This window comes from Leptodactylus fuscus, chromosome 4 (genome assembly GCF_031893055.1).
Source record: "Leptodactylus fuscus isolate aLepFus1 chromosome 4, aLepFus1.hap2, whole genome shotgun sequence".
Classification (NCBI taxonomy): domain Eukaryota; kingdom Metazoa; phylum Chordata; class Amphibia; order Anura; family Leptodactylidae; genus Leptodactylus; species Leptodactylus fuscus.
Genome location: NC_134268.1, coordinates 104945396 through 105017484, shown reverse-complemented (window position 1 = coordinate 105017484; position 72089 = coordinate 104945396). Strand labels below are relative to the sequence as shown.

The following is a 72089-nucleotide window of genomic DNA, read 5'->3' as shown; positions in this document are numbered from 1 at the left end:
CCGGACCATGAAGAAGAAAGGAGTGGTGGTGGTACAGAGAGCAATGGACTCAGAAGTCCCTGTGATACTAGGAATGAATGTATTGCGAGAACTAGATGGACTGATGGCTCGAGAGTTGGGTCCCAAATATTGGAAGAATGTCCCAAACTTGAAACCACCACAAGTGGCCCTACAGAGATCACTCAAACAGTGTCGGATGCAAGCGACCTTATCCAGCTTAGCAGGAAAAGTGGGATGTGTGAGAGTACCCTGTTCAACTACCTTGGAAGTGCCAGCTGGCCATGAGGTGTTGCTGCCCCTGCCAGTGGGCACCAGTCACAGATTGCTTGGGGCTACAGTCATGATAGAGCCTGTGCTACAGAGAGAAGGGATAGCTGTGGGACGAACTTTGTGCACAGTCCAGGATGGCCAAGTACTGATGAGATTAATGAACATTAATAACCACAGTGTTGTTCTGGCACCCAGGGAACTGGTGGCAGATGTGTTTCCCATCCAGGAGGTTCAAGCTCTACAGGAACCTAGCTGGCACATCAAGTCGACTGACATGACTACTACCACTCTCACCTTGTGTCAAGTAATGACTGAATCTGTCGGGACGACAGGAGCACAGCTCCTGAAAGAGGTACATTTGGAAGGTGCCGAGATGTCTAAAGAGGAAAGGGAGCAGTTGGCCAGGGTCCTGGGGTCTCACCTAAGTGCTTTCTCCCGTCATGAAGGAGACTTTGGAATGACACACAGTGGAACATGAAATTCCTACTGGAGATGCTCGACCAGTGAGGGAACGCTACCGACAAATACCACCAGCACTGTACCAAGAGGTCAAGACCCTGCTAAAGCAAATGCAGGAAAGTTGCATTGTCCAGCCTAGCAAGAGCCCGTGGGCCTCACCCATTGTACTTGTAAAGAAAAAGGATGGGACTCTGCGATTCTGTGTGGACTACAGACGCTTGAATGCATGTACAGTTCGGGATGCATACCCACTCCCTCGTATAGAAGACTCCTTGGCGGCCCTGGGCCGTGCCAAATTCTTCTCTACTCTGGACCTGGCAAGTGGATACTGGCAGGTGCCAGTGGCAGCAAAAGACAGAGAAAAGACAGTGTTTGTTACGCCCATGGGGCTGTATGAGTTTCTCCGGATGCCCTTTGGACTGAACAATGCCCCAGCTACTTTCCAGAGACTAATGGAGTTGTGTTTGGGTGACTTGAACTATGAATGCCTGCTGATCTACCTAGATGATATAATCATCTTCTCATCCAGCTTTGCAGAACACTTAGAGCGGCTGGATGTGGTCCTCAGCCGCTTAGAGAAGCATGGGTTGAAGTTGAGACCCAGTAAATGCCATTTGTTCCAGAAGAGCATTGAGTATCTAGGCCATGTAGTGACAAGGGAAGGAGTCCAGCCCATGAATTCAAAGATTCACGCTGTACAACAATGGCCTGTACCCAGTAGCGTCAGTGAACTGCGGGCCTTCCTGGGCCTGGTAGGGTATTACCGGCGATTCATCAAGGATTTTGCCCAGGTAGCAGTACCCTTATACACCCTCCTCCATGGATGCCCAAATGGAGAAGCAAAGAGGAAGCTTTTCAATTGGAATGAGGAGGCAGAACTGGCTTTTAGGGAGCTCAAAAATTTATTGACCAGTGCTCCCATTCTGGCCTATGCAGATTTCACAAGGCCCTTTGTGTTGCAAACAGATGGAAGCCTGAAGGGACTGGGAGCTGTACTGGCCCAAGAACAAGAAGGCCAAGAGCGAGTGATAGCCTATGCCAGTAGAAGTCTGCGGGAGAGTGAGAAGAACCCTGACAATTACAGCTCATTCAAACTTGAACTGTTGGCAGTGGTGTGGGCAGTGACTGAAAAGTTTGCAGACATCCTGACTGGAGCAGAGTTTGTACTGATGACTGATAATAACCCACTGGTTTACCTGAATACTGCCAAACTAGGAGCCTTAGAGCAGCGGTGGGAAGCTCGCCTCAGTAAATTTAACTTTAAGACGCAATACAGGCCAGGACGGAGTAATGCTAATGCAGACGCCTTGTCTCGTAACCCGTTGGAGAATCCCAGTGGTCCCACAGATGAAGAGCGAGAGGAGGTCGAGACCCCCGATTTCGGTAAAGCGCCTCAACCACTGAAGAGTGCTCCAGTCCAGGAGAGGGAACCTGCAGTTGAGGTCACTGCTGGAGGGTCCATGGAAGAGTGGAAGGACTGTCAGCAGCGAAACTCACAGATTGCCAGAGTAAGAGAATGGCTCCTTAACGATTACCAGCCAGCATACAGTGTGCGGGAGACCTTGACACCATTTGAGAGGAAGTTGTGGCAGCAGAGAGACCGTCTGACCTTCCGTGAGGGAGTCCTATGCAGAAGAGTACAGCTCCCTACAGAGATTGGTCCCACCTGGCAAGTAGTAGTGCCGGATAGTGAAATAAGGAGAATAACAGAGTGGATGCATGAAAGGAAAGGGCATTTTGGACCGGCCAAGACTTATGCATGGTTGCAGAGATTCTACTATCATCCCAATTTACAAAGAGTGGCCCACGACATTTGCAGAAACTGCCGAAACTGCAACCTAGCAAGAGCTGGGGATCAACAGGCCCCAATTGGCATTATACAGACTGGTTACCCACTACAGCTTCTGATGATGGACTATCTGTCGGTAGGAGAGTCCCTGCGTGGATACAAGTATCTGCTAGTCATGGTGGACCACTTTACTAAGTTTGCAGTAGCAGTCCCGACCCGGGACCAAACTGCAGAATCGGCAGCACAAAGCCTGTGGAAGAATTTCATCCTGCCTTATGGCTGTCCTACGCAACTGCACTCTGACCAAGGGGCTTGCTTTGAAGGCAGAGTGATTGAAGAGCTATGTCGGCTGTACCAGATTCGAAAAACACGCACAACACCCTACCATCCACAGGGAAATGGTGCATGTGAGCGCTTGAACAGAACACTACTACAGCTGTTGCGAACATTGGAGGAACAGAAAAAGTAGAGATGGCCAGACTTTATTGCAGAATTAGTGTGGGTGTACAACAACACAGTGCATTCAGCCACCGGTTATTCACCCTTTTTGCTGATGTTCGGGAGAAATGGAAGGTGCCCTCTGAATATGATGATGTCTGTCAGTGAAGAAGGTGAGGGGTGGACCCCTGAGACTTGGATGGGAGACCATCGGAAGAAGGTACAAGAGATGTATGACCTGGTTGCCCAACAGCTGGGCCCCCGCACATTATCTGCAAACAAGAAATTGAGGGAATTGCCGTTGCAGGTGGGAGATCGGTTAATGGTACGAAATTGGACTGCCAGAAGGGCTGGGAAGTTGCATTGGCGGTGGGAGACCACTCCTTACGAAGTACTCCAGCAACCCAATCCAAGCATTCCAGTGTTCAAGGTGAAACCTGAAGGTGCAAATGGACCTGTGCGCACAGTGCACCGAAATATGCTCAGGCCATGTACTTTTCTGAGAAGGGCTCCTGAGCCCATACCAGAGAGCCCCAACATGACAGCAAGGCCGTCTGGGGAAGAGGAATGGTGGGTACCACCTCTACCAGAACCAATCTCCTTGGAAAGAAGGGAAGAACCAGTTGTTCAACAAGAGGAGAACAATGGTTCACCTGTGGAGCAGCCAGTTGAGCTACGACATTCTCAGCGTTCTAACTTTGGAAGGATGCCTGCCCGTTATAATGACTATGTCCGGGGTACTCAGGTTGCTGGGACGGCCACCCTCAAATCGGGGAGAGAAGGTGTAATGTCAGGAGGTATGGCTGCATTGTTAGAACATGGAGGCTTGCTGCAATCATCCCAATCCAGCAGGGGGAGCCAGTTCTCAGCTAGAGACAATAGAGTGACCTGGGAAAGTAGAAGCTGGGGGCACAGGAAGTGGAGGACACACAGTGTTTCCAGGGGAAGAAGACTACAGTGCTGGAGAGCAGAAGCAGTGTCTGCCAACAAAAAGCAAGAGTGCTGTCATATAGTGACCAGAGCCAAGCAGAACAGCCCAGTGAAGCACAGAAGTGCTGAAGCAAACACTGAAGAAGGAGAGCAATACAGAGCAGTGCAAGTAACTGTAGTGCAGAGCACGTGATAGAAGTGCAGAAAAGACACAGAAGTGTGCAGCCAGCTTCCCCACTGCAATAAGGAGAAAGGTACTACCTTGGAAAGAGACAGAGCATGAGCCCCAGAGGAATCCAGTGCCCTCCAGCAGGATCAGTAAGCAAAGCCCATTGAGAGACTGTAACAAGTGACACAGTGCCACTAAAGCTGTAGCTATACCCCTCCTTTACATACCCACGTTCTTATAGAGACTATGTCCCTCCAGTATATGATTTACCTGTTGCAATAGTTCAAGAGCCTGTTGCTGTGTTCAAGAATCATAACAAGTAAAGCCATTCCTGTTTTATTCCGTTGTCTGAGTGAGTTTGTTGCCAGTCACCTGCACCTCTTACACGTGGCGTAGTCGGCAGGATGGAAACAAATATGGTGACAGAAGGGGCAACATCCTCAGTGAGTGGGACACAGCCTATGATTCCAGTGGGGGCGCTACTGAGCCATCTGCCCAAGTTTAATGGATCTAATGTGTTAATAGAGGACTGGAAAGAGAGGCTGGAGGGAGCTGCACGTCTATGTAATATTGCCTCACATCTGAAAGCAGAGCTTGCCTTGAACACATTAGAAGGGGAAGCCAGAAAGACAGTACTGCTGCAGCCGGCGAGGTCAAGACAGACGTTTGAACAGATCTCAAGCATCCTGGAAGATGTATATGGGGATACGACATCTGAAGCTATGCTGAGGAAGAGATTCTTCACCAGATACCAGGGGGAAGATGAAACACTACCCCAATATGCAAATGGCTTGCAAGAGCTTATGGCCACATTACAAAGAAAAGAAGGACAGGCAGTCACATCCATCACTAATACAGAAGTGGTCCTGCGAGAGCAGTTTCTCCTTGGCCTGAGGAGCCAACCATTATGGAGGATCCTACGTGAGAGATTCAAGTCGGAGCCCCACTCAACCTTACACCAGGCGCTAAAGGAAGCCATTGTCTTGGAAAAAGAGGAACTGGGTACTATGAATCCAATAGCCCACCAAGCAGAGGTGACACCATCCAAGGAGAAGGGTATGGAGGCCCGGCTGTCATCATTAGAAGAGGTGATTAGAGAACTGAAACAGGCACTGACTGTGAGAGAGGAGAGAGTGGCACCTCAGACCCATGATAGAGGGCAGTCCTACCCTGTTCCCAAACAGTCCTACAGAGGGGCCCGACCTGCAAGAAGATGCTGGACATGTAACCAAGAGGGACACTTAGCAAGGAACTGCCCCAACCGTGGCCTTAGCCGCAACCAGAGGGATTTAAACTAGCCCCACCTGCGATTGAGGGGCAAATCGCAGGAGGAAGCACAGAATTGCGCCCCTTTCTTGAAGCTATGGACTTAGTGGGAGAGAGCCCAGTCGTTACAGCCAAGTTCAATGGAATAGAACTGTCCTGTCTACTGGACACGGGGTCACAAGTGACAACAATGGCCAGGGAAATCTTTGAGGCTCACTTTCCCTCCTCCCTACACCGGGACAGTGCAGACTGGGTGAATCTGAAAGCTGCCAATAGTCTTCCTATTCCAACAGTTGGAGTCATGCAGGTCGACATTGAGCTTTGGGGCCGGACCATGAAGAAGAAAGGAGTGGTGGTGGTACAGAGAGCAATGGACTCAGAAGTCCCTGTGATACTAGGAATGAATGTATTGCGAGAACTAGATGGACTGATGGCTCGAGAGTTGGGTCCCAAATATTGGAAGAATGTCCCAAACTTGAAACCACCACAAGTGGCCCTACAGAGATCACTCAAACAGTGTCGGATGCAAGCGACCTTATCCAGCTTAGCAGGAAAAGTGGGATGTGTGAGAGTACCCTGTTCAACTACCTTGGAAGTGCCAGCTGGCCATGAGGTGTTGCTGCCCCTGCCAGTGGGCACCAGTCACAGATTGCTTGGGGCTACAGTCATGATAGAGCCTGTGCTACAGAGAGAAGGGATAGCTGTGGGACGAACTTTGTGCACAGTCCAGGATGGCCAAGTACTGATGAGATTAATGAACATTAATAACCACAGTGTTGTTCTGGCACCCAGGGAACTGGTGGCAGATGTGTTTCCCATCCAGGAGGTTCAAGCTCTACAGGAACCTAGCTGGCACATCAAGTCGACTGACATGACTACTACCACTCTCACCTTGTGTCAAGTAATGACTGAATCTGTCGGGACGACAGGAGCACAGCTCCTGAAAGAGGTACATTTGGAAGGTGCCGAGATGTCTAAAGAGGAAAGGGAGCAGTTGGCCAGGGTCCTGGGGTCTCACCTAAGTGCTTTCTCCCGTCATGAAGGAGACTTTGGAATGACACACAGTGGAACATGAAATTCCTACTGGAGATGCTCGACCAGTGAGGGAACGCTACCGACAAATACCACCAGCACTGTACCAAGAGGTCAAGACCCTGCTAAAGCAAATGCAGGAAAGTTGCATTGTCCAGCCTAGCAAGAGCCCGTGGGCCTCACCCATTGTACTTGTAAAGAAAAAGGATGGGACTCTGCGATTCTGTGTGGACTACAGACGCTTGAATGCATGTACAGTTCGGGATGCATACCCACTCCCTCGTATAGAAGACTCCTTGGCGGCCCTGGGCCGTGCCAAATTCTTCTCTACTCTGGACCTGGCAAGTGGATACTGGCAGGTGCCAGTGGCAGCAAAAGACAGAGAAAAGACAGTGTTTGTTACGCCCATGGGGCTGTATGAGTTTCTCCGGATGCCCTTTGGACTGAACAATGCCCCAGCTACTTTCCAGAGACTAATGGAGTTGTGTTTGGGTGACTTGAACTATGAATGCCTGCTGATCTACCTAGATGATATAATCATCTTCTCATCCAGCTTTGCAGAACACTAAGAGCGGCTGGATGTGGTCCTCAGCCGCTTAGAGAAGCATGGGTTGAAGTTGAGACCCAGTAAATGCCATTTGTTCCAGAAGAGCATTGAGTATCTAGGCCATGTAGTGACAAGGGAAGGAGTCCAGCCCATGAATTCAAAGATTCACGCTGTACAACAATGGCCTGTACCCAGTAGCGTCAGTGAACTGCGGGCCTTCCTGGGCCTGGTAGGGTATTACCGGCGATTCATCAAGGATTTTGCCCAGGTAGCAGTACCCTTATACACCCTCCTCCATGGATGCCCAAATGGAGAAGCAAAGAGGAAGCTTTTCAATTGGAATGAGGAGGCAGAACTGGCTTTTAGGGAGCTCAAAAATTTATTGACCAGTGCTCCCATTCTGGCCTATGCAGATTTCACAAGGCCCTTTGTGTTGCAAACAGATGGAAGCCTGAAGGGACTGGGAGCTGTACTGGCCCAAGAACAAGAAGGCCAAGAGCGAGTGATAGCCTATGCCAGTAGAAGTCTGCGGGAGAGTGAGAAGAACCCTGACAATTACAGCTCATTCAAACTTGAACTGTTGGCAGTGGTGTGGGCAGTGACTGAAAAGTTTGCAGACATCCTGACTGGAGCAGAGTTTGTACTGATGACTGATAATAACCCACTGGTTTACCTGAATACTGCCAAACTAGGAGCCTTAGAGCAGCGGTGGGAAGCTCGCCTCAGTAAATTTAACTTTAAGACGCAATACAGGCCAGGACGGAGTAATGCTAATGCAGACGCCTTGTCTCGTAACCCGTTGGAGAATCCCAGTGGTCCCACAGATGAAGAGCGAGAGGAGGTCGAGACCCCCGATTTCGGTAAAGCGCCTCAACCACTGAAGAGTGCTCCAGTCCAGGAGAGGGAACCTGCAGTTGAGGTCACTGCTGGAGGGTCCATGGAAGAGTGGAAGGACTGTCAGCAGCGAAACTCACAGATTGCCAGAGTAAGAGAATGGCTCCTTAACGATTACCAGCCAGCATACAGTGTGCGGGAGACCTTGACACCATTTGAGAGGAAGTTGTGGCAGCAGAGAGACCGTCTGACCTTCCGTGAGGGAGTCCTATGCAGAAGAGTACAGCTCCCTACAGAGATTGGTCCCACCTGGCAAGTAGTAGTGCCGGATAGTGAAATAAGGAGAATAACAGAGTGGATGCATGAAAGGAAAGGGCATTTTGGACCGGCCAAGACTTATGCATGGTTGCAGAGATTCTACTATCATCCCAATTTACAAAGAGTGGCCCACGACATTTGCAGAAACTGCCGAAACTGCAACCTAGCAAGAGCTGGGGATCAACAGGCCCCAATTGGCATTATACAGACTGGTTACCCACTACAGCTTCTGATGATGGACTATCTGTCGGTAGGAGAGTCCCTGCGTGGATACAAGTATCTGCTAGTCATGGTGGACCACTTTACTAAGTTTGCAGTAGCAGTCCCGACCCGGGACCAAACTGCAGAATCGGCAGCACAAAGCCTGTGGAAGAATTTCATCCTGCCTTATGGCTGTCCTACGCAACTGCACTCTGACCAAGGGGCTTGCTTTGAAGGCAGAGTGATTGAAGAGCTATGTCGGCTGTACCAGATTCGAAAAACACGCACAACACCCTACCATCCACAGGGAAATGGTGCATGTGAGCGCTTGAACAGAACACTACTACAGCTGTTGCGAACATTGGAGGAACAGAAAAAGTAGAGATGGCCAGACTTTATTGCAGAATTAGTGTGGGTGTACAACAACACAGTGCATTCAGCCACCGGTTATTCACCCTTTTTGCTGATGTTCGGGAGAAATGGAAGGTGCCCTCTGAATATGATGATGTCTGTCAGTGAAGAAGGTGAGGGGTGGACCCCTGAGACTTGGATGGGAGACCATCGGAAGAAGGTACAAGAGATGTATGACCTGGTTGCCCAACAGCTGGGCCCCCGCACATTATCTGCAAACAAGAAATTGAGGGAATTGCCGTTGCAGGTGGGAGATCGGTTAATGGTACGAAATTGGACTGCCAGAAGGGCTGGGAAGTTGCATTGGCGGTGGGAGACCACTCCTTACGAAGTACTCCAGCAACCCAATCCAAGCATTCCAGTGTTCAAGGTGAAACCTGAAGGTGCAAATGGACCTGTGCGCACAGTGCACCGAAATATGCTCAGGCCATGTACTTTTCTGAGAAGGGCTCCTGAGCCCATACCAGAGAGCCCCAACATGACAGCAAGGCCGTCTGGGGAAGAGGAATGGTGGGTACCACCTCTACCAGAACCAATCTCCTTGGAAAGAAGGGAAGAACCAGTTGTTCAACAAGAGGAGAACAATGGTTCACCTGTGGAGCAGCCAGTTGAGCTACGACATTCTCAGCGTTCTAACTTTGGAAGGATGCCTGCCCGTTATAATGACTATGTCCGGGGTACTCAGGTTGCTGGGACGGCCACCCTCAAATCGGGGAGAGAAGGTGTAATGTCAGGAGGTATGGCTGCATTGTTAGAACATGGAGGCTTGCTGCAATCATCCCAATCCAGCAGGGGGAGCCAGTTCTCAGCTAGAGACAATAGAGTGACCTGGGAAAGTAGAAGCTGGGGGCACAGGAAGTGGAGGACACACAGTGTTTCCAGGGGAAGAAGACTACAGTGCTGGAGAGCAGAAGCAGTGTCTGCCAACAAAAAGCAAGAGTGCTGTCATATAGTGACCAGAGCCAAGCAGAACAGCCCAGTGAAGCACAGAAGTGCTGAAGCAAACACTGAAGAAGGAGAGCAATACAGAGCAGTGCAAGTAACTGTAGTGCAGAGCACGTGATAGAAGTGCAGAAAAGACACAGAAGTGTGCAGCCAGCTTCCCCACTGCAATAAGGAGAAAGGTACTACCTTGGAAAGAGACAGAGCATGAGCCCCAGAGGAATCCAGTGCCCTCCAGCAGGATCAGTAAGCAAAGCCCATTGAGAGACTGTAACAAGTGACACAGTGCCACTAAAGCTGTAGCTATACCCCTCCTTTACATACCCACGTTCTTATAGAGACTATGTCCCTCCAGTATATGATTTACCTGTTGCAATAGTTCAAGAGCCTGTTGCTGTGTTCAAGAATCATAACAAGTAAAGCCATTCCTGTTTTATTCCGTTGTCTGAGTGAGTTTGTTGCCAGTCACCTGCACCTCTTACAAGCAACCAGAAAAAAGCTTAGCGGCAATGGAAAAAATATAGAAAAGTTGGAAGGGCACTCACCCACACCGAGGCTCATCTTCATAAAAGACTTCTTTTATTGAGGTAATACATCTTTAAGAACAATTCGTGCAGGGAGGGAAGAACAGCATAAAGTGGCAAGAAGGCAACAGCCGTTTCGCGCAGCTATGTGCGCTTTCTCAAGCCTCAAATGCAAAAACAGCTGAGCGGATTTGAATGAAATTTGGCACATAGATAGTTTTAACCTCAATTAAAACATAGGCTAATTTATATCTTGGTAAATGACATGGCTTCACGACTGTTATGAATTTATGTTCACACTCTATATTACACTGCTCTTGGTAGCACCTTATCTCTGGTTCTGATAAATCCAGGGCTGTTATCTATCTGTGTAAACACACGCCAACCCTCAGTGGATTGTGTACATGCATTTGCATATTAACTGATCTGCTCCATGCAGTGCTGACAAACTGACATAGGCAAACACCTTTAATCCAAACTGTCAGTTTGCCAAATTTAAACATGCCTGGAAAAAGAAAATCTAATTTCTTACCAACAACGTGAGCTATGAAGGTAGCCAGAAGTCAGCAAAGTTCTTTTCAAGTGGAGCTGAGGGGGATCATCGACGCCAACAACACACTCATTATATGACGTCCCAGCAAGCTGCTGAGATTCTGGAACAATCACAAGCATGGTACGAGAAACAAGTTCAGCAGCAGGCCAGCATGAGAGCTGCCGAAACGGCGGAGCATGCAAATCATTAACTCCAACAACCCACTCATCATATGGCTTCCCAGCAAGCTGCTAAGATGCCGGAAGAATCACGGGCACAGTGCGAGAAACGAGTTCAGCGGCAGGCCAGCTTAACAGCTGTCGAAATGCTGGAGCAGGCTGATCATCAACACCACCAACACGCTTATTATATGGTGTCCAAGCGAGCTGCTGAGATGCCGGAACAATCACAGGCATGGTGTGAGGAACAAGTTCAGCAGCTTGAGTGCTGCCGAAATGCCGGAGCAGGCAAACCATCGACGGCAGCAATTTGCTGAATATAGGCGGATCATTGACGCGAACAGCTCGCAAACGAAGTCGCGGGCAGAGGCTCTCTCTCTCTCTCTCTCTCTCTCTCTCTCTCTCTCTCTCTCTCTCTCTATATATATATATATATATATATATATATATATATTGTGAGAGAGTGAAGGGTGTGGTCTGGGAAGACAGGTATTTACCAACTAGCCAGTTAACCCCTTAAGGACCCGGCCATTTTTTGGTTTCGCATTTTCGTTTTTCCCTCCTCACATTTCAAGAGCCATAAGTTTTTCATTTTTCAGTTCACAGAGTCACATGATGGCTTATTGTTTGCGGGACAAATTGTACTTTGTAATGGCATCATTCAATATGCTGTGCAATGTACTGGGAAGCTGGAAAAAAAATCAGAATGAGGCGCAATTGGAGAAAAAATGCATTTGCGCCATTTTCTTATGGGTTTAATTTTTACAGCGTTCACTGTTTGGTACAAATGACATGTTACCTGTGTTCTACGTGTCAGTACGAACGCGGTGATACCAAATTTATATAGTATTTGAAATGTTTTGATACTTTTAAAAAAATGATAAACTTTGCAAAATAGAAAAAAAATTTTGTGTCATCATGTTCTAACACCTGTAACTTTTTCATATTTCCATGTATGGAGCTGGTTGTGGTGTCTTTTTATGCGGGACAAGATGACGTTTCTATTGATACCATTTGGGGAAAGATCTGATGGTTTGATCACTTTTTATTCAATTTTTTATAGGAGGCAAAGTGTTGAAAAAAACGCTTTTTGGCGGTTTTTATTTTTTTTGCCGCTACGCCGTTCGCAGTACGGGATAAATGTTTTAATATTCTAATAGTTCGGGCATTTTGGAGCGCAGGGATACCTAATATGTTTATGTTTAATGTTCTTTAATTACTTTTATAGCTAATCTAGGGAAAGGGGGGTGATTTGAACTTTTATATTTTTTTTATTTTTTTAATACTTTTAAAAACTTTTTTTTTTCTTCTGTTACATTTATGATCAGACCCCTTAGGTACCTTGAAACCTATGGGGTCTGATCGCTCATACTATTCACTGCAATACTACAGTACTGCAGTGAATAGCAGAATCGCAGCACTTCTATTAGACGATGCCTCTGGCATCGTCTAATAGATCTAGTGCAGAGACAAGCCTGGAAGCCTTCAATAGGCTTCCGGCTGTCATAGCAACCGATCACCGCCCTCATGTGACGTTCAGGAGGGCGGCGATCGGGGAAACATGGCGGCGCCCATGCCGCCGGCGCCGTTTACACACTGCGGTCACGTTTGACCGCAGTGTGTAAAGGGTTAACAGCAGCGATCGGCTCGGGCACCGACCGCTGCTGTTATTGGCAGGTCCTGGCTGTATGATACAGCCGGCATCTGCCGTGTATGGAGCGAGCTCAGCGTGTGAGCTCGCTCCATACATCCCCATGCGACCCATGACGTACAGTTACGTCAAGGGTCGCTAAGGGGTTAAAGTGTGTTTGGTAAAGGCCCACACCAGGGAGGTCAGCTGACTAATCAAGGCCTGATAATAGTCTGTGTGTGAAGACTAGCAGTGTGGCACCACAGCTGACCTGTCCAGACCAAATCTACAGAGCAGGTACTGTGCCACCCGTTGTTGTTGCCAAGGTGGAAGTCTGGTAGCCAGTCTCCTTTATAGTCAGGGAAAAGTTTCCTTATATTTAAGTTAGTGCTCAGCCGAGAAGGTTTAAGCTTTGGTTATTTGTGCCTTTGCAAAGGCATTTAATGCACCACAAGTGAATAAAGCCTGAACTTGTGTGCAACCCAGTGTTTGTGTCCCTGTTTCCTGCACTGCTACAAGCATCTACATGAGCAATTCCCCACTATATATATACATATATATATATATATATATATATATATATATATATATAGTACAGACCGAAAGTTTGGACACACCTTCTCATTCAAAGAGTTTTCTGTATTTTCATGACTATGAAAATTGTAGATTCACACTGAAGGCATCAAAACTATGAATTAACACATGTGGAATTATATACTTAACAAAAAAGTGTGAAACAACTGAAAATATGTCTTATATTCTAGGTTCTTCAAAGTAGCCACCTTTTGCTTTGATTCCTGCTTTGCACAATCTTAGCATTCTCTTGATGAGTTTCAAGACGTAGTCACCAGAATACAGAAAACTCTTTGAATGAGAAGGCATGTCCAAACTTTTGGTCTGTTCTGTATATATATATATATATATATATATATATATATATATATATATGTATTTATCTTAAGCCGATGGCTGGTCAGGTAATGGAGGGGGTGTGCATCACACCCAGACTACTCAGGTGGGTGAGAAGAGAAAACTGCAGAAGGAATGTTTGTTCTTAGCAGACAACTTTCGTCTGCTGAGCATTTTGGTAAATACTCAGTATTGGGCTGGATTTTTAGGAATGACAGTTAGGTTGGTAGTGGGACCTGTCATTCCACCCCCCTCCAGTCCACACTTTGGACTTTGGACTGGAGGGGGCAGCGACTCAGCTGCAGAGAGTCTGCTCGTCAAGGAGGTTTAAGAAGTCAGCTCCAGCAGCAGACTTTTGGCAGAGTTTGGCTGGAGAGCTGACAGAGAGGTCATATTTTTGGGAGCTGTGTCCTGAATGATTCTACTGGCGTTTGGATTTCTGTTTTTCTAGGTGAGGTAACCTATTCTATGTTTAGTTAGAGCCTAGCCGGGCAGGTATTTATTTTTTGTATTTTGTTTCTGCACTACCTTTTTGAGTGAAAATAAACTCTACCTTTGTTTTGGACTAAAAGAAACTGGACTTGTGTGTCTATGCTACCCCACCTAGCAACCCCAGACCCTGACAATTGGTGGAGGATGCAGGCATACAGCGGTTGCTAGGGGCAACAACATGTCCACTCCTTGCTGGAGAAATTTTTTTATGTCCTGGCTGAAGGCTGCAGCTGCTATAAAGACCCAGACTATGGAGGAGATACCGAAGCATCTTGTACAGTCCAATGTGCAGTAACAACAAATGAATCATTTGCTGATGGAGCAAATTGCGCTCCTTAAAGAGACTGTTGTCACTAGCCCACAAAGACCTATGGAGCACAGAGATGCGAAGCGGACTGTGCAAAGAGCTTTGCAAAAGATGACTTCAGATGATGACGTAGAGGCCTTCCTGACTGTGTTTGAGAGAGTGGCCGAACGGGAGAAACTGTCAGCTGCTGACTGGGCAGACATCATTGCTCCCTATCTCACCGGTGAACCCCAGAAGGCCTATTATGACCTCTGCCAGCAGGATGTCCAGGACTATGACAAATTAAAGGCAGAAATTCTTGCTCGGCTGGGGGTAACCACTGCTGACCGTGCCTGGCGGGTACATACCTGGAGCTACCAGATGGACAAGCCTGCCAGATCCCAGATGTACCACCTGATTCACCTGGTGAAAAAGTGGCTGGAAACAGACACCTGTACCCCTGCAAAGATGGTGGTGAAGGTGGTCCTAGACCGGTTCACTAGAGCTCTTCCTCCTCAAAGATGCCAACCAGCTCGTCAGCCTTCTGGAGAGATACCTGGCGACTGAAGCAGAACTCCATGATGACCCTACAGTGCGACCATCCCCCAGGAACACCAGATGGAGGGCACCTCCCGGTAAGACTGCACCTCCAGGCAGTCCACCAGCCCAAGAAGGGACTCTCTGCTGGAAAAATCAGGGCTGGTACAATGTTGGAGATGCCATGAGCAGGGGCATATTGCTGCCCAGTGCCCATTCACCTCAGAGCCAATGGACTGTGATGCTAGTAAGCTTCAATCATTATTTTCAGTTCCTGCCTGTGCTGCAGCACCGGGACTAGAGACTGAGCCGTAGGTCTGTAACATTGTGGTGAATGGTTGTCCTGTCCAGGCATTGCTGGATTCTGGTAGCCTGGTCACTCTGGTGCATGCCAGCTTCATAGCTGGGGACTTTTTTTTTATAACTCAAACTTTATTGAAATTTTTTTTTTTTTTTTTTTTATACAATAAGAAAAGAAAGAAAAAAAACCCAAAAACAATTACAAGTTACAGGGCGAACACCCGCCCTGCGAACAGAAAAAGCACACAGTGCAACACAAAATACAATCATAGAATAGAATAAAAAAAAAAAAAAAAAATTAAAGACAAAGAAAACAACATAGAAAAAAGAAGAAGGAAAAAGGGGGGGGGGAGGAGGGAGGGGGTTAGTGGGACAGATGGGTGGGGGAGAGGACTAAATGTGGGGGGTGAAAGGGTAGGTAGGGGTGAGTGTGAGCAGTCAGGAAACCAGTGAGAGCGCTCGTCAGGTCATCCATACCACAGCCAGTTGGGAAGGGTTCGGGAGGAACCACTGGTCAAATACCTGAGACAAACAACAAGAGTATCAATCAGAGGAGGGGTCAGAGCCCAGGAGCATCCGGTACTCTGCAGACTGTTGAAACCTGAACCAGTAGAACCAAGTTTTAATGTACGCCTCAGTCGTGCCATGCAGGAAAGACGTGAGATTTTCCATGCGCATTATCTCGTTGACCTTCGAAATCCAGAGGGAGAGAGGAGGAGGATCCACTCGTTTCCAAAAAAGGGGGATACAAGCCCGGGCAGCGAGGATCAGGAATCTAAGTAGGGAACGCTTAAAGACCTTTACAGAAGACTCACAATGATTAAGGAGGAACAGGGCAGGGCCCAAATGGTGAGAAGTTTCAGTAAGCTGGAGGGTTATCCGCTTGACCCCCTCCCAGAAGGACGAAAGGGCAGGACAGGACCAAAAAATGTGTAGCAGTGTGCCTTCCTCATCGCCACAGCGCCAACATAATGGGGAGACCTGAGGAAACATAGCATGGAGTCTCGTAGGAACCCTATACCATCGGGACAAGATTTTGTAGCTGGCCTCCTGGTGGCGAGAGCTGATGGAAGCAGTATGAGAAAGGCGAAAAATGCGCCTACACTGCTCCTGAGAGAGGGAAAGGGACAAATCAGATTCCCATTTCAGCAAGAACGGCGGAACAAAATCCTCCGGAGGTTCAACCAGAATCCGGTAAGTGAGCGAGAGGGAGTGGCGAAGGGGGCCAGCACCAACACAAATCTTCTCCAAGGGGGTAGGTTCGACGCGGAACACTGCAGGAGCAGGGAGAGAATGTAAAAAGTGACGAAGTTGCATCCCCCGCCAAGCATCTAAAGGGGGCAGCTCAGGAGGAGCCTGGGAATTCAGAAGTGTAGTCCATCCCCCTGCGTCCTGGAAGTGACAGGCACGGAAAATCCCATGACGGCGCCAATTACGAAAAACTCGGTCAAACATTCCAGGTGGAAAGGCAGGATTGCCCAGCACTGGAAAAAGAGCGGAATCCTTAGGGAGGAGAGTGGAGCGGACAAGGCCTCTGGAACAAATCCGAAGCGTGGGACCAAGGGTAGGGTGAGAAAAGAGAGATGACAATGAGGAGGAGTCTAACCACGGGGCAACCTGCAAAGGGATCGGAGAGAATGCCTGTTCGATGTAGACCCAAGGTTTAGAAACAGCATGCCTACACCAGTCCACGACACGAGTCAGGTGGGTAGCCAAGTAATAGGACTTCAGGTCCGGAAGCGATAAACCACCGCAACTCTTGGGACGAAAGAGAAAAGCCTTGCTCACTCGGGCGGGTCTGCCCGACCAGATGAACTTCAGTTGGACGGAAGTGAGGGATCTAAGAAAAGACAGAGGGATGTGAATGGGAAGCGCCTGCATCAAGTAGAGAAGACGAGGGAGAATGTTCATTTTAAAAATCGTGCATCTCCCGAACCAAGTAAAGGCTCCAGCGGACCATCGAGTACAATCAGCCCTGATAGACGCCAGAAGTGGGGGGAAGTTGCAACGAAAGAGATCTTTCGGGTCCGGAGTAAGATAAACCCCCAAATATTTGAGAGAAGTGGAGGCCCAATGAAAAGGGAAAGATTGACTCAAGGAGGTGGCCGCCGAGGAGGAAAGGGTCACATTGAGGGCTTCCGACTTCGAAAAGTTGATTTTAAAATTCGAAAGGGTCGAGTAAACCTGAAAGGCGAGCATCAGAGCCGGAAGAGAGACATGCGGGGAGGAGAGAAAAAACAGCAAGTCGTCTGCATAAGCCGCCACTTTGTACAAACGGGAAGAATGAGCAGCACCTGAGATGTTCGGGTCGGCTCGAACTTGGTGGAGGAAGGGTTCAAGAGTCAGGACGAAAATGAGAGGCGAGAGAGGGCATCCTTGCCTAGTGCCATTTCGGATAGGGAAGGACTGGGATAATAAACCGTTCACCCTGACCATCGCTGTAGGGAGAGAGTATAGAGCCATGATCCAACTCATCATGCGATTTCCAAGACCAATATGTAACAGGGTCTCTTCCATGAACCGCCAGTTGACCCTGTTGAAGGCTTTCTCAGCGTCAGTTGAAAGAAGCATGACATAGCTGGGGACTTTGTTCCAAAGAAACATATGAGTGTATTTTACATCCATGGCGATACCAAGGACTACCCCGTGTCTAATGTCAAAATAGAGACTATAGTAGAATCTGTTTATTCTGAAGTGGGTGTTGTAAAAAACCTTATGCATAATGTGATTTTGGGACGTGACTTCCCGTTGTGCCAGGATTTGTGGGGAAAAGGTACAACCACACAGTCAAATGTGGAAACCCCGCCTACACCCAAAGTGCATGAGGAGAGTGACCCCTTTCCGTTACAGGTCCTAGCTAGAGAGGAAGATGAATCCTCTTCCCCAGCTACTAAGCCTAACATACCTGAATTAGAAGTCTCACGTGATAATTTTGGTACTGCACAATTGAGAGATCCCACTCTGCTGAGAAACGTTCTTTCTGGAGTTTTCTCATCTCACCCACCTTAGTAGTGTGGGTGAGATGTACACCCCCTCCATTACATGACCAACCATCGGCTTATATATCCCCCCTCTTCTCCAGACCGGAGGGCTGGGCATTTGTGGCCATCATACAATGCACTCTTGACAGGGCATCAGCGTTTCCCAATAATTTCCCCGGCCTGTGTTCTACATCAAATGCAAAATTTTGCCGAGACAGGAACCATCGGGTAACCCTAGCATTTCTGTCCTTATTCATTTTCATCCATGTAAGGGGAGCATGGTCAGTAATCAATTTAAACTTTCTCCCCAGGAGGTAATACCTCAGAGCATCTAGTGCCCACTTAATGGCCAAGCATTCCCTTTCCACAATAGTGTAGTTTTTCTCTGCAGGGGACAGCTTCCTGCTCAGATACATTACTGGATGCTCCTCACCATTTACCACCTGGAACAGCACCGCTCCTGAACCTGCATTTGAAGCATCTGTCTGCACCAAGAACTCTTTTTTAACGTCAGAGGCTATCAGCACTGGCTGCTGGCATAGGGCTAACTTTAACTTCTGGAATGCCTCCTCTGCCTCTGGTGTCCAGTGGATTATCACTGACTTCCCACCTTTCGTCAGGTCAGTGAGAGGAGCTGCAATAGAGGCAAAGTTTGGCATGAACCTCCGGTGGTAGCCAGCAATGCCAAGAAACGCTCTCACTTGCTTCTTGGTCAGTGGTCTTGGCCAGTTTTGTATTGCCTCCACCTTATTGATTTGGGGCTTTATTACCCCTTTTCCATTTACATAGCTCAGGTACTTGGCTTCCTCCAGCCCTAAAGTACATTTCTCAGGGTTGATAGTAAGGCCTGCCTCACTTATGGAGTCTAGTACTGCCTGCACCTTACAGAGGTGACTTCCCCAGTCTGGGCTATGAATGACCACATCATCCAGGTAAGTCGCTGGTCATGATGTGGCCGCAAGATCTGGTCCATCAACCTCTGAAAGGTAGCAGAAGCTCCATGCAAACCAAATGGCATAACCCTGTACTGGAACAGACCTTCTGGAACAACAAAGGCAGTTTTCTCTTTGGCTTCCTTAGACAAAGGTATTTGCCAGTAACCTTTTGTAAGGTCCAGTGTGGTTATGTACCTGGTATTACCCAACTTCTCAATCAGCTCATCAGCCCTAGTCATGGGATAAGCGTCAAACTTTGAAATCTCATTCAATTTTCTAAAATCATTGCAAAATATCCAAGTACTATTGGGCTCTGGTATCAAGACAATTGGGTTAAGCCTCTCACTTTTGGACTCCTCAATCACTCCCAACTCCAGCATGTACCGTATTTTTCGGACTATAAGACGCACTGGACTATAAGGTTTTAGAGGAGGAAAATAGGGAAAAAAAATTTTAAAGCAAAAACTGGTAAAATATTTAATATATGGGAGTTGTAGTTTTGCAACAGCTTGCAAGGCCACATTGACAGGTGACCCTGCAGCTGTACGGGGATGCATAGAGCGTTTTTTTTGCGGGGCCAGCTGTACTTTTTAGTTATACCATTTTGGGGGATATCTATTGCTTAGATCACCTTGTATTGAAAAAAAAAAAACAGGAGGTGATTTAGAACTTTTATTTATTTCATATTTTTAAAGCTTTTTTTTTTTTTTACTATTTTATTCCCCCCCGGGGGCTTGAGCCTGCGGTCACTTGATCGCAAGTCCCATAGACGGCAATACAACTGTATTGCCGTCTATGGGACATTCTGTCTATTAGTATTACGGCTGGTCATAGACCCAGCCGCAATACTAATATATAGCAGTGACAGACCCGGGAGCCTCATTAGGCTCCCAGCTGTCACCCGAACAGGTCGGCTCCTGCGATATCGCCACGCAGGAGCCGGCCTGCAACTTTACAGGTACGGGGCCGGTGGGGACCGGCCCCGGGGGAGAAGGGGCCACGGATACTGACCCGGCATCCGCTGTACTAGAGAGGCGGATGCCGGGGAGGGATAGACGCCGGGGCCTGAGACATCGCTACGATCCTCTGCCCTGCATGAAGCCAGCGGCGGGGGCACGGAGGAGCCCCTGCCACTGCTGGCTTCATGCAGGGCAGAGGAGCGCAGCGATGTCTCAGGCCCCGGCACCTGTAATGGCGTCTATCACTTGCCGGCTTCCGCCTCTCTATTACAGCGGATGCCAGGCGCCACCTTCAGACTATAAGACGCACCCTTCTTTTCCCCAAAAATTTTGGGGAAAAAAGTGTGTCTTATAGTCCGAAAAATACGGTATTTAACCTCAGCTGACACTACCTCCCTATGTGCCTCTGGTATTCTGTAGGGTTTGAGGTTTACTTTCCTCCCAGGTTCTGTCTCTACATGTTGCTCTATCAGGTGTGTACGCCCCGGTTGATCAAAGAACTTGCATCTGTTCTTCTGCAGGAACTCTCTTGCCTCCTGTTTCTGGGGCACTGAGAGGGTCTCATTCACACGGACTGGAGGGATTGGTGGCAATGAATAACCCACCTCTGTATTTGAGGCCACCAAGAATTCCCTTTGGTTCCAGGGCTTTATCAAATTCATGTGGTAGATTTGAAAAGGCTTCCGTTTTCCTGGTTGATGAACCTTATAGTTGACTGGGCCTACTTTTTCCACAATTTCATATGGGCCTTGCCATTTTGCTAAGAATTTGCTCTCCACACAGTAGGCACCAAAATAAGGACTCTGTCCCCTGGGTTAAACTCTCGGACTCTGGCAGAACGATTGTAAATTCTGCTTTGGGCCTCTTGTGCTCTTTGCAGATGTTCTTTTACAATTGGCATGACTGTTGAACTGCGATCCTGCATTTGAGCTACATGCTCTATGACACTACGGTATGGGGAAGCCTCTGTTTCCCAGGTTTCTTTGGCTATATCAAGTAAGCCCCTGGGGTGTCTACCATAGACAAATTCAAAAGGGGTGAAACCTGTAGACGCTTGTGCAACCTCTCTAATAGAGAACATCAGGTATGGCAACATGCAATCCCAGTCACGACTATCTTTTTCTACCACCTTTTTAAGCATATGCTTGAGAGTCTTATTAAAGCGCTCCACTAACTCATCTGTCTGGGGGTGATACACAGAGGTCCGTATGTGGGTAATTTTAAACAGCTTACATAGCTCTTTCATCATCTTTGACATGAACGGTGTGGTGTGCCTTGGTCGGTCAGTATCTCTTTAAGTATGTGCCTGTTCTTGAAAACATATAGAATAACTCACGGGCAATACTCTTTGATGTCATATTACGCAAGGGAACAGCCTCAGGATAGCGAGTAGCGTAATCTAAGACAACCAGAATATATTGGTGACCTCTAGCTGACTTGACTATTGTACCGACCATGTTCATACCAATCCTTTCAAAAGGCACTTCAATGATGGGCAGGGGAACCAAGGGACTACGGAAATGTGGGGCTGGGGCATGTACCTGACATGTAGGACAGGACACGCAGTAGTCCTTCACTTCCCTGTACATGCCTGGCCAATAAAATCTTTGAAGAATCCTAGGTGTCCCCCAAGCACATGATTACAGTATGAGCCATATCAAGTACCATACGGTGGTATGGCTTTGGTACAAGAAGCTGCTCCACAATTTCCCCATTACTTTTTGAAATCTGATACAAGAGGTCATTATTCATAGCAAAATGTGGGAAATGGTGGTCAGCATCAGGTTTCTGAGGCACATTGTTAACAACTGTCACATTATCACGAGCATTAGCAAGAGTGGGATCTCTTAACTGTGCAATACCAAAATTATCCCGTGAGACCTCTAATTCAGGTATGTTAGGCTCAGGAGCTAGGGAAGAGGCATCATCTTTCTCTCCAGCTAAGACCTGTAACGAAAAGGTGTTGCCCATCTCATGCACTTTGGGCGTAGGCAGCGTTTCCACATTTGGCTGTGTGGCTTTACCTTTTCCCCACAAATCCCAAAACAAAGGGAAATGACGTCCCAAAATCACATTATGTTTAAGGTTTTCTACAACACCCACTTCATAATAAACAGATCCTACTATAGTCTCTATTTTGACATTAGACATGGGGTAGTCCTTGGTATCTCCATGGATGTAAAGTACACTCATACGTTTCTTTGGAACAAAGTCCCCAGCTATGAAGCTGGCATGCACCAGAGTGACCAGGCTACCAGAATCCAGCAATGCATGGACAGGACAACCATTCACCACAATGTTACAGACCTACAGCTCAGTCTCTAGTCCTGGTGCCGCAGCACAGGCAGGAACTGCAAATAATGATTGACGCTTACTGGCATCACAGTCCATTGGCTCAGAGGTAAATGGGCACTGGGCAGCAATATGTCCCTGCTCATGGCATCTCCAACATTGTACCAGCCCTGGTTTCTCCAGCAGAGTGTCCCTTCTTGGGCTGGTGGACTGCCTGGAAAACACATCTCGAGCTCTTTTCCCTCCAGCCTCAAATATTGGAACAGTCTTATGGGAGGTGTCCTCCACCAGGTGTTCCTGGGGGATGGTCGCGCTGTAGGGTCATCTCGGAGTTCCGCCTCAGTCGCCAGATACCTCTCCAGAAGGCTGACGAGCTGGTTGGCATCTTTGGGGTCTCCATGTCCAACCCAGCACTGCAATGCAGGAGGAAGAGCTCTGGTGAACCAGTCTAGGACCACCTTCTCCACCATCTTTGCAGGGGTACAGGTGTCTGGTTCCAGCCACTTTTTCACCAGGTGAATCAGGTCGTACATCTGGAATCTGGCAGGCTTGTCCATCTGGTAGCTCCAGGTATGTACCCGCTGGCCATGGACAGCAGTGGTTACCCCCAGCCAAGCAAGAATTTCTGCCTTTAGTTTGTAATAGTCCTGGACATCCTGCTGGCAGAGGTCATAATAGGCCTTCTGGGGTTCACCGGTCAAATAGGGTGCAATGACGTCTGCCCAGTCAGCAGCTGGTAGTTTTTCCCGTTCGGCCACTCTCTCAAACACAATCAGGAAGGCCTCCACGTCATCATCTGGGGTCATCTTTTGCAAAGCTCTTTGCACTGCCCGCTTTTCATCTCTGTGCTCCACAGGTCTTTGCGGCAACAGTCTTTTTAAGGGCCCCTTCACACGGCGTAAGCCTGCCGCTGATTTAGACACGTATACACGTGTCCGAGCGTGGCGCTTCAAAACAAAGCCCATATAATAAATGTCCTTATCTCTACTCTGTTTACAATTTTCTACTTTTAATCCCCTTATCTGTCCTCTAGGGGACTGGCAGTGTTTCCTATCAGCATAAAAAGGTGTCAGTATGCAATCAGTATGTGCATCAGTCCGTTTTTAGTCTCAAACTGAATTCAAACGGACGGATGGCATACTGATGTGTGAACCAAGCATAACATAGCGAAAATCTTCCGTTTTACACCATTGTCATAACCACACATTAAACTCAGGGATACAATCTGCCTTGTTTATCTGATTAAACACTGGCAAAATCTCTAAAAAAAAATTGTACCTTGTCCATTTGTACAAGAAGCAAATCATTGTGGAACAAATCTTTGGTGCCAAGATGAATCACTAGTTTGACTTCACTATCCTTCATAGCACTCTTGACTGTATTTGCAATATGTCTCTTGGCCCTACTGACTGTACTGTGTACCTCAAGTGGTCCTCCTCAACATTGGCATTGCCAATTCACAAAAGAGATGTCTTTGAATTATGGAAATCACATGGTCTATAACCAAGTTAATGATATGCAAAATCAGAATAAAAGAAAATCAGAAACTAATTATTAAAAACATCTTGAGTTATTCAGTATGAGTATGGGGGCCATTCACAGAAATACACGCCTTGGTATGTTAGCAGTGAAGTTAATAATGGTTGTCTCAGAAATGTTATACCACGCTGAATGCACTTGGGCACACTAATTGTCAAGATTGGCAGCTGGCAGCTCTCTGTGAAACTGTCAACCAATGACATCCCAAATGTGCTTGTTTGGAGGTTCTGCAAGCCATGGTAGCACATTTTGGACACACAGGCTGCTCACAGTAGCACAAGCAACATGCAATATTGTTGTCATGGTGTAAAGGGGCTCCTGGTTCCACAACCAAGTTAATGTAATGCTGAGTTGTTCCTGAAATGAGGACCAGAGGGGTCTGCCTACTGTACATTATGCCTTGCATAATGTGGTGTGACATAATGTTTGGTAGTATGACCGGTATGACGCTTCCTTATGAAGGCCTCTTCATGGTGTTGCTAGATGGTCTCTGGACCAATCTCTGTTTATCATTGTGTCCAAGACGAAAGTTGCTGTCATCATTAAATAGGATGAACCTCTATTCCAGCTTCCATTATCATTATGGAGGCTGGAATAGAGAAAGACTCTACCTATGTGACTGTATGACGTACATGATGCATATGAAAATTTATCTTAAATGGGCTCTATCATTAAATTTTTGCTATTTTAGATAAACATATACCTGAATAGCCTTGAAAAAGGCTATTTAGGTCCTGCTAATCGTTTGTTAAAAGACCCCCCGTTTTAATGAATCAATGTTAAAACGTATATGTAAATGAGCCCTACCGTGCACTGTGGGCATTCCATGCACCCCTCCCTCCACCCCTCCCCTCGTACTTTGTTCACACCCTCCTCTCGATTTTTCCCTGTAAGACCTCTTCCTGCTTTCAATTTACCACCTCCAACTATCTTTATTCCCGGCGGTTTAGATCGAAATCTCGTGCTTGCACAGTAGTGCTAATGCGCTACTGCGCATGCTCCAGTGCCATATTTGTGTGGAGAACGGCGCGACCGTACTGTGCATGCGCAGCACGCTCGCGTCGTTCTCAGGGGAACTGAGCATACTGAGCATGCTCAGTAGCTCAGTTCCTCTGTATGTATACCCAGAAGTGAAGCTATTATGGCTTCACAGGGAGTACATAGGCCATGTAAATGAAAGTATCAGCAGGCTTCTGCTACTACAAAACTCTGCTTAGTTTTTTAGTCAAACAATTCCAAAACACAGTAGAGTAGTTAATTTTGGTTTGGGGGCGTGGAAGCAGTTTATTTTGGTCAGCAGTGTTTTTTTGTTTTTTTTTTGCTGGGTGCCGCCCCCCTCCAAAAAAAATAAAAAAATAATAAAATAAAATAAAAAAATAAAAAAAAAGTTGAAGGCAGTGAATAGAAAGCAGGAGAAGGTCTTACAGAAAAGAACCAAGAGAGGAGGGCGTGAACAAAGTATGACGTGGAGGGGTGCACGGAACGCCCACAGTGCACGGTAGGACTCATTTTCATATATGTTTTAACGTTAATTCATTAAAACGGGGGGGGGGGGTCTTTTAACAAACGATTAGCAGAACCTGAATAGCCTTTTTAAAGGCTATTCAGGCATATGTTTATCTACAATAGCAAAAATTAAATGATGGAGTTCCTTTAACTAGTCAAGGAGGAGGGGAAGCAGTTTCACTTAGTTATGCAGTCATATTGCTAAATCTTGCTCGGATAGCTAGAGAATCAGGCTAAAATTTTAGAATGAAAGACATGTATCTGTACAGGGTGTAATTTAGAACGATGACTGCATGGCTAGATGAAGCTGCTCACCCCACCAGTTACAATACATGTTAATATGTTGATATAAGGATTTATAAGCTTATAACTCAATTTTGCAACAGAAAACTTAGTGACAGGCACCAAAGTAAAGGTTAGAGATAGGCAAACCTCAAAAAATTTGTTTTGATGAATAATTATGAGGTTCAACCCTTCAGTTTGTTTCATATCAAACTTGTGCCGCGTCAGGTCTCCCTGTCTACCTGTGTCCTCATCCAGCCTCCAGTTAATGTCACACAACCCACGGTCTCAGCAATCACGTAAGGCGCATCTGTGACATAACTCTAAGACAGCATTGTCACGTTGGTGTGCCACACATGACCACTAAGGCCCAATCACAAGCCTCAAACCTAAGAGTATAATTGGGGTATCATACCCCAAAAGTTTTGTGTTTGGGCAAACCCAAAACTTTTGGAAATTTCAGGCCCCCCCATCTCTGCTCCCAGCCTCAGACCCCCTCCCCCCCATCTCTGCTCCCAGCCTCAGGCCCCCCCCAATCTCTGCTCCCAGCCTCAGGCCCCCCCCCATCTCTGCTCCCAGCCTCAGCCCCCCCCCCATCTCTGCTCCTAGCCTCAGGCTCCCCCATCTCTGCTCCCAGCCTCAGGCCCCTTCCCCACATCGTCCCGAGTGTAGTTGGACTTACGTTGTCACACTCCACCGCTGCTCTCTCCGCTCGCTTGCTGTTCATCAGAGTCGGGCGGCTGGCTGCGTGCGGCGTATAGGAGGAAGAGCGAGGGCATCAGGTTGCTATGACAGCCGGAACCTTGCTCTGCCTCCCTGGCCTGTCAGGCATGCGCTTGTATTGCAGCCTAGGCAGATAGACTGCAATCCAGGCACCGGTAGCATAGAGTGCATTGCCGAATACCGGCGCCTGTATTGCAGGGAACCTGCCATGCGCAGCCAGCCGCACCTTTGTGCAGCGAGCGAGCGGAGAGCGCGTCGAGGGAGCGTGGCAAGGTGAGTTGAACTACACTGGGGCCAATGAAGCTGGGGAATGTGGTTGCCCCCCCCCACAGGACACCCCCTCCCCCTCGGGACACCCCAACCCCCTGTACCCGCTGCACTTACCTGTAGTATGTCGGGTGCAGCAGCCTACTCCGTCCGAGAGCTGTGTAGGTGGGCTGGGACAGCTGTGGCGCCGGGACCATGTGGGCTGCCACCATCTTCCTTAGTGTTTCCCTGCTGAATCGGCACGTCCACATTCAGGGCCTATATGGTGCCGTAGCCCTGGCTCCAGAGCCCGCCCACAGCCTGCCATGCACCAATAGGAGGTGCTTGCACAGACCAGAGCTGGCAGAATGCCAGCTTCTACAACCGAGCCCGGAGGATTGTTTGGAGGGTCACGGCGGCGATTTGGGGTGAGTGACCCAAATTTAAAGTAGCCTACTACCTTTTCCTGGCAAATATGTGTGTGTGTGTGTGTGTGTGTGTGTGTGTGTGTGTGTGTGTGTGTGTGTGTGTGTGTGTGTGAAATTTCCCCAAAATCCATTCAGCCGTTTGGCTGTGATTGAGGAATAAACATCCAAACACACAAACCCACAAACATCCAAACTCACAAACTTTCACCTTTATAATATTAATAGGATAAAGTCTATGGGGTCTGTGTGGTTTCTTAGCTGACTGCTTTTTAAAGCGTTTGGTCTTCCATTCGGGGGCGGGGGGGGGGGGGGGGAGGGGGTCCCCAAACGAACTCCCCGAACAGAATACCATTGCAGATGTAAACCAGGCCTAAGTCATACAGAAAACAATTACTTCAAGTTACTGCTGCTAAACATGGTTCTAAAAGTTATTGGTTCATGGGGTGTACTTAGTTTCTCACATGTGGCTTTTCCATTTCAGCTTCATTTTTATTAAATAAACAAAGATACAATGAAATCCATTGTGTAATATTATTCATCTGAGCTTGTATTCACCTAATTCTAAGACCTTCTAAGGACCAGATGTTTTTTGGGTTTTTTTATGTTCTGCTCTGTAAAATCATAGGATTCAAAGAGGGTGTATTGTGTTTTTCTCATGGCTGTGTCTTATTCATATATTTATTATGGAAACATTCATGTGTCAGAAATGATTCTTTGCAATAAATCAATCTGTCATGTCTTGCAAATTTTGGGGTCCCCACCCATTCTACAAATTCCGTTTTAAACAGGTAGTTATATTTTAGGAGTGTTTTGAATTGTGTATATGAATGCAGAAATACAGGTAAAACTTGATAGATGGTGTTTATAAGGTAGATGTATTTTATGTGTTCAGGGCAAGGACTTACGAAAGACTCTGGCCTCATTCACATTATGTTCAAAAACCTAATTGCCTGCATTGGCCATTTCAGTTTGTCAGGGCTTTGGACCCAGCATGTATGCATACATCACAGCCGTCCCAGATTTACCGGGACAGTCCTGGATTCTAGGTCTGGAGGACGCAGATGAGTTAAATACAATAATGAAGCAGGACCCGTCCACAGACAGCTCCTGCTTCACTGCTCTGTGTGAAGCACATCTCTGTGTGCTTCAGCCCCGGGAGCTGTAGGCCTGATGTGATGATGTCACTCACATCGCACCTGCAGCTCCTTGAACTCTCCAGAGGGGGAGACCTCAGAAAGAGCAGCAGGGGAGCGAGGAGAGGTGAGTATCAATATTTTGATTATGTTAAAATTTAGGGGCAAATGGAGGGATAACATTAAGCTTTTGGCAGATAAAGGGGGACATTAAACTGGGAGCAGATGAAGGGGAGACATTTAACTGAGGGCATTTTGGTGTAGTTCTCTGGAGAACTAAGAATACTAAGCAGTACCAAGTATAGTACCGAGTACTAAGCAGTATGATCAGTTCTCCAGAGAACTACACCAAAATGGCCGCTTGGACATGCACAACGTCCAATTTGCATATTTTTATGCAATGTGTAGTTGGGATTCACTAGAATTCCATCCTCTTTTGACAAACCGTAAAACAACACATATTTTTCCGCGGCATTTCTGCCACATGGGGCCCCTGCAGATATAATACTGATGTCCAAGGATAGACCATTAATACTAGAAACTGCATAACCCCTTTAAGGACACTCAGGAAATCTAATATAATTTGAGTTATTACGCTGTGATGACTTATTGCTATTTATTTTGTCTAACTCATCCATATGCCAAAAATTCCATTCATAGAAAATCCTTCCAAAAAAGGGAAAATTGTACCACCTGATGTTTTGGTGCCAGGGGTCTGGTGTGAAACAGATACCATCTATCAAACCTGAAAAATTAATGAGACAACTGATCGTGTAAGTCAACTTTAGTATACACATTATTGGAATGATTAGGAATGTGATTCTAATGTCTGCTGTGTCTGATGACTTAACCCCTTAACGCGGACCTTTCATGTCCTCTGACATTGGTGGTATTATACATGGCTAGAAAGGTAACAGTCTGCTGAATTCAGTGCACTGTCAGCTTTGCTGATATGCACCCCAGAGAGATATCGGTGGTTTAGTAAGGACGGGCCTTACATATCAGTGTCTTCGCTGGGCTATAAGAAATGAACCCCCCACCCCTTGACAGTACTCTTCCATAGCCTTGTACTGAATTCAGCATGTTGTTAGCTTTCTAGTGGTACAAAATATCTCCAGTGTCAGAGAACATGAAAGGTCCTCCTTAATGAATAGCCTGTTTTGCCCATTAATGACAAAGCCATTTTTGTATTTTTCTATAAGCATACCAAAAGCCATAACTGCTTTTATTTTTATGTTAATGTAACTATAACTATATTAGAGCTTCATTTTTGCAGGACAAGGTTGTTGTGTTTCATGGTACTATTTTGGGGTATTTTTATCTCATTAATTACATTCTATTAACTCCTTAGACTTTTATCTTTCGTGTCATCTGAAAGCAACTGTCTATGCTATGAAGGTACGAGATGTGTAGCACCTGAAACAACGGATACTGGAAGCCTGTGCTAGCATTTCTTCTGCAGTGTTGCTTTCAGTGTCAAGACTGGGAGAAGAGGGTTGCATTGACAATCCAACAAAATGGGCAGCACTTTGAACACATTTTATAAGTGGTCAGAAATTTTTAAATAACTCATGAAAGAATAAAGGTATGTTAAAGCCAAGCACACCATTGAAATTCTCAACAACTTTGATGTGTCACATGACCCTCTTCTCTTTGAAAAAAACTAAAGTTGGATCCAAAATAGCCAATGGCCGCCTTGGTCACCACCCATCTTGAAAAGTTTTCCCCCTCCCATATGCTAAAGTGCCACAAACAGGAAGTTGATATCACCAGGTGTATCCATATAAATGGCCCACCCTGTATATAAACACTACCGTTCAAATGTTTGGGGTCACCCAATTCTGTGTTTTCCATGAAAACTCACACTGTTATTTATCAAATGAGTTGCAAAGTGAATAGAAAATATAGTCAAAACATTGAAAAGGTTAGAAATAATCATTTTTATTTGAAATAATAATTTTCTCCATCAAACTTTGCTTTCGTCAAAGAATGCTCCATTTGCAGCAATGACAGCATTGCTGAGGTAATCTGGAGAAATTTCCCCCCATGCTTCCAGAAGCCCCTCCCACAAATTGGATTGGCTTGATGGGCACTTTTTGCGTACCATACGGTCAAGCTGCTCCCACAACAGCTCAATGGAGTTGAGATCTGGTGACTGTTCTGGCCACTCCATTATAGATAGAATAACAGCTGCCTGCTTCTTCCCTAAATATTTCTTGAATAATTTGGACCTGTGCTTTGGTCATTGTCCTATTGTAGGATGAAATTGGCTCCAATTAAGCGCTGTCCACAGGGTATGGCATGGTGTTTTAAAATGGAGTCATAGCCTTCCCTATTCAAAATCCCTTTTATCTAGTACAAATCTCCCACTTCACCAGCACCAAAGCAACCCCAGACTATCACATGGTGTCAGGCACTCTTCCTGCATCTTTTCAGTTGTTCTGCGTCTCACAAATGTTCTTCTGTGTGATCCAATCACCTCAAACTTCGATTCGTCTGTCCATAACACTTTTATCCAATCTTCCTTTGTCCAATGTGTGTGTTCTTTTGCCGATATTAATCTTTTTCTTTTATTAGCCAGTCTGATATGGCTTTTTCTTTGTCACTCTGCCCTGAAGGCCAGCATCCCGGAGTCGCTTCTTCACTGTAGACGTTGTCACTGGCGTTTTGCGGATACTATTTAATGAAGCTGCCAGATGAGGACCTGTGAGACATCGATTTCTCAAACTAGAGACTCTAATGTACTTGTCTTGTTGCTCAGTTGTGCAGCGGGGCCTCCCACTTCTCTTTCTACTCTGGTTAGAGCCTGTTTGTGCTGTCCTCTGAAGGGAGTAGTACACACCGTTGTAGGAATTATTCAGCTTCTTGGCAATTTCTCGCATGGAATAGCCTTCATTTCTAAGAACAAGAACAGACTGTTTAATTTCACATTAAAGTTCTCTTTTTCTGGCCATTTTGAGAGTTTAATTGAACCAACAAATATTGATGCAGATTCTCAACTAGCTCAAAGGAAAGTCAGTTTAATAGCTTCTCTAACCAGAAAAACTATTTTCAGCTGCGCTAACATACTTGCACAAGGGTTTTCTAAACATCCATTCCCTTCATACACAGTTAGCAAACACAATGTACTATTAGAACACTGGAGTGATGGTTGCTGGAAATGGACCTCTATACACCTATGTAGATATTGCATTAAAAACCAGAATAGTCATTTACCACATTAAAAAATATATAAAGTGTATTTCTGATTCATTTAATGTTATCTTCATTGAAAAAAACCTGTGTTTTCTTTTCAAAAATAAGGAAATTTCTAAGTGACCCTAAACTTTTCAAGGGTAGTATATGTAAAGATGTCAAGATCTTGTTCTTATATACTACAAATTACAACCTGTTCTCACATTCCCTAATACCTCAGTGTGTTATTTTATTGATTCCAAAGCAAAAGGTCACTGGCTCAAATCTCTAGAATCTGCCATGAAGAAGATTTCCTAAGAAAAACAGCACTCGAGTACCATGGGTATGAAAAGGACAACATAGCGTTCCAGCATGATAACGACCCGAAGCATACATTAAGATTAGCGAAGAAATGGTTCAATGACAATGAAGTAGAGGTGCTAGATTCGTCCCCAGACCTCAAACCAATCAAACATTTTGTTAGGATAGCAGATGTAGTTCTGAGCCAATAGTGAGAACCAGCACTAGACACACTGATTAAAATGGTTAATACAGCGCTGAGTGTCCAGCATCCCCTGTGCTGCACCACCCCACAGTGGTGTTCACCCGAGCCCCAGAAGTCGGGAATGAACTTGGCGGCAGGCAGAGTGGTACAGGTCAGGAAATGCACAGACACACAGCGCACCAAAAATCACAGGAGAACCAGAAACTGGGAACTCTTACCAGCAGATCTTAAGGGTGCGGTGCAGGTCCAAGAAACCAGAAAGCAGTGCGTGGTGGTCAGCAGGTGGCAGCAGAGGACCAAAGCATACTTGTACAGTCCGAGTTGTCAATAAGAGGGCAGCACAGTACAGGGGGTAATCCAGAGGGAAAGTCAGGCAAGCAGAGTCAGTAACAGGAGGGGCAATGCAGTACAAAATCTGGTTCAGGAAGCAAAGGTCTAAAAGCAATCTGGGGTCACAAACAGGAGCAGGTACAGTATACAGATCAGGAGGCAAAAGGCAGTCAGAGGTCAAGGCAGGGGGTCAAAAACGAGGTAGTCAGATACAGGAGAGACAACGCTTACTAACAGGAACACTGAATAGCCAGTGCCAGTCAGGAGCAAGAGCCCATCCTCAAATAGGGGCCGGCCTGTTGTCAGGCTTGAAAAAGCCGATGGTCCCTGGTCCGACTCAGGAGGAGACCGTCAACCCCCACACATCACTGCAGAGATTCCGGACTGCCGCCTGAGACCTGGAAGCAGGGAACTCAGGAGCACAGAGAGGAGAGGGCAGGCAACCTCTGCACAGCGTTGCAGAGGTTCCAGCCCTACTCCTAACACATTTGTGGGTAGAGTTGAAGAAAAAGCAGTATGCACCAAAATCAGGAATGTATAGAAGAGAACAGGGATCAGATTTCGGTAGAGACTTGCTTGAATCTGATTAAAATAACATTTTAGGCACTGTGAAAGCCAAAGGTGGATTAACAAAATAATAAAAATTTAAATTTAGATTTTTAGGAGTAAAACAGTAACAATGCAGTTACATGATAAGAATCTGCATAACTAATCATATGCTAAATAGATACAAGTCAAATGTATGTATGAGATAGCCCAGATGATTGTTTATAAAATGCTGGTAGTCTCACATTTGATACTGTACTGGATGATGAGATATGGAACCTGGAGGTCAAATGTTCCAAACATTGTTGCCCTTTTGCTCATCAGGATAGTATGAGAAGGGGCTGCTATGGGACATTATCGTGTGTGGAGGGGAAACTATGGGACATTATACTGTGTGGAGGGATCATGATAGGGAATTATAGTGTGTGAAGGGGCCATTATGTGTGAGGGACAATGTGGGATATTATACTGTGTAATTGATACATTTTTATTGACTATCCTTGTCAAAGCACATACAGGTTACTAAATATATTAAATCTGAAAGGTGCATTCTAGGATTACAGTATTTGGCATCCCCACCAATCAGCTGTTTGAAGGAGATGCCTTAAGCCTTGTGCTCCAATTTTTTAAATAACTAAAGCTACCTTCTTCTATCTCCTGTACAAATAAATTAGAGACACACTTACGCAGCCCCTCTCTTTTCACATTTAGGTGGGGCATTATTCTAGGTGTAGATGCTAGAGGGAGGGCCTACATCTATGAGATATTTATGGTATATCCTATAGATATTGCCATGAATACAAGGATGGGAAAACCCCCTTAAGTGCTAGATCACACAGAGTTCTTTGGCAGCAGATTTTGATGCGGAATCCGCCTCTGCACGAGACTCCCTCCCGATTAGGCCCATTTATTCGGGCCTAATCCAGAGCGGAATGCTGCGATGGGACACCGGTCCACTGAATCGGCATTTCGTCGTGACTAGCCACGCGGTATATTCACACGCGGAATCCAATGCCCTAAGACTTTTAGAGCTTATTCACAGAATGAAGAAAAAGGCAGCGTGAAAGCAGTTTTGAAAAACAAACATTGGGTGATAACCATGGGATAACTATCTATTATCTATTGTTTTCTCATTTTGTAAAAGGTATTGTGTCTGCTATAGATCTTGTAACAATATAAGCTGTGATTGTAGCTTATGCATTTTTTCTTTGTCTTCCAGCACCTTAATATCTTGTCTGTCTTACTTGTTTTCCTCTTTTTAAAATTTCAGCGCTTCCTTTTTCATGCCTTTACAAAATTAAAACTCTTTGCTAATCTTGGTCTAGTCGGACTGTTTGCGGTAGGGCGGTGCCTTCACTGCTGGCCAGTGTGTATTTCTGATGTCAGTACCTACTGAAGCCCAGATGACAATTTAGATGTAAGATGGCTTGCATACATCATTCTTGGTAGTACAAAAACAGCATTCTTATCAGGGGCTTAGAAATGACAGTGAAGTAAACTCTGATGTACAAGAAGGGCTTGAACTAACCTTTAAGCAAAATAAGCATGTGCTTAGGCCATCAGAGGTAGGGGGCATCGCATTACCATGATGCATGATGGACCATGTGGTGCAAAACTGCATATGGTGAAGCTAAACCAAGAGCCACAAGAAGGATAAGACTATTACCCAGATGTATGTACAAGAATCAATAATTTGAATATATGAAAATGCATGGTTATATCTTAATTACATATAATATATATATATATATATATATATATATATATATATATATATATATATGTATATATATATATATCAAAATCTTCTAACCACAATATGACTGGGTGATTTTCCCTGGTTCATGACTGGAAGCAGTTTATTTTCCCCTACCTGTGTTTTTGAGGGCTATAACATTTTTCGTTAGGGTTAGTTGAATCAAATTTTGTGTCTCTTTTGGTGGTACATAGGGCTTTATTCTTATTTAATTGTTGCATTACATAGTAAAAATTTAGCTAGAATCACTGCACAAGCCTTTTTTTATGCAGGTCCTGCCGCTACTGAGCGCTGGTCATTGACATATAAATTACTAATCGCATCTATTCAAAGTCTCTCTCTATATATAGCTAAGGCCTCTGAGAAGGTCGGCATGATGTTAAAGGGAGCGCCCTCTATTGGTTTGCTTGACTGAGGCCCTGTCTTCCTAACTGCATCATGGGAGATAAACTTGCACATTTTCAGTGAGCGCCCTCTATCGGTGTGCATGCCTGAGGCACTGGCTTCCTAATTACATCATGGAAATCAGATTTGCATATTCTTCCCATGTTCCTTTGCACAGTGGAGCGCTCATGGCTTAATAAGACTCCATACACCTAAATGGTGGTCTCTCCCTATGGAGTGACGATATCCCCTCAACCCTGTCTAAGCCTCTCACCTATGCCAGGTCAGTCCTCTCTGCGCCAAGCTGACGAGATGCAATAACATTGAAATAGCTGTCCTTGGCTGAGAGACTACCTGGTAAAATCCCAACATCATTGCAAACAAAGGCCTCTGAGAAGGTCGGCATGATGTTAAAGGGAGCGCCCTCTATCGGTTTGCTTGACTGAGGCCCTGTCTTCCTAACTGCATCATGGAAGATAAACATTCTCAGTGAGCGCCCTCTATTGGTGTGCATGCCTGAGGCACTGGCTTCCTAATTACATCATGGAAGTCAGATTTGCATATTCTTCCCATATATATATATATATATATATATATATATATATATATATATATATATATATAGTTAGCTAGAATCAGTATAGCCTTTCTTTTGTCTTTTCTAATTGTAGGTAAAATCAGTTGATGCCAATTCCTGTTGGAAAATGAAAAAGGTAAGATGCTTCTGTTGTTGTCTAATGGCCATGAGTGGTATGACACATGGAATGCGACACTTGTAGCCCATGTCCTGGATACATCTGTGTGTGGTGGCTCTTGAACAATTGACTCCAGCAGCAGTCCACTCCTTATGAATCTCCACAAAATTTTTGAATGGCCTTTTCTTATCAATCCTATCAAGGCTGCGATTATCCCGGTTGCTTGTACACCTTTTTCTACCACACTTTTTCCTTGCACTGAACTTTCCATTAATATGCTTTGATACAGCACTTTGTGTACAGCCAGCTTCTTTAGCAATGACCATTTATGGCTTACCCTCCTTTTGGAGTGTATCAATGACTGCCTTCTGGACATCTGTCAAGTCAGCAGTCTTCCCCATGATTGTGTCGCTTACTGAACCAGACTAAGGGACCTTTTTAAACACTTAGGAATCCTTTGCAGCTGTTTTGGTTTAATTATTAGAGATGAGCGAGTACTGTTCGGATCAGCCGATCCGAACAGCACGCTCGCATAGAAATGAATGGACATAGCCGGCACGCGGGGGGTTAAGCGGCCGGCCGCCGTCAAAGCGGAAGTACCAGGTGCATCCATTCATTTCTATGGAGCGTGCTGTTCGGATCGGCTGATCCGAACAGTACTCGCTCATCTCTACTAATTATTCAAATTTTCTGAGATAATGACTTTTGGGTTTTCCTTGGTTGTAAGCCATAATCATCAACATTAATAAAATTAAACACTTGAAAAAGTTCTCTCTGTTTCTAATGACTCAATAGAATATATGGGTTTCACTTTTTCAATTGAATTACTAAAAAAAATAACTTTTTGATGATATTCTAATTTTTTGAGATGCACTTGTAGAATCAGTTGCTAAATACATAGCTAGAAGTCTCTTTATATATAGTTTAATTTTAGGACCTTTTTTCTTTATTTTATACTAGCTGGTACCCGCGACTTCGTCTGCGGTGATTGTAAAAGTGGGTATATACAGACGCGGGTAAGGTTTTCGTACTGTGTATAAGGTATGGGATATGAAATGTAACTTTGTATCTTGTTTTTGCTGTAATTGCGAGAATACGTGAGACTTTTGTGTTGAAGTTAATTTGTATTTGAGCTGCTATACGGTGTTGTGAGAAACTGTACATAGTGTCTTTGGGACAGAGGTATTTGAAGTTAAGATACCTCGATATACGACATTGTATGATTTGTTATTTTCTGCCAGTAGTGTGTTGACCTTTTTTTGTTTTTAAAAGTTGCCATATTTTGACAGCAGTCACTTTTTTATTTGTCTGTGTCGGCGGATGTCTTTTTTTGCGGGGCCAGGTGTAGTTTTTAGTTGTTGCATTTTCGGGAAATGCTATTGGATTGATCACTTTTGATTGATATTTGTATGATAATGAAAATAGTGAAAAAACAGTGGTTTTGGACTTTTCAGTATGTTTGCCGCTACGGCGTTAAGCGTCCAGGCAAAATATTTGTATAGCTTTTTAGAGCGGGCAATTTCGGACACAGGGATACCTAACATGTATCTGTTTCACAGTATTTAACTACTTTTATATGTGTTCTAGGGAAATGGGGGGACTTGAATTTGTAATATTTTTTTTTTTTTTCCTTTTTTTTTGTTTTTGTTTTTGCATTTTTAGACCGCCTAGGAGTATTGACATGGGTGGGCGGTGTCGCAGATTGTCAGAGCGGTGGGGGTCGGCAAACATGGCTGCTTCGGAGTGTTAAAGAGAGCATCCTGGAGTATCGTTAAGGTGAGGGGAAAAGTGGTAAAGTATATGTATATGTGATTGTGTGGGGTTAGGGGCTAGGCTGTAGAGGGCAATATGAATTTTGGGGCTTGCTATGGTCCAAAGTGTGTGAGATTGCAGAGATGGTGCTGTGAGTTTGGGTTTTGTGGGGGTCCTGGCACAAACGTATGTGTGCTATTGTGACGAAAAGTAGCCTATTGCGCAATCGGGTGTATTAACTATGTTTGTGGAAACTTTCAGCCAAATCGGTCGAGCGGGTTTTGCGTGATTGAGGAACAAACATCCAAACATCCAAACACACAAATCCACAAACTCACAAACTCTATAATATTAATATTTTATACCATATACATGTGACCAAGTATAAAGACAATAGGGATGTCCTTGTACTGACCACAATACATGGCATCGGCAGCACTCATGTCCCTCTACGTGGTACCAGTACATTTTCCCCAAGCCAGACCGCATCCTGGCATACAATGTGTATATGGGACTTTCTCAGTAAAGTTCCACAAACTACAAAGAAAAGGAAGACCCAAGAAAGTGTTCACTATGAAAAATTCCTTGAGGGGTCTAGTTTTCAAAATGGTGGTCACATTTTTGGAGGGTTTCAACTGTTTAGGTACTTCAGGGGCACGTCTGTCATGGTAACTAAAACCTATTACAGCAAAATCTGCCCTCCAAATTTTGTCCTGTCTCACTGTGTGTTCTGTCTGAAAGTGCTTGGCTATGAGGACCTCCCCCCCCCCCCACCGACTGTAATCTAACATGTCAGAGAGGGCATCCCTCACCGCTCAGTGTCATAGCTGGGTAGTAAGAAACGCCCCCTCTGATAGTAAAAGGCTATGGAAGGGTATAGTTGGGGGGAGGGGGGGTGTTCCTCACAGCCCAGCAATGACGCAAAGCTGTAAGGCCCGTCCTTCTGACAGTGGGGAGGTATCAATGCCATAATTAATGGCACTGATATTTCAGGCACCAGGGCATATACTGGAAAAGCCAACAGTGCGCTGAGTTTAGCACACTTGTTATTTCCTCTGCCCCCTAATCAAATCCACTATTCAGTCACACCATGAACCTATGCAGCTATGCACTGTCGAATCACATTTTTTGGGCGGAAACCCGGCGAACCCCATTGTAGTCTATTGCTTTAATCCATTGATAATCTCTACCTATAGATAATAATTTTTTTAAGGGATAGGGTATCCGTTATTTGGGATCCCCAAGTGGATCCAAAGAATGGTAACCCCAACACAGGTGTGAACCTAGCATAACATTAAGTGAGAGGCAGAAACGGCTCTCAATACAGAAACAAGGGGCTGGTCACTGCCATTAACCTATAGTCAGCCTAGCTGTTAGGATGCTTTTTTCTCCACGGGGGTCTTTTGTATTGATATACCCTCTAAGTGTATGTTCATACTGAGTTTTTTTGTCAGCGGAAAAAAAATCTGCTTCAGGAATTAGGAAACTTTTTTGACGTGTTTTTTAATTTACATGAGGCATTTTTTGGAGCATTTATTGAGGCGTTTTTAGTGTTTTTTTCTCCAGTGCAGTGTATAGACCTGGAAACTTCTCTTTGAAAAATGCTAGCGTTTTTTTGACACGGTTTTTGCAAAAAAACGCGTCAAAAACCACGAAAAAAAAAAGTCCCTTTGACTTCAATGAGTTTTTTCAGGCGGAATTCAGGCGCTAGTAGAAAAAAGCATTGAAATGAATGGGAGGCGTTTTTGCAGGTGGATTATGAGGAGGATTCCGAGTCAAAATCCGCTGACAAAAAAACTCAGTGTGAACAGTCCCTAACCCTTTCACCACTGTGACTGGTTTTTCTGTGGAGATTCTTTTTGATATTTTGATCAATCAGACATCTTATAGTCAGGTCCCCTGATGATAGGTGCCGATGTACAATGAAACGCGCAGGAACTATTTAGGGATATCATTTTCTGAGGATACAGTTTGGTACTGCCCTTGTAAGGGTGGGAGCTTTTCGAGTATGAGGGACAGAGCCCTAGGGATATCTATAGGGACTTATCTATAGGGACTATCCGATGGGCTCCAGGTACCTGAATATATTTACTGCCTGAAACACTGATTTGGTAAGATCGAACCTTTATCTTTCTATTGTGGTGGTCATGTATATACCTTTTTTGTGTCTAGGGTAATTAGTTGTGTATATTAACCCCCTGCATCCATACTTTTTGGCAATATATGTTGCTATGTTTTACATTTTTGGGGTAATTATTAAAAGCTATGTTTTATAGCATTTCATCCAGGGTCGGACTGGGGTGTCTAGGGCCCACCAGTGGAATTGTTTCTAGGGGCCCACCATCAGGACCCCTGCAGACCAACGATACCGAGACAGGGCGGTTAAAGGTAATAACATGTCGGGAGCCATGCAGCTCACCTGCCATACAATGTGCAACAACATACTACCTAAACCCACTGCTACGCACTGTATGGAAAGTGATCAGCATGGCTCCTAGAAATGTTACCATTACCTGTAGCCACGCTGTCCTGGAAGAGCTGATCTGCAGAGGTCCTGGCTGTTGTATCATCGCAGATGTAATATTGATGGCCTATCCTAAGGACAGACCATCAATATTATAAAGTTGGATAAATCCTTTAAAGATTTGTCCAGGAATTGGAGCAACTCATGTGCTGGGAGGGAGGTGTAAAATAAAAAATAAATCAATAAAAAGCGCCTTCACCTGTCCCCATTGCTCCATTGTCTGCCGCCAGTGTCCATTTAGTCTCATGCCGCCGCCTCCTTGCTGGGAGTCCTGCACCTCATGTGACCACTGAAACCAATTAGATACAGGATTTCCAGAAATAAGACCATGAGACTGAACAGACACAGGCAGGAGGATAATGGGGCGCTGGGGACAAAAGCTCAATGAAAAACACTGCGTCTCTCTGTTGCACCTAATCCTTAAAGAGGACCTTTCACCATTTGGGGCACAGGCGGATTAATACACCGCTAGAAAGCCGACAGTGCACTCAATTCAGCTTTCCCATTCTGTGCCACCGGTGAAGAGCTATCGGTGCCATTACCGTAGCTATTCAGTGTCAGAAGGGCGTTTCTGACAGTCAGGAACGCCCCTTCCTCACAGTAGCATCTATTGCGCTGTACTCTGAGAGGGGGCTTTCCTTACCGCCCAGCCATGAAGCTGAGCGGTGAGGAATGCCCCCCCCCCCCCAGTACTTGTCTATCGACGAGCACCGCAAGGGAAGGCGGGACATGGGCACAGGCAGACGTAAGGGCGGGGAAAGGCGCATGGGTGCGGAAGCGCATGTATGGGGGGGGGGGAGAGCGCTGGTGCGTGGGGGGCAAGCCGTAAATAGGGAGGGGGTCCGATGGCGTAAGGAGTGCGGTGGATCATAGCCACCATGAGTTCGCTACATATAAGCGGCTCACTCATATACATTATTATAGCATATATACACATTCATATATAAGCAATATATACACATATATGAATACTATATATACTTACCTATATACATACACTCACACATTATCATAACATACTGTGTATACACACACATACCTGTATACAAACATAGTCCTCACACAGTATACAAGACACATGCTTTAACCCTTAAGTACTATCATGGTGTCTATCATAATGATATGTGTATGGTAGCGGTGTATGATAGACACCATGATAGGACTTAAGGGTTAAACAAATGTACACATATACATATTAAACATTACATTTTACCAAAAAATGGAAAAAAAAATATACTCACATTTGTGAAGTAGAAAGGTGATGATCTGATCGTAGCAGCAGCAGCAGACTTCTCTCTGTCCCCTCACAGTACGATGTGAGCGATGACTCACTGCTGGGAGGGGGAGGGGGAATTCCGGGCAGAGAGTTCTACATAGGAAGGTAGCAATAGCTACTGCAGCTGCTGTCCCGGAGTCTTCAGTTCTCCCTGGCAGGAGGCCCCTCGGTGTAAGTGTCGGGGCCCTGGGAAACTGCCTGCAGCCGGGCATCTTTAACCATTACAGTGCTGCTGGCAGCCGGGGCCCCGAGCTTACAGATCCGGCCCCTGCCACTATCAAGTGCTCAGTTTGCCAGTGCAAATGCATTGGTTCAGGGGCCCGACCCGGCCACTGAAAATCCCGATCGGGCCCCTGACCAATGCTTCTGCATTGGGGAAATGAGCACTACGGTAATAGTCAAGGCTGGGGCCCACCGGGGGATCCCCCGGCACCCCGGCGGGCCAGTCCGACCCTGATTTCATCAGTGCTTTGCTAATCTGATATTTTCTGATGTTAGTGGGCATCCTTTTCTACACCTATGAAGGAGTTCTATCTGTAGCCCGAGTTGCTGGTTGTTAATAAAATATATTACAAAATGACACAAAAGTTTACTTACACTTTAAATGCTTTTGAAACATTTGCCAGCTATGAAGCAAAAAGAGAGAGGACTCTGCCCTGTTTACAATTACAGTGGATGGGGCTGTGTATGGCAGTCAGTTCGTAAAATGTGCTGATATTATGACATTATTCTAAAGTTTCTTTTGACATTGAGGAAAATCTTCGAAAGCCTTGCTCATACAATGTTTTGTAACTACTTATCAGAGGGACTGCTATGCAGTTATCAATGAGGTAGGAGGTGCTCAGTAATCCTCAGACCATTGCTCAGTTTATGGGAGTGGGATTGACTTTGATCTCCTCCTCATGTACAGCCTTTCCACAGTAAGGCACAGACTAAAGAAAAGGCTGAACTTTTTACATCTGCTTAGTTTTCTCAGTAGAAGACGGAGTGATCACATAAATACAAGTCAGAGAGCACACAAGGGAGTCAGCAGAGGTGTTATTTAAAGGAGAACATTCTTCTGCTCACTGAGTCCTCTCTGTAGAGACACAGCAAGAAAGCAGCTTTGCTGGTTGACTTGGTTATTATGGAGTGCAAGCAAGGTATGTGTTAACCATTTGCTTTTGTTTTTTCTTGCAGAAATGATGCATTTTATCTCTCCTATATTTTTTTTCAAATGTGAGACACAGAAGGATATGGAGCATATTAATGTGTGGTAATAAGCTGATGAATTTTGACCTCTTTATCCCTTTATCCTTTTCATAATACAAAAGTTAATTATTTATTCATAATTCTTAATTGTTATCTTAAGTAATTTATAGCATACAATTGGATTTAGCTTACTTTTAATAGTTAATCAATTTTTTTCTGGTTTATTAACCCTTTGTAGCTAGCACACTTTTTACTCATTTAGTATGTGGATAAATTGACAAGTGGCCTCCATGGAAAATCATATGTCACATGCATCACAAATATGAATTAATGGGCAATGGTAGTGTAAAAGGAGGAACAAAGTTATAAACTCTTTTTATACTGTTATTCTTATTAAAATACATTCAGACCTGCCAGAAGATATCATTGCTGGGGCCCCTCTAGCTGTTAGCCTGAGGTCTCTGAACCTCCAATATATGTTGACAGGGTTGCCATTGAAATGAAAGGCATTGTAATGCATTTAACTGAAAGAACATAGTAGGCCTATTCATTGTAATGATCAAGGGGTTTCCAGCTTTCACACAAATACCAGCGATATTTTCCAACCTATCCAAATGAGGTGAACTATTTTGTCATTTGATTCTATAAATGATGTTTAATTTTTTCTTCTAGATGGTTTTCCAGTAATAAGTACAAAATTATTTAGTATTTTCATTTGGGATTTAGCAGAAAGCTAGTTTTTTTTTTTTTTTTTTACCAAAGATCAACATTTTGCTTATCTTCCATAGTGTTTTTAAAAGTTATCTGAGAATGTTATTCCCGATATTACATTACTTTTTTTTTTTATTGTTTTAGGATTTATAAGGAATCTATGGAATGCAGTAAACTGACAGATTTACAGATTTTTTTTAAAAAAATTAAATAGATTATATAAACTTTGTTGTGTGGGGTACATCAATCTAAAGAGAAAAGCAAACAATTTGTTTAAGTCTAAAAAAATTATATACTGTATATACTCGAGTATAAGCTGACCTGAATATAAGCCGAGGCTCCTAATTTTACCACAAAGGACTGGGAAAACTTATTGACTCGAGTATAAGCCGAGGGGGGGGGGGGGGGGGGAATGCAGCAGCTACTGGAAAATTTCAAAAATGAAAATGGTCAGAGTTTTTGGGTGCAGGAGATGCTGGGTGCTGGGAAAGGGGAGGGGGTGTTTTGGTTGTCTGTCTGTCCCTTCCCTGAGCTTGAGGACTGTTTCCCCCCCCCCCCCACTAGGAATTCAGTCTGGTTGAATATAGGGTATCTGCAGTGCTCCTGTTAACCCCTTCCCAATGGAATAAGAGCACTGCAAATACCCTATATTCAGTAGACTGGGCACTTTCAGACACAGGGATACCTAATGTGTATGTGTTTCCCAGTAATTTGCTACTTTTATATGTATTCTAGGGAAAGGAGGGATTTAGAACCTCTATTTATTTTATTTTTTTAATATATTTTTTTAAAACTTCTTTTTCCCCCCACTATTTTATGGGAGATTCTATACATTACTTTTGTGGCTGGTCATAGACCCCCCCAAAAAAAAAAATAAAAATAAATAAATAAAAAAATAATAATAATTTTTTTTTGCTTGACTCGAGTATAAACCGAGGGGGCTTTTTCAGCACAAAAACACATTCTTTAGTATAGCATAAACAATGGTAAGGCATATATAGTGAGTGGGGGTGCAGGCAAGAAGAGCTCTCCAACCCATAAAGCAGAAGATAATAATTCTGAACACACATTCAGAGTGAAAAAATGGCAAAAATTTTATTTGTGATTTCAACAATAATACAGAAGTTGACTTCTGTATTTTTGTGTGGCAGATTTATTATCTTCTATAATCATTCCTAAGGCCGTGGTACAGAAACCTGCAGACCCCGTAGATTGTAATGGGGTCTCTGTGGTTTTTCATGAGGAGAGGGGAACAGAATGGCCCGAATGCAGATGTGAACCGGGCCTGAGACCTTATTTTTGGGTCACATGCTATCTGTGGGTGATCCATTTTTTATGTGAGAAATGGATCAATTTTTTTAACCGCTTTAGTAATGGTTGAAGACCAGATGCATTTTCAGGTTTTTGCATATGTGCAGAGAGGGACTGCCTGGACGTTTGTAGTCTATGGGTAGTCTGTAAGAGGTTAACATACTTTTCTGTGTCTGTAGGTCCATGATGGCATCCATGTTCTGCCCACAATTTTCACAGACCCTTAGACTTTGGTGGTGCTCTCTGGTCTGCAAATGAACCAAAATTCATCATGTCTCTGTTCTTTTTCTACAGACGAATATTCATGGATGTCTGCATGCGATATTAAAATAAATGCATGCGGCCAGTGATTATCATGGACATAACACTTCTGCAAAATTCAGATGTGTGAATAAGGCTTAATAACTTGAATTCGGCAAAAAATCTAAGGGAAGGGGCTACAAATCAGATAAAAGTTCTGTAATTCAGATTCTCTTTGACAAAATGTAACAAACTGTCAATCTGTATATTGCAGTCTTTGCATTGGCCACTAGATGACAGATCATTGAGTATTTCTTTCCACCATAAGAATTATATGCCTTTATATAGTATAGTATTGTACATATAATTGCTAGTAATTTGATAATAAAGCGTACAAACATTATTCAATTAATGCAATATATTGAGAAGAAAGAGGAAAATTTGTCTGACATATTTGCATGAAAGAGCCTTCTTCTGGCAGTAAGACAGAAATGTTGACCCGATGTGTTTGGTGGCATATGTATTTCCACTATTACAGCCATAAACCTTTCTAATTTGCTTTGCATTTATTGCCATTTACAGTAAATGCTGTTTCCCTCTTTTAAAGCTTTTTCTTATTACAATGGTCTGATTTTTTTTGTTGTTGCTTATTTCTGTTATCAATTATTGTTGTAATTTGTGTATTTATGGCATATTTCCTATTGACAGTCCAGTTTTTCATTCCACTTTAATTCTTTTAAGCAATAATTTTTGTGTTATATATTTATGAGTATGCTGATTTTATAAAGGCATCATCACTTCCAATGGGTATTATGGGTGGGCATTTGTATAGCGATATTGCTGAATTTTACTCTTTTAGTTTTGTTAATGAATTGTAAAATTCTAATGTTCTTTTTTTCCAGATACAAAGAAGAAGTTGCTTCTTATAGATGTGGACTGTGGCACTGATGATGCCCAGGCCATTATGATGGCAATTGCGGCTCCGAATGTTGAAATTTTAGGAATCACATGTGTTGGCGGCAACACTCAATTGGACAATGTCTGCAAAAATGTACTGAGGGTCCTTAAATTGTGTGATCGCTTAGATGTAAGTAATAGTCACAATGTTATAATTTTTGTTTATGTCAAGCTATAGAGTTTTATATTGATATAAAGTATATAACTGCTTTACTTTAAAGGGGCTTTTCAGTTCATGTTGATGACCTACTTCTTGAATAGGTCATCAATATCAGATTGCCAGTGGTCTGAAGTCCGGCACTGCTGCTAATCACCAGTCTGAAATGCTCAGGCAAGTACTGCTTCCCTTTCACACACTAGTGATATCACAATGCCTGTCTGCAGCTCAGTCTCATTCAAATCAATAGGACTGGGCCAAGCACAGTTAATATACAGCTCTGTGCTTGGTGAGCAGTGAAGATATTTATGTAATAGCCTAAGGGTAGGTAATAAATATCAGAGTCACAGAAAATCCCTTTGAGGCTAAGGCCCCACATAGAGGGCCACAACAAATCTACTGACATTCCTGCATTAGTCCATAGATGACAGATTATTGGATATCTTCTTTCATCTTCCTTTTAGTTTCAAAGGTAGTTTTTAAATTATACATTCCAAACAGAATACTGAACAGTCATAATACCAGTGTAAAAATGCAAAGCAATGCAATCATAAAGAAAGGAAACCTATACAAGTACAATGGTGTGAAAAGGTATAAAAACTAAGAACTAATATAAGGGGAATGGAGCAGTGGCAAGTAGCGGCATAATATAAAGATTGAGGATGAGTGGAGAGGGATCCATCCAATACTGTTGCTCAATCACAACTGAAGACAGTATGGCAGGCCTGGGATATCGGATCTATTAATCAAAAGTTTCCAAACTTTATCAAAGAGTGGGCAAGTATCAGAGATGGTGGCATTCATTTTTTTTCATGACGCATTATAGTATTAACTCGCCAAATAATATCTGGTAGTGAAAGCGATGGTTTCCTCCAGTTAAAGTCGATGTGGATACATGCAGCCATCAGAATGTATTGGATTAGTTTATATTGGGCATATTTGAGATTAGCAAGTAAAAGACTTAAGGAGAAAGGTTGGGGTTGACAATGGGAATGACTATCCAAAAAGCCATTGTGCTAATCTGTGAATAGCCACCCAGAAGCGATGTATATGAAGGCAGGACCATAAAATATGGTAAGTAGTGGCTAAGGCATTACTACCCCTAAAACAAAGAGGTGAGACTGAAGGTTAAAAGCTATGTAATCAATGGGAGACCATATAATTTATATGAAGGACCTTTAAAGAAGGTTCCATTACGGTAACCTGCCAACTACCTTTGCTATTGGATATGCAGCAGTCAATCCATTGAGCTGTACTCAAGGTGGAATCAAAGTCTAGTTCCCAGGACACCATAAAGTCCAGCTTAGTAACAGTGGGGAGGGACTTTCAGTAATCTCTGTATAACAGAGAACCCCTATCTGCTGTTCTAAATGAACATAGTTTCTAAAAATTGATGGAAGAGATTTCTGAGTTGAGTGGGGTGAGGGAATGGAGGAAATGAAAGACCTGTGTAGTCCTAAAAGCCTCTGATGGAGGCAAGGAGTAGGTACTGACAAAATATCCTTTGGTAAAGACCCACCGGTCAAAGGGAAGTCGTGAAGTGATGAAATTGAACACGTCTCCACCAAACGAATACCTCAGGGGTAGGCCAGGAGGAAAGAGGGAATTAAGAAACAAGGAAGTTAGGAGTGAAATTGTGTTTGTGTGAAAAGGAAGCCTCTGCCGTTGTTGCAACATATAATCAGGTACCTGGGAACCTGCTAGTAGTGTATGAGAAGCTGATCTTGGGTTCCAAGGTAGGGTTTGCAGAGAGGTCAAGGCTACCAATGCCGATTCCAAGTTGACCCTTTGCAGGCAGTCTGTTTCATTATAGATAGCACAAAGTTGGGAAAGTCTAACAGCAATGTAGTGTTTGTAAAGATATGGCACCAAGAGTCTGTCTCTCCAAGGAGATGGGTTTATGATGGCAATTAGGTCAATGGACAATGTTTCAAAGTTTTCTAATGTTATCAGTGGCCTGTCTACCTGAAATAAACCCTACCTGGTCGGAATGTATAAGGGACAGTAGTACACTATTTAAATGGGTGGCAAGAATAGAGGAGAATAGTTTTGCATCCAAATTTAAGAGTAAAGTAGATGTATAGTTGGTGGGGGTGGTAGCGTCTTTTCCAGCGGGAATAACTGTAATGGACATGCTAAGCATGTCTTGGGAGAATTTACCACCCTGCAGTATGTGGTTCAACATCTGAAGGAGGTGTGGCAAAAGGATATTTTTGAATTTCTTATTTTACAGGGAGTAGAAGCCATCAGGCCCTGGGGCCTTCCCATTCTTGAGAGTATCTATAGCAGCATCCAGTTCCTCCTGTTTAGCTATGGGACTATTTAAGGCAGCTGCCTGGGAGGGGGTAACAGAAGGGAGGTGGAGGGAGCAGAGAAACAAAGAAATCTCTGGAGGGCATGCTGTGGCAGGAGCAGAATAGAGTTTCTGATATAACTGGTGGAATTAAGCATAAATTGAATTAGGGTTAGAAGTCATAGTACAGTTGAGCTCCGATATTTGATAGCATTCAGCCTCTGGCACACCCTCAACTTGGATACCAGTAGCGTGTCAGGCTTATTTGTAAAATCTCGTCTGACCTGAACATACAACTTTTTTAGTCTGATGTGTCAGGACAGAGTCAAGCTGCAACTTGACATCTCTAATACATTTTGCTATATAACTGGAATCTGGTTGGCAGTTTCAAGTTTCAGGAGCCTGTGTTCCAAGTCCACTTGAACCTTGGTCCTTTCTCTTTTTAGGCAGGAGGCTTCTTCTATAATGGAACCCCAGACTGTGGCCTTATAGGCTGCTCTGTTAATAACAAAGCCTCAGATTTTTCCCTTTGAAGATCTCCAGAGGCTGTGGATCAGGGCAGGCAGGAGAGTGTAGCTCAGCCATATTAGATGCTGCCCACTGTTCTACTTACTCAATTTTCTGGCCACTATAGAAGATGAAGGTGGGTGCCATACTGATAAAGCTGAAGAAGAGTAGAGCTGAAGTAGAACACAGCCTCACACCACCATAGCCACAACACTCCCCCTCTCATTTTTATTAATGTAATGTCATTAATATGTGCAGAAAAGGTCTATATGTAGATCTGTTATGCTAGATACAGTAAAATGTCTTTTTTTTTTTCTTCTTTTTTTCCCTGTAACTCTGCCAGTTTTTGTGAACTTTTACTCAGTTCAAGTATTTTTCCCTGAAGCATACAGAATTGTTTGGTACAGTTAAGTACAGTATGTGTCACGTGTAGATATTAAAATGCATAGACACCAAAAACCCTGTCATCATAAAAGCCTGAGCAAAGCACGTGCATACTGTTTGTAGACCCTGCATAGACTTATGTTTTGGAGTATTTCTTTTTGGAGTACTGTGATTCAAATGTCAAAGTTAAAATTCTAACATGCACAGGATTGTTGAGGACAAAAGTAGAGGAAATGGTAGGCATGTGTTAGAAATATAGGAAGACAGTAATACAGAAACAGTTTTCAGGGATTTTATTTTTTCTTCTACATCTCCTTCAATTGGCACATATTATGCTAAGGAATAAATACATTTTAACTGTTCAATATTTCACCTCTATTAATTATAATTACTTTTCTAATAAAATGATGAATTATTATGAATATACAGTATTTAGGATATAGTTAGAACATAGTAGATCAAAGTTTTTAAAATTTTTAATCATATATAAAATGTCGAACTCTCGCAGGGAAGTAGCTAAAGGTTCTCCCTGATGTAGGAGTTTAGTGTTAGGTATAACAGATGCAGATCTGAGCCAAAAGTGAGAACCAGTGCTAGCTACACTGATCAAAATAGTTAACCCGGCGCTGTGTGTTCAACACCCCATGGGCCGCACCAACTCCAACTCCACAATGGTGTTCACCAGAGCCCCAGATGGTGGGGATGGACTTGGCTGCACTGCTGGGCAGAGCGGTACAGGTTGGGAAATGCCAAACACACAGCGCACCACAAATAACAGTAAACCAGACACTGAGTTCTCTTATCAGAAGATGTTTTGGATAGTGGTGTAGGTCCAAAGATCCAGAAGGCTGTGGCGGGTGATCAGCAGGTGGCAGCAGAGAGTAAAAGTGTAATCATATGGTCCGGGTCGTCAAAAAGAGGGCAATACAGTACTGTCGGAAATTCAAAGGAAACATCAGGCAGGCCGAGTCGGTAACAGGAGAGGTAGAGCAGTACAAAACGTTGTTCAGGAAGCAGAGGTCTAGAGGCAAGCTGGGGCCATAAACAGTAGCAGGCACAGTACAAAAATCAGGAAGCAAAGACAGGGTCAGAGGTCAAGGCAAGAGGCTAGAAACACAGGCAAACAGATAACAGGAGAAACTCTTACTACCAGGACACGAGGTACAACTGAATAGCCAGCAGCAGTCTGGAGCCAGAGCTCCTTAAATAGGCTTCGGCCTAGGCCAAAAACCGGAAGTCCCCTGTCCAGCTCAGGAGGAGACCGGCAATCCCCACTCATCGCTGCAGAGGTTCCGGCCTACCTCCTGAGACCCATAAGTGGGGGACTCAGGAGTTAAGACAGAAAAGGGCCAGCAGCCTCTGCACAACGCTGCTGAGGCTCCAGCTCTGTTCCTGACATTTAGCTTGGGACCCCCCTCCTTCCCAAATCTCAACACCCCGGTATCACCAAAGCCCACCTGCCTCACTCTGTTGAACAACAAAGCAATCAGTATAGGGCCCATGTGGAAGTTTGAACTATGTGCGGAGTCGCTCAGGTAGATGCTTGTAGCAGTGCAGGAAACAGGGACACAGATATTGGATTGCACACAGGTTTAGGCTTTATTCACTTGTAGCGCATACACTGCTTTTGCAAAGCCACAGGATAAACAAAACAAAATCCTTCTCGGCTGAGAAAACTAACTTAAAACGTAAGGAAACTTTTCCCTGGCTATACAGGAGACTGGCTACCAGTCTACCACCTTGGCAACAACAACGGGTGACACAGTACCTGCTTTGGATGTCCGGTCTGGACAGTTCAACTCTGTCAGTATGGTGCCACCCTGCTAGTCTTCACACACAGACTGTTATTAGGGCCTGATTAGTCAGCTGACCTCCCTGGTGTGAGTTTTTACCACACTTCATACAAAGAGAACTCACATCATGTTCTCGCAAAAAACTAGCTTGAAAATAAAGCTTTCAGTGGTGTCTTTGGTTTTTTTATTCATCACTTTATTATATCACTGTTAGTCAATTATTTTCAGTGTTTATTCACTGTCTTAATTGGGTTATCCCTCCTAACTTTGCTTCATCACATTTTTGATTGTGTTTTAAATTCATAGAAATGATGTTTGCACATATGCATTGTGGTTAATTGGTATGCTATTAGTATTCTTTTTTCTGATATTCTTTATGCATGCGAGTGTAGAGCTATGCATTTACATACGTATATTTATGTATCCATATCATGTCATTTTATTGAATATATTGATCGTTTTAGATGCTTACTAGTGACATCATCTTATTGTTGATCAATGTACACTGTATTAGATTGTTTCATTCCAAACTAGTTGAGTTAGTTCCCTATGAAGCGGGACGCAACAACCTCATAGTAACTATATTCCATATATGAAGTCTGTTTGAGGGTCCATTTAAGTTCTAATAAATTCCTGCCCACCATGCTTTCTTTTCTTCCATTTCTTTGTTTTTGCATTACTATACTTACTTATTTCCGATGAGGTGCGCGCTTCAGCTGCGCTCTGGTCTCCCGAGCATGTGATCTGGTCCGTTGTGTGTGTCATGTGACCGGCACGTCATTGACGTTGCCGGTGCATGCGCACTGACGTTTCCGGCTCCTCGGGACGCCATCGCAGCTGCGGCGAGCCGACATCACTCATCACTGGTATATAAAGACGCTATCTGCCTTACAGTATTGTCACCTCCTGAGGAAGCCACTGTAGTGGCGAAACGCGTAGGGGTGGTCCGTCTACCTAACTGTCAGTACTTTATCGTGGGTGTTAGCTGACCTTTACCATTTGGAGACATGACTTCAGGTATTTGGCTTATTGCCTTATAGGAGCTATTGGCATTCTATATCTGTATACCCTAGGCTGCATTGTAGTGTGATTATGGTCCTATATTGGATTCCTCTGGATATGACACTGTTGTAATCTATTATCTTATTGATGGGAGTAATACCCATGTAGTTTATCTCACACTCTACATATCTTTTTGCCTCCTCCTATATGTCCTCAGCTATTTATGCTATAATTATAAAATATCAGTATATAGATATATATTTGTAGGGACATATTTTTGGAGGGGTGCTGTTTGCCAACAGTATTTTATTGTTGGTACTAATATAGCCTTGCTATACTTACATAAGTGTTATCCTATGCTATTATACCTACCTATATTCATTTTATATGGTCTAGCATAAGCACCCACGTTCTTTATTCTATGTGTCTATTTTTGTATGTCTTTGGCTTAAATCCATCTGCCCTGCTGTACATTATTGTTTTTAATAATAATTTGTTATCTAGTGTGTAATAAAATATTTGATATTTTTTTATATTGGTTGGATTACTGTCTTCTTGTATTAGCTTGTGCTTTTTCCATGTTGTATTGTGAGTTTTTACCAAACACCCTTTAGCTGCCTGGCTGGGACATACCTGTCTTCCCAGACCACACCCTTCACTCTCTCACAACTAGAACAGATCAGATCATTGGCAATGCTATTTTCATTGTGGGTCGGTATTTAGGCTGGATATAGGCTTTTCCACTTGCTTTATCAGAGAGAGTCTAGCATGGGTAGCAGACTTTACAGTAGTGTGCCAACATTTTAGACAGGTGTGGAAACATGCTGAAAGTAAGAATGCATTAAAAAAGGGTTAATAGTTTATTTTTTTTTTAACAAATACTCAAGTGAATGAACAAAGGAAAAACCTAAATCACATTAATCTTTGGTGTTCTTTAGATTTCTCTTTTGTTCATTCACTTTATTTTGTTAATTGATAATAATATACTATTAACAATTTTATTTTTTTAAAAAAAAATTCTTCCTGTGCAGCATTTTTTCTCACCCTTAAAACTTTACACAACAGTGTAAACAGTGTATAGTAATAAAAAGAAAATGTCTTGAATCAGACCAAGTAGTGAGGGAAAATCAGTTAGATAAGCACTACACCATGTCCTGAACAATCACACTTGGAGCTGAGAAGTGCTTATCTAACCTTGGAGTATGACTACAGACTTCTGCCTAACTACTATCAGGGTCTGTTCATACTACCATTATGTCCACTGTTGCCATTGGTCATAAGATGACAACAACAGACATTAACTGTAGCAGAGTAATGGACACAGACAGAGCCCTGTCTGTCTCTGTCTGCTCCCATTGACTATTGTAAACCACATGACGGACGCTGTACTCTGTCATGTTTGTTTAATCTGTTATGGATGAAAAAGTCTGGCATGGTGAAAGTTCAGCGAGAAAAGTAAAAAAAGGAAGCTTTGATCATGTTTTTTTTTTTACATTGCGATGAATGCAAACGGAAACGGAATGCAATGACTGCATCTGTCATTGAATGTCCGTTGTTTTCCTCCTGTGACATTTGAGATATGGACATTAAATAATGAGTCAGTGAAAGCTACCCTTATAAATGATCCTGACCATGATGGGCGTTATCTCTAAGAAGCAGAAGTAAATGATATCTCTGCCTAAATCATAACCATGCTTCTTTTAACTGAGGATACAGCAGAAGCTTTACTGTAGTCTACTGACCATATACAGTACAAACCAAAAGTTTGGACATACCTTCTCATTCAAAGAGTTTTCTGTATTTTCATGACTATGAAAATTGTAGATTCACACTGAAGGCATCAAAACTATGAATTAACACATGGGGAATTATATACTTAACAAAAAGTGTGAAACAACTGAAAATATGTCTTATGTTCTAGGTTCTTCAAAGTAGCCACCTTTTGCTTTGATTACTACTTTGCACACTCTTGGCATTCTCTTGATGAGCTTCAAGAGGTAGTCACTGGAAATGGTTTTCACTTCACAGGTGTGCCCTGTCAGGTTTAATAAGTGGGATTTCTTGCCTTATAAATGGGGTTGGGACCATCAGTTGTGTTGTGCAGAAGTCAGGTGGATACACAGCTGATAGTCCTACTGAATAGACTTTTAGAATTTGTATTATGGCAAGAAAAAAGCAGCTAAGTAAAGAAAAATGAGTGGCCGTCATTACTTTAAGAAATGAAGGTCAGTCAGTCCGAAAAATTGGTAAAACTTTGAAAGTGTCCCCAAATGCAGTTGCAAAAACCATCAAGCGCTACCAAGAAACTGGCTCACATGAGGACCACCCCAGGAAAAGAAGACCAAGAGTCACCTCTGCTGCGGAGGATAAGTTCATCCGAGTCACCAGCCTCAGAAATTGCAGGTTAACAGCAACTCAGATTAGAGACCAGGTCAATACCAAACAGAGTTCTAGCAGCAGACACATCTCTACAACAACTGTTAAGAGGAGACTTTGTGCCTTCATGGTAAAATAGCTGCTAGAAAACCACTGCTAAGGACAGACAACAAGCAGAAGAGACTTGTTTGGGCTACAGAACACAAGGAATGGACATTAGACCAGTGGAAATCTGTGCTTTGGTCTGAGGAGTCCAAATTTGAGATCTTTGGTTCCAACCACCGTGTCTTTGTGCGACACAGAAATGGTGAACGGATGGACTCTACTTGCCTGGTTCCCACCGTGAAGCATGGAGGAGGAGGTGTGATGGTGTGGGGGTGCTTTGCTGGTGACACTGTTGGGGATTTATTCAAAATTGAAGGCATACTAGCATGGCTACCACGGCATCTTGCAGCGGCATGCTATTCCATCTGGTTTGTGTTTAGTTGGACCATAATTTATTTTTCAACAGGACAATGACCCCAAACACACCTCCAGGCTGTGTAAGGACTATTTGACCAAGAAGGAGAGTGATGGGGTGCTACGCCAGATGACCTGGCCTCCAATCGAGATGGTTTGAGGTGAGCTGGACCACAGAGTGAAGGTAAAAGGGCCAACAAGTGCTAAGCATCTCTGGGAACTCCTTCAAGACTGTTGGAAGACCATTTCCGGTGACTACCTCATGAAGCTCATTAAGAGAATGCCAAGAGTGTGCAAAGCAGTAATCAAAGCAAAAGGTGGCTACTTTGAAGAACCTAGAATATAAGACATATTTTCAGTTGTTTCACACTTTTTTGTTAAGTATATAATTCCACACGTGTTAATTCATAGTTTTGATGCCTTCAGTGTGAATCTACAATTTTCATAGTCATGAAAATACAGAAAACTCTTTGAATGAGAAGGTGTGTCCAAACTTTTGGTCTGTACTCAGTGGCGTAACTAGGAATGGCGGGACCCCGTGGCGAAATTTTGACATGCCCCCCCCCCCCTTTCCTGACCAACACTGAAGACCTCGACCGACCAACCGACCTCCCGCCGCATTCCTGCGTGCTCTATTATGCCCCATAGTGGCCCCTGTACACAGTATTATGCCCCATAGTGGCCCCTGCACATACTATTATGCCCCATAATGAACACCCATGAACAGTTATTATACTCTGGGGTCTTTTCAGACGCCAGAGTATAATAATCGGAGACTTGGGGGGACACAAACATAAAAAAAACCACTGTTACTTACCTATCTCCCGCTCCGCTGCAGTCTTCGGTGGTGTCGGCCTTCTTTAATGATGTACTAATGTGACATGACCCAGGACGCAATCCCCGGTCATGTGACGTCAGGACATCACACAACTAGGCCCGAAGCCTGTTAGGAGTGTGGAAAGGTAAATAACACATTTATTATGTTCCTTTACCTTTCCGGGGCCCCCCATCATTATCAAAGATGTGTAGGATGGCACTGCTGGGATGCAAATAAGAGTCCAAATAGACTGGAGGTGGATTTGAGGATTATAACCTTGTATGTTAGGAGCCGTGGGGGTGCTCGACAACCAGAAAAAGCAATATGAAAATAGAACAATTGTAGAAGAATTGGAAGGGCACTCACCCACATCAAGGCTCATCTTCATAAAAAACTTCTTTATTAAGGTAGCATATCTTTAAGAACAATTAGTGCATGGAGGGAAAACAGCATAAGTAGGCAAGTAGGCAACAGCCTTTTCACGCAGCTATGTGCGCTTTCTCAAGCCTCAGAATGCAATCTCAAATAGACAGAACAGCAGGTTTAAATACTATTGAAACAATCAGGCATAAGTGAAAACCCCTGGAATGGATACAAAGTTTAGCCAATAGAAAAGCAGATAATGCCCTCCATGAAAATTCATATGGACAAAGAGGACCAGAATGAAAACTGCCGCTGTCCTCTTTGAACCAATTGGTGAAGGGCCGATGCTCATGCGCAGATATAGCCCATTATTCTTTAGAGCAGCATGAAAGAGTCTCCGTGCTTCTAATCAGTGTGTAGGGAGAAGCACAGAGATACGGCCAATGGGGGAGAGGCCAATGCGCAGACGCACATAGGTCTCTACTTTGTAACTCCCCCATTCTCAATTGAGAGACCGTCGGCCTATAAGAAAAGCGCCGATGCGCATGCGCGTTTAGACGCAAGAATATCGGCACTGCGTCCAAACGCTCTTATATTCTTCTCCATTGTAAGTAGTAAGAGCGTTTGGACGCAGTGCCGATATTCTTGCGTCTAAACGCGCATGCGCATCGGCGCTTTTCTTATAGGCCGACGGTCTCTCAATTGAGAATGGGGGAGTTACAAAGTAGAGACCTATGTGCGTCTGCGCATAGGCCTCTCCCCCATTGGCCGTATCTCCGTGCTTCTCCCTACACACTGATTAGAAGCACGGAGACTCTTTCATGCTGCTCTAAAGAATAATGGGCTATATCTGCGCATGAGCATCGGCCCTTCACCAATTGGTTCAAAGAGGACAGCGGCAGTTTTCATTCTGGTCCTCTTTGTCCATATGAATTTTCATGGAGGGCATTATCTGCTTTTCTATTGGCTAAACTTTGTATCCATTCCAGGGGTTTTCACTTATGCCTGATTGTTTCAATAGTATTTAAACCTGCTGTTCTGTCTATTTGAGATTGCATTCTGAGGCTTGAGAAAGCGCACATAGCTGCGCGAAACGGCTGTTGTCTACTTATGCTGTTTTCCCTCCATGCACTAATTGTTCTTAAAGATATGCTACCTTAATAAAGAAGTTTTTTATGAAGATGAGCCTTGATGTGGGTGAGTGCCCTTCCAATTCTTCTACAATTGTTCTACCCCCATCATTATACTCAGGAGTCTGAAAAGACCCCTGAGTATAATAATAGTGCTTGTGCGGCCGCGGCGTCACTTAGCGATCCCCCTGCCAGGATCGGTATGTAAATACTGCCAGTTACCGGACAGAGTAACTCCAGCCTGTAATAGCCTATTAAGAAAAGAAAAAAAATGTAGGGGTAGTGACTGTTGCCAGGGCCCCACTGTCTGTACTGTATATCTAACAGAATCGAAATGAAATGCAGAGACTTATACATTTTGAACACCAGGTGGTGCTATTACAAGCAGATCATTTTTGCTATTTCTTGGGGACATCTTTTTTCAACTTTACAAGCAACTAGCCTCTGCCCGCAACTTCGCCTACGTGTTGTTGAAGTCGATGATCCGCTGATATCAAGCAAATTGCTGCCGTCGATGGTTTGCCTGCTCTGGCGTTTCAGCAGCTCTTAAGCTGTCCTGCTGCTGAACTCATTCCTCGCACTGTGCACGTGATTGTTCCGGCATCTCATTGGCTCGCTGGGAAGCCATATAATGAGCATGTTGTTGGCGTGTTGTTACTTTTTTGATAGGTTGCTAGGAAAAGAACATCCACTTTTACTCTACAATAGGTTTCATTGTCTGAAGCTGAAGATTGAAAAGGGGAAGACAAGGGAAAGTTCATATTGTGTTGGTAATCCTGTTGAAACGTCTGTGTCATTTTTATGTTGCGTTTGCAAACTAAGCTTGTATGGAATCTGCAGGTTTACACTGGAGCCTCCACAAAGTATCCACTGTCTAGGTTTTTGTGTTGTTAAGCAATAGGAACCTGTTTTGTTGAAATAAAATAAAAGAATTTAGAAATGCATAAAACAAAACCCTCAGACTAAACATAATAACGCTAGCTTCACACAAAACTACAAATTACCTTTTATACTGCAGATTTGTAGTATTCCAATTTAGTCAGCAGGTGGAACCAATGCTTTTCTAAACTTCCTATCCTATTCTGAAATATTGCTGTTAAAATGTTTGATATAGTATTAGAATAAAAAGGGGTTAGCTGGTTTCTAACATTGATAGGACATCAATATCAGATATGCAGGGTCCAACATACAGGAACCCCACAGATCACTAGTAGTCATAGGCTGCATTACCCATAGGCCATCAATGTTAGAAACTGAATAACCCCTTTAATCAAAGGTAAATATTATTAAGTCAAAATAAGGCTCCATTCAGATCAAGTTTAATGGATGCAAAAAATTTCTATGTAATTGGATGGTCTTCTGTTTGCATCCAAAAATGGGTCTGCTAAACAGATGTAAAAAAAGATGATCTGAATGGAGCTTAAGGTTGGTTAATGTTTGCCAAAACCAAAGCTAAAATAATATTACATATGCATAATTTCATTCTGCAAATAATTATCTTCTTTACATTTAGAAAGAAGAAAATGTAGTACTACAATACTATATTGAAAACCTACTACAGATTATTAATTTTTTTTCTTTTTCCTGATTTTGTAGATTCCTGTCTTTAGAGGAGCATCTACATCTATTCTAGGAGACAATATCAATGCATCATATTTTCATGGTAAAGATGGTCTAGGGGATGTACCTGATTCCAGTGCTCCTGGTTTGGAATTCATTCAGAAGGAACATGCTGTGGATGCTATGAAACGGTTTGCGTCTGAATATCCTGGCCAGGTACTATCGATTACAAGAGATCAATGCGGCCTGGATATTGTATATACAGTCCTATGAAAAAGTTTGGGCACCCCTATTAATCTTAATCATTTTTTGTTCTAAATATTTTGGTGTTTGCAACAGCCATTTCAGTTTGATATATCTAATAACTGATGGACACAGTAATATTTCAGGATTGAAATGAGGTTTATTGTACTAACAGAAAATGTGCAATATGCATTAAACCAAAATTTGACCGGTGCAAAAGTATGGGCACCCTTATCATTTTATTGATTTGAATTCCCCTAACTACTTTTTACTGACTTACTGAAGCACAAAATTGGTTTTGTAACCTCAGTGAGCTTTGAACTTCATAGCCAGATGTATCCAATCATAAGAAAAGGTATTTAAGGTGGCCAATTGCAAGTTGATCTCCTATTTGAATCTCCTATGAAGAGTGGCATCATGGGCTACTCAAAACAACTCTCAAATGATCTGAAAACAAAGATTGTTCAACATAGTTGTTCAGGGGAAGGATACAAAAAGTTGTCTCAGAGATTTAACCTGTCAGTTTCCACTGTGAGGAACATAGTAAGGAAATGGAAGACCACAGGGACAGTTCTTGTTAAGCCCAGAAGTGGCAGGCCAAGAAAAATATCAGAAAGGCAGAGAAGAAGAATGGTGAGAACAGTCAAGGACAATCCACAGACCACCTCCAAAGAGCTGCAGCATCATCTTGCTGCAGATGGTGTCACTGTGCATCGGTCAACTATACAGCGCACTTTGCACAAATAGAAGCTGTATGGGAGAGTGATGAGAAAGAAGCCGTTTCTGCACGTACGCCACAAATAGAGTTGCCTGAGGTATGAAAAAGCACATTTGGACAAGGCAGCTTCATTTTGGAAACAAAAATTGAGTTGTTTGGTTATAAAAAAAGGCGTTATGCATGGCGTCCAAAAAGAAACAGCATTCCAAGAAAAACACATGCTACCCATTGTAAAATTTGGTGGAGGTTCCATCATGCTTTGGGGCTGTGTGGCCAATGCCGGCATCGGGAATCTTGTTAAAGTTGAGAGTCGCATGGATTCCACTCAGTATCAGCAGATTCTTGAGAATAATGTTCAAGAATCAGTGACGAAGTTGAAGTTACGCCGGGGATGGATATTTCAGCAAGACAATGATCCAAAACACCGCTCCAAATCCTCAGGCATTCATGCAGAGGAACAATTACAATGTTCTGGAATGGCCATCCCAGTCCCCAGACCTGAATATCATTGAACATCTGTGGGATGATTTGAAGCGGGCTGTCCATGCTCGGCGACCATCTAACTTAACTGAACTTGAATTGTTTGTCCAAAATACCTTTATCCAGGATCCAGGAACTGATTAAAAGCTACAGGAAGCGACTAGAGGCTGTTATCTTTGCAAAAGGAGGATCTACTAAATATTAATGTCACTTTTCTGTTGAGGTGCCCATACTTTTGCACCGGTCAAATTTTGGTTTAATGCATATTGCACATTTTCTGTTAGTACAATAAATCTCATTTCAATCCTGAAATATTACTGTGTCCATCAGTTATTAGATATATCAAACTGAAATGGCTGTTATAAACACCAAAATATTTAGAACTAAAAATGATTAAGATTAATAGGGGTGCCCAAACTTTTTCATAGGACTGTATTACTGGCCATCAGTCCTTATGGTTGGGACTAGGGTTGAGCGATTGTGTTCGGAAAAGATCGGATTCCGATCGGCGATCGAGAAAATTTCACGATCGCCATCGGAATTCCGAACACGATCTTTTTATGTGGGATCGAGATCGGTGATTTTTCCCACAATGCATTGCTTAGCCTTCACACTGAGTATACGATGTATATTCAGTGTGAAGGCTCCACTGCAGTTCCCTAAGAATGAATGGAAGCAGCCGACACACAGCCTTAACCCCCTGCGCGCTGGCTGCCTCCATACATTTGAATGGAAGGCTAAACTAAATCTCTAGCAGCTACTTACCTCTAGAGATGGCTGCTCCAGTGCCCTCCTTCTTCATGCCTCGCTGCCCCGCCTCCCAGGTTAGTGTTTAAAGCGCTAGGTAGGCGGGGCTTGTGGCTTAGAGTGTGGGCGGGTACAGGGCGGGGAGACGTGACGTCTCCCCTCCCAGTACCTGCCCACACTCTCCTAACCCGCCCACACTCTCCTAACCTGGCAGGGAGGGGGCAGCGAAGGAAGAAAAGCAGCGTGGAGCAGCAGCGAGGCGAAGAATGAAGGCACGGGGCAGAGGACCAGCCATCTCTGGAGGTAAGTGGACACCAGGGGGTAGGATTGCTTTTAAAATCCGATCTCCGATTAAAAAAAAAATCCCATTGACTTGCATTGGGATCGAGATCGGGTTCGAATGAAAAATGATCGGAAATCGGATTTTAAAATCGATCCTGAAAAGTCAAGATCGGCTCAACCCTAGTTGGGACCCATGTTGGCTGGGGTTGAAATGCTGCGTTTTACAATAGAATCAAAGTGGATGGGATTCTGGCTAATCCCAACCACACATTGCAGAAAAAAATCTGCAATGGAAAGGCTGCACTTTAAAAAACACCCACGTTTTTGAAAATTACAGCATGTCAATTATAGCTGTGGAAACTCTGGCATTTTCAATATAGGTATAATAGGGGCAAAAAATCTGCAGAGGATTCTTTTTTGGTGTTTTTTTCTGCAGCTTTTTTTTTTTTTTTTTTACTGCGTTTTGCTACTTGGGGCCGTAACCTAAGGCCGGGGCCCCACGTAGCGAGCATAAATGGCGCTGCAAAAAAAGGCAGCATTTTAGTGACTGAAAAGTGAATGGGATTCTGGCTAATCCCATCCACATATTGCAGAAAAATATCCTCAGTGGACATGTTGCGATTTTAAAAACCACAATTGACAGTCGCAGCATGTCAATTATTAGTACAACCACTACCTCTACATATCTATGAAAACTGCACATAAAGCTCACTGCAAGTGCAAGCAAGATCAGAATTTTCCCTATAAGTATAAATGAAGCAGAAAAGCGCTGTGGTAAAAACCACAATGTGTTTCTGCTACGGTTTTTTCTGCATAGCTTTTTGGCTGTGGCCCGCTACGTCGGGTTTTACAGGACTTAGATATGGATGGCCTATCCTTAGGATTGTTGAGTGTACTGAGTGTTAGCTGATAGCAGATGCCAAGGTTTCTGGAAGTAGAACAGTTTAAAGGTCTGTATAAGCTGAAGGCCATGGCTATGTACACTGTATAGTGGCCATGTCAGGTTAAAACAGCTCAATTTACATTCATTTAAATGCCAACTGAGTAGCTAGATATGGCCACAGTGTACAGAGCTGTATACTTCTGGTGAGCACATGTCTGTCCACTGTGTAGTGACCTTGTCAGGTTATTGCAACTCCATTCTGATTTACTTAAAGGAGTCTCCCAGCTATCAGAAGAACAGGGGAATGCAAGTCTCCCTAAAGTCTCACTGTCAATGGAGCACCAGTGCGCTTGTGTCACCAGTGCTCTATTCACGATACGAGTGCTACTGGGAACTTCCTGTGCTGGCTGGAAGCTCATTTGCATATGAATAAAAATGGACTTATTCAGAAACCACTGAGGCCATCTACATACTAAAGGTAGGTGTGGAATAGCATTTCTAAAGGCTATGCAGGGATGTGATTAGTTAAAAATGACTTTTCCCAATAATAGAGCCCCTTTAAACATTTTACCATGCATGAGTCTTGAGACTGGCCATTGAATCTCAATCAGAAATTGAATAACCTGTGTACAATTGATTGCTGTATATGTACAGTACTGTGCAAAGGTTTTACGCATGTGTGGAAATGCTGCAAAGTAAGAATGTAATTTATCAAACTGAATGAACAAATGATAAACCTAAATCAAATCATTATTCGGTGCGACCACCTTTTGCCTTCAAAACACCATGAGTTCTTCTAGGCACACTTGCTCACAATCTTGGAAGGAACTTGGCAGGGAGGTGATTCCAAATACCTGGGAAAATTGATCACAAATCTTCTGTGGATGTGAGCTTGGTCGGTTTGTATAAGGGCTGCTTTCACATTGTATTTATCTTTTCCTCCCTGCCTTTTTCTATATATAGATATCTATTTGCAGTTTGTTGTATGTTTTTGCACACTGTGCCAGTATATACCATTATATGTGGTCATGGCGGGCGAGGTCAGTTTTCCCTAATATGCATTACTTACCCCATACTACCTTCCTTGATGGTTTTATCTATGTGGTATCCTCCCTGTCCCCCCCCACTGATATATACATTTATGTCTTTATTTTGTATGTAATCAATAACTATGAATTGTCTTTTTAATGTTGTTGCTGTAGGTTTTCTTTTTTGCCTTTTGGTTAAAGAAAGTGTAGGGGTCAGTCAGAAAATCCATGTGTCATCTGTTTTTCACAGACCCAGAGACGTTCAAAATACAGAAGACGAAAAAAAAATTGATCTGCTTTTCACTGATGTAAAAATGCAGATCAACCATGGACATCACACCATCTGTAAATGGGCAGGGCGGGGTGCTGACAGTGAAAAGCATTTTTTCCACTCCTGCCTAAGATATTTGTACAGCACTGTAGAAAATGAGATAACCGGGGATTGACTGATGGAACAATTGTAAAGACTTTTCACTACGCACTTTATAAAACATTAGACTTAGAGATATTTCTTCGTCACATGGGAATGGATATTATATTGGATCGTTAGTCTATTTGGTTTTATCTAAACTGGTTCATTAACCCCTTAAATTGTACTTTGTAATGGCACCATTCAATATGCTGTGCAATGTACTGGGAAGCTGGAAAAAAATTCAGAATGAGGCGCAATTGGAGAAAAAATGCATTTGCGCCATTTTCTTATGGGTTTAATTTTTACAGCATTCACTGTTTGGTACAAATGACATGTTACCTGTGTTCTACGTGTCAGTACAAACGCGGTGATACCAAATTTATATAGTATTTGAAATTTTTTGATACTTTTAAAAAAATGATAAACTTTGCAAAATAGAAAAAAAAATTTGTGTCATCATGTTCTAACACCTGTAACTTTTTCATATTTCCATGTATGGAGCTGGTTGTGGTGTCTTTTTATGCGGGACAAGATGACGTTTCTATTGATACCATTTGGGGAAAGATCCGATGGTTTGATCACTTTTTATTCAATTTTTTATAGGAGGCAAAGTGTTGAAAAAAACGCTTTTTGGCTGTTTTTATTTTTTTTGCCGCTACGCCGTTCGCAGTACGGGATAAATGTTTTAATATTCTAATAGTTCAGGCATTTTGGAGCGCAGGGATACCTAATATGTTTATGTTTAATGTTCTTTAATTACCTTTATAGCTGATCTAGGGAAAGGGGGGTGATTTGAACTTTTATATTTTTTTAATTTTTTTAATACTTTTAAAAACTTTTTTTTTTCTTCTGTTACATTTATGATCAGACCCCTTAGGTACCTTGAAACCTAGGGAGTCTGATCGCTCATACTATTCACTGCAATACTACAGTATTGCAGTGAATAGGAAAATCGCAGCACTTCTATTAGACGATGCCTCTGGCATCGTCTAATAGATCTAGTGCAGAGACAAGCCTGGAAGCCTTCAATAGGCTTCCGGCTGTCATAGCAACCGATCACCGCCCTCTTGTGACGTTCAGGAGGGCGGCGATCGGCAAAACATGGCGGCGCCCATGCCGCCGGCGCCGTTTACACACTGCGGTCACGTTTGACCGCAGTGTGTAAAGGGTTAACAGCAGCGATCGGCTCGGGCACCGACCGCTGCTGTTAGTGGCAGGTCCTGGCTGTATTATACAGCCGGCATCTGCCGTGTATGGAGCGAGCTCAGCGTGTGAGCTCGCTCCATACATCCCCATGCGACCCATGACGTACAGTTACGTCAAGGGTCGCTAAGGGGTTAAGATCTAAACCTAGAAAAACAACACTACATGCATATATATTACTGTGCCATCAAGCTAATTCATTTATCCTATGTTTAATTGCAGATTTCTTTAGTGGCTACAGGTCCATTGACTAACTTGGCTCTCACAGTTAGAATGGACCCTACCTTTCCCCAGAAACTTTACAGCTTATACATAATGGGAGGAAATATGGAATGTAAGTCACAGTATATAGCTTGTCTACAAACATTGCATTGATATTGTGCTGGTTAAGTTTGCAGAGGTTTCCTCTATGGACTTTCTGCTTCAATTATACCAATAGGGAAACTTCTGGCATTTCCATAGGTATAATAGACATGGTGCGATTTCCAAAATCATTACGTGTCCGCAGCATGTATTTTACCACACTTTCCCCCTCCCCCCAGCATATTTTTGACAGTGACGGTTACAGGTGCTTCAGCGATATCTCAGATACTTGAAAGGGATACAGCTGTAGTTGCAAAACTGCAGTTATCAAGAATATGGTGAGTCAGCAGCGCTCAGCACATAAACTATACTGGGAGGTGCGTGCTTCAGAAAACAGCTGATCTGCAGGGTCCTAACAGTCTAACGCTGGGTTCACATCAGCGCCTGAACTCCGTTTTCAGGTTTCCGTCTTCTGCATGCAGAAACCTGTCATGCAGAGTACTGCATGTCCGACTCTGTGTCCGGTTAAAAAAAAAACGGTTTCGCCGCGGAGCGCATAAAAAGCTCACCGGCACACATAACCGGAGACTTTTCAAGCCCATTTAAATGAATGGTATTGAAACATTCCGGCAGGTTTCCGTCTCCTGCCCCTGTTTTGTGCAGGAAACGGAAACCTGCAGAACGGAGTACGGGCGCAGATGTGAACGAGCCCTTAGAGATATAAAGGTCAGTGAGGGTCCAACACCTGGGACGCCTGCTGATCAATTCTTTGAAGTTACCGTGGTGCTTTTATGAGCACCGTGACTTCTTCTCTATTCACATTGCAAAGCATCAGTTTTAGGGTGAATTCACACTGAGTAAACGCTAGCTTATTCTGAACGTAAAACACGTTCAGAATAAGCGGCGTCTAAAGCAGCTCCATTCATTTCTATGGGAGCGGGGATACGAGCGCTCCCCATAGAAATGAATGGGCTGCTTCTTTCACTCCGTGCAGTCCCATTGAAGTGAATGGGGAGTGCCGGCGTGTACGCTCCGGCATGAGCAGAGCTTGCCGTATACGCCGGCACTCCCCATTCACTTCAATGGGACTGCACGGAGTGAAAGAAGCAGCCCATTCATTTCTATGGGGAGCGCTCGTATCCCCGCTCCCATAGAAATGAATGGAGCTGCTTTAGACGCCGCTTATTCTGAACGTGTTTTACGTTCAGAATAAGCTAGCGTTTACTCAGTGTGAATGCACCCTTATAATCATCAAACGATGTTATTACAGCTTGTAATAATAGTGCATGGCTGCTATATAATGGATGGCATGTGATGTGAATAGTAGAGGCCCCACACAGTATCATATACTCCACAGTGGCACCCACATAGTATTATATGCTCTTCAGTTCCCCACACACAGTATTATATACTTCACAGTGGCCCCCACACAGTATCATATACTCCACAGTGGCACCCACATAGTATTATATGCTCTGCAGTGCCCCCCACACAGTATTATATACTTCACAGTGGCCCCCACACAGTATTATATGCCCAGCGGTGGCCCCCACACAGTATTATATACCTAGCAGTGTCCCCCCCCCACAGTATTATATGCCTAGCAGTGTCCCCCTCACTATTACATGCCCAGCAATGTCCCCCCCATAGTATCATATGCTCCTAACTGTTCCCCCCACCCACTGCGGTGCTATTATTATACCCTGGGGTCTCCTCATACCCCAGAGTATAATAATCAGAGGTCCAGGGAAGGGGAATAAAAATAACAAACACTAATACTCTCCTTGCCTCACCTTTCCTGAGCATCCTGGCTCCGACTGTCGTCAGCATCTTCGTCCATCTTCTTGACGTCCCTGATAAGGCCTGTGATTGCTCATCATTACGCCGCTGAGCCCCGTGTGACTTCATCACAGGCCTCAGTCATATGACGGAAGAGCACCAGAGAGGACACTGAGCCCAGGAGAGGTGAGTATAACTTTTTATTATTTTAACTCACCTTCCCTGGGCTATCATGTATTGAAAAAGTGCCTGGCGACATGCTGGGGCCACTTTTCATTTACAATGTGTATAGCAGTCAGGGAACCAGGCTTTCCCTTACTGCTTACATAGTGGTCTGGGGCCAAGGCCATCTCCAGCTGGCTACGGGCCCTGTATCCCACCGGGAAAATGAAAATGGGGTTATAATGCAAAACAAGAAAGACATCTTTGGAAAGTGTAAGTCACCTTATTATTAACATTAAGTGTTCTCTTTTTCTCTTCCACTGTACACAAATACCTGCTAATGTGCAAGCTTTGGGGTGCAGCTTCCTAAAGGGTGCTGGGTGAGGTCTGAGGATCATAGGTCCCAGATGACGCACTTCTACTCAAAATGTGCAAGCAAAATGCCTCAATTCTATCTTGCAATATTATCACTTGTCATGACTTGTAATAACAGGTTGGGGCAGTCTAACTAAAACACTCGAGCTAACACACTAGTCTCCTCCCTCAGTGGGAGGAAGACTTGACTGTCTACCCAACTTCTCAGTAGATAGATAGATAGGAGATCTATCTATCTATCTATCTATCTATCTATCTATCTATCTATCTATCTATCTATCTATCTATCTATCTATCATCTATCTATCATCTATCTATCTCTGGCCACATTGATTCTGTTCAATACAGATTCCATACAATACCAAGTATTAAAACACTTAATAAACGCCTTAGTGATCCTTCTGGAATCAATAATTTTCTCTATTATAATCTTGCATCATTTTTGTCATATATGAACTTGACCATATAGGAACTGTACATGGTTATGTGCCATTGGAGAATCTGTACTTTTTAGGCAATGTATAGTAAAGTACATTACCTGTTATAGATAACTGTGTTGGTTTCGATATAAAGTAATTTTACTTATGACATTCTCTTTCTCTAGCAAGAGGAAATACTACAGCATGCGGTGAGTTTAACTTCCTCGCAGACCCAGAAGCTGCTTACATTGTCCTCAATTCCTACTTATGTACAACCTATATTGTTACATGGGAGTATGCATGTCGTCACAAGCTTCCATGGGTAAGTAGAGAATAAGGCTACATTCACATGAAAGAGGTGCAAAATAACTGTGGAAAACATCTATTTTTCAGGCTGTCGTAGGCTAAGGCCCCACATTGCAGAAGCGCAGCTTTTTTTTTTTGCAGAGTGGATTAAGCAGAAGAGAGAAGTATAAGAACTCCCTATATATCTCCCATTACCAGTGGCGTAACTAGGAATGGCAGGGCCCCGTGGCGAACTTTTGACATGGAGCCCCCCCCCGACCAACACCAACGCCGAAGACCTCGACCGACCCCCTCCTACGCATTCCTGCGCGTTCTATTATGCCCCATAGTGGCCCCTGCACACAGTATTATCCCCCATAGTGGCCCCTGCACATAGTATTATCCCCCATAGTGGCCCCTGCACACAGTATTATGCCCCAATAGTGGCCCCTGCACACAGTATTATGCCCCAATAGTGGCCCCTGCACACAGTATTGTACCTCAATAGTGGCCCCTGCACACAGTATTATACCTCAATAGTGGCCCCTGCACACAGTATTGTACCCCAATAGTGGCCCCCTGCACACAGTATTGTACCCCAATAGTGGCCCCTGCACACAGTATTATGCCCCAATAGTGGCCCCTGCACACAGTATTGTACCCCAATAGTGGCCCCTGCACACAGTATTGTACCCCAATAGTGGCCCCTGCACACAGTATTATCCCCCATAGTGGACACCCATAAACAATTATTATACTCTGGGGTCTTTTCAGACCCCAGAGTATAATAATCGGAGACCCGGGGGAATAAAAACATAAAAAAACACTGTTATTTACCTGTCCCCGGCTCCTACGCTGTCTTCTTTGCTGCCGTCCTTCTGCTATGATGTCGGACGTCACATGACCCGGGACGCAGACCGGGTTTATGTGACGTCAGAGACGTCAGAAAGGACGTCAGGAAGGAGGCCTGGCAGGATCGTGGAGAGGTAAGTAACAGTGTTTTTTACGTTCCCTTATCTCTCCTGGTCCGCCAATCATTATACTCGGGGGTTCGAAAAGACCCCCGAGTATAATGATAGCAGCAGTAGCAGCTGTCACCGGGCCCCTAATGTCCCCTAATGGCTCTGTGACAGCTGCCTCCGCTGCTATGGCAAAATCTGCAACAAAAAAAAAAGCTGCGTTTCCGCAATGTGGGGCCTCAGCCTTAAACCCAAGGGGCCACTGTTTTCACAACCATTAAAATAAGTCTTGTGAATAGTAAAGTAACAGGTGTGGTGTTAATGTTTCTCTTTTGAGTCAATAGTATTTGTTGAAATTTTTCAAGAAAAAGACACATAGTACAAGGATAATAGCAGAAACAATAAGGCCTATATGGCCAAACAATATACAAAATTAACAAAGGTTAGATTCTACTGTAATACATATATGAATAAATGCACCATATAGCACATGCGTGATCTGAAGGCACAACGGTGTAAGTCAAAACACTGCAAATAGTACAGAGCAAGACAAAGTATTGTGAGACCAATGCATAAGTTATAGATAGTGTGCAAATCGAGACCGAAACCCCAGTAGTGAAACAATGAATAACAGTAACTATAACAGTAACTAAGATTAACAATAGGCCTCAGAACCTCTGATAAGATAATCAGACAGGATGAAATTTAAGGAACCACTCTAACCGCTCCTAGAAAGTGGGACAGAACTGGACTAAACAGCAGCGGGTCCACCCACCCCCAAGCGTCCAACAGCTCTCTTAAAGAGGACCTTTCATCAGATCGGGCACAGGCAGTTCTATATACTGCTGGAAAGCAGCGCTGTACTGTGGAGCAGGGAGGAACGCCCCCTCCCTCTGCTCACAGTGCTCGTCCATAGACGAGTATTATCAGGAGGGGAGGGGGCGTTCCTCCCCAGTCTTAGAGCACAGTGCGATAGGTGCTGCTGGGCAGAAGGGCATCCCTGGCTAAGTGTCAGAAACGCCCTTCTGACTGTAAAGCCCTACGGTACCGGGACCGATAGCGCTTTACACCGGGCACAGATCGGGAAAGCCGATAGTGCGCTGAATTCAGCGCACTGTCAGCTTTCCAGCAGTATATAGAACTGCCTGTGCCCGATCTGATGAAAGGTCCTCTTTAAGCTAAGAATTACTAATAGTAGCTTTGCAGTGCAGGATATTCAGGAAAAATGTATTTTTAAGGCACACAAAAACAATATCAGGTCTCCTCAGGTGCATTAAGTCGAATAGAGTGGGCAAATTCCTATGTACATACCGTGCCATTGGTGGGGGAAAAAAAGCTGTCCAGACCTCCCACCTCCTCCGAAATGTATCTAGGTTGCCACCTGAACATGCAAACACCCGTTTGCACACCAAACTAATAATTTAGCGATACCATAGAGGTCAATTCCGCTAAGGAAGGGCAGGAAGAGATAGTTCCATCTACGGGCTATGAGCAAATAGGCAACTCCCAAAGCTTGACACACCAGCGTTCTATGTCTGTTCGGGATCTTATGGATACCTACAGTGGCGTAACTAGGAATGGCGGGGCCCCGTGGCGAACTTTTGACATGGCCCCCCCCCCCATCCCAACTGACGCCGAAGACCTCGACCGACCCCCTCCTCCGCACTCTATTATGTCCCTTACTGGCCCCTGCACACAGTATTAACCCCAATAGTGTCCCCTGCACACAGTATTAACCCCAGTAGTGTCCCCTGCACACAGTATTAACCCCAATAGTGTCCCCTGCACACAGTATTAACCCCAATAGTGGCTCCTGCACACAGTATTAACCCCAATAGTGTCCCCTGCACATAGTATTAACCCCAATAGTGGCCCCTGCACACAGTATTAACCCCAATAGTGTCCCTCTGTGGACACCCATAAACAATTATTATACTCTGGGGTCTTTTCAGACCCCAGAGTATAATAATCAGAGACCCGGGGAATAAAAACATTAAAAAAAAACCCACTGTTGCTTCTTACCTGTTCCCCGGCTCCTGTGCTGTGCTGTCCTCCTGTGCTGACCGCCGCTCGCGTCCTTCGTTAATGACATCGGACATCACATGACCCGGGAAGCATGCCGGGTTCATGTGACGTCAGAGACGTCAGACAACAGTAGGACGGAGGCCTATATGGCAGGATCGCGGAGAGGTAAGTAACAGTTTTTTATGTTTATTACCTCTCCCGATCCGCCGGTCATTATACTCGGGGATCTGCAAAGACCCCCGAGTATAATGATAGCCCCTGTGGGGCCCGCGGTGTCACTTGCCGATCCCGGCCCAGGCAGTATAGGCAAGTGAATAGGGCCTGTAACAGCCTATTTTAAAAAAACCGCAGCGGTAGCGGCTGTCACCAGGCCCCCTAATGGCCCGGGCCCTGTGGCAGCTGCTACTGCTGCTACCACGGTAGTTACGCCACTGGATACCTAGTAAGTTCCATCTCCGGTGAGCAGTTCACCCCGCCACTACACAGCCTATTGAGTAAGGAAAAAACGGACGTTAATGTTTCTCTTTGAGATATCCTGCTATATAATATTTCCTTTTTTGATCACAGGAGTGGTATGACAAATGGGTGAATATGGGGACCAAGAAATCCGATTTTATAAAGAAGATCTATGCCCACAGCTTGCAATACTCCAGAAGTGAGAAAGAGGAGAAGGCTATTGTGGGTGGCCCTGGATTTGTTTCCTGTGACTCCTATGCAATGGCTGCTGCTATTGATGGAAGTACAGTTACAAAGGTCATTGAATGTGCAGTAACTGTAGAGCTCAATGGAAAATGTACTCGGGGAATGATGGTACTGGATTTGATTGATGAGTTCAAAAAAACAAATCACGTCTTTGTGATAAATGGATGTGACATGGAAAAGTTTAAAGTACTTATGGAGTCCACTGTCATTTAACTCATTTGAGTGTAATATAAGAGTAAAATAAGTATATGAATCATAAAACAATAGATTTTCTAGGATATTTTGCAACAAATATTGCAGTTTAATATTTTATTACACAAGGGCAATATGCTTATGGTGCTAGTTGCATTACTTATGCTGTAATTTCTTTTACCTAAACATTAAAATGAGAATAACTAAAATGTTTGTGTTTATTTCAACCCACCTGGCTTTCAGGTATAGATCTTGCCAGATTTATAACTAGCAAAGTGTGGAACCAATAGCAAATCCCACCCCCACCCAGCATCAGAGTATAATGATCAGAGGCCCAGGGGAGGTGGCAAATATAAAAAAAACCTGTGTTACTTATCTCTCCTGGGTTCCAGTGTAACTCTGTTGTCTTCGGCCCTCTTCTATGCTGACGTCATTATGTGTTGTGAAGAGATCTCAGAGTGTAATAATAGTATTTGGCCCAAACTGAACCACAAGGTGAACCTCACAAGACATATCTCCTGGGGTTTGCCCAAACAATACTCTTACTGTTGGCCCACGTGCCTGCGTTCTTACATGCCAGTCACCGCTCCAGCTCACAGCCACCGCTGCTTCCCTTTATGCCCCCTAGGGGACCCGTGCCTCCCATATCATGTCGCTGCATCAATGTCCTGATGCTGTTC

The 72089-nt window shown here is 44.0% G+C and overlaps 2 protein-coding genes across 2 annotated transcripts in view; both read left to right on the top strand.

The window, feature by feature from the left end:
• Positions 1 to 8635, top strand: part of LOC142201156 (uncharacterized) — an 8865-nt gene extending 230 nt beyond the window's left edge. The window contains 6 exon segments of the mRNA XM_075271983.1: positions 1 to 622; positions 738 to 2983; positions 3083 to 3753; positions 4581 to 5173; positions 5329 to 6270; positions 6386 to 8635. The exon segment at positions 1 to 622 is cut by the window's left edge and continues 230 nt beyond it. Of these exon segments, the coding sequence (XP_075128084.1) occupies positions 1 to 622; positions 738 to 2983; positions 3083 to 3753; positions 4581 to 5173; positions 5329 to 6270; positions 6386 to 8635 (7324 nt within the window).
• Positions 8636 to 41904: 33269 nt separating this feature from the next.
• LOC142200528 (pyrimidine-specific ribonucleoside hydrolase RihA-like) lies at positions 41905 to 71477 on the top strand. Its single transcript, XM_075270959.1, has 6 exons — positions 41905 to 42103; positions 45317 to 45501; positions 58249 to 58428; positions 64431 to 64542; positions 67432 to 67568; positions 71083 to 71477. Exons 1-6 carry the CDS (start codon positions 42088 to 42090, stop codon positions 71428 to 71430), a joined length of 978 nt encoding a protein of 325 aa, XP_075127060.1. The 5' UTR covers positions 41905 to 42087; the 3' UTR covers positions 71431 to 71477.
• The last annotated feature ends 612 nt before the right edge of the window (positions 71478 to 72089 follow it).

Coding starts and splice junctions, on each gene's coding strand:
- LOC142200528 (XM_075270959.1), top strand. Junction 58,429..64,430: donor CGTCTGAATATCCTGGCCAG/GTACTATCGATT, acceptor GTTTAATTGCAG/ATTTCTTTAGTGGCTACAGG. Junction 64,543..67,431: donor AATGGGAGGAAATATGGAAT/GTAAGTCACAGT, acceptor CTCTTTCTCTAG/CAAGAGGAAATACTACAGCA.